The sequence below is a fragment of the Castanea sativa genome, chromosome 7 (assembly GCF_040712315.1).
Source record: "Castanea sativa cultivar Marrone di Chiusa Pesio chromosome 7, ASM4071231v1".
NCBI classification, from domain to species: Eukaryota; Viridiplantae; Streptophyta; class Magnoliopsida; order Fagales; family Fagaceae; genus Castanea; species Castanea sativa.
In genome coordinates, this window is record NC_134019.1 from 28,344,101 (window position 1) to 28,416,189 (window position 72,089).

The 72,089-nt window shown below is 35.8% G+C and overlaps 3 protein-coding genes and 2 pseudogenes across 7 annotated transcripts; 2 read left to right on the top strand and 3 right to left on the bottom strand.

Moving 5' to 3' along the window:
• Positions 1 to 6,266: 6,266 nt before the first annotated feature.
• LOC142643241 (uncharacterized) lies at positions 6,267 to 11,266 on the bottom strand. Of its 4 annotated transcripts, none has more exons than XM_075817779.1 (4): positions 10,859 to 11,266; positions 10,511 to 10,629; positions 10,135 to 10,211; positions 6,267 to 6,592 (listed from the first exon to the last, which is right to left on the bottom strand). In XM_075817779.1, the coding sequence occupies exons 1-3, from the start codon at positions 11,002 to 11,004 to the stop codon at positions 10,189 to 10,191; spliced, it is 288 nt and encodes a 95-aa protein (XP_075673894.1). In that variant the 5' UTR covers positions 11,005 to 11,266; the 3' UTR covers positions 6,267 to 6,592; positions 10,135 to 10,188. The 4 variants fall into 4 exon arrangements, with proteins under 4 accessions (XP_075673894.1, XP_075673892.1, XP_075673893.1 ...); XM_075817778.1 differs by having other exon boundaries at positions 6,467 to 6,592; positions 10,473 to 10,629; XM_075817777.1 differs by lacking the exon at positions 10,135 to 10,211 and having other exon boundaries at positions 10,473 to 10,629.
• A 3,525-nt stretch (positions 11,267 to 14,791) lies between these two features.
• Positions 14,792 to 26,790, bottom strand: LOC142642079 (alpha-L-fucosidase 2-like). 2 transcript variants are annotated; one of them, XM_075816433.1, is made up of 10 exons: positions 26,066 to 26,790; positions 24,684 to 24,829; positions 23,116 to 24,005; positions 21,638 to 21,770; positions 18,851 to 19,009; positions 17,686 to 17,910; positions 17,494 to 17,595; positions 17,260 to 17,395; positions 15,966 to 16,161; positions 14,792 to 15,226 (listed from the first exon to the last, which is right to left on the bottom strand). In XM_075816433.1, the coding sequence occupies exons 1-10, from the start codon at positions 26,442 to 26,444 to the stop codon at positions 14,923 to 14,925; spliced, it is 2,670 nt and encodes an 889-aa protein (XP_075672548.1). In that variant the 5' UTR covers positions 26,445 to 26,790; the 3' UTR covers positions 14,792 to 14,922. The 2 variants fall into 2 exon arrangements, with proteins under 2 accessions (XP_075672548.1, XP_075672549.1); XM_075816434.1 differs by lacking the exon at positions 21,638 to 21,770 and having other exon boundaries at positions 18,851 to 19,019.
• Positions 26,791 to 34,421: 7,631 nt separating this feature from the next.
• Positions 34,422 to 36,037, top strand: LOC142642749 (uncharacterized; annotated as a pseudogene).
• Positions 36,038 to 37,474: 1,437 nt separating this feature from the next.
• LOC142644265 (zinc finger BED domain-containing protein RICESLEEPER 2-like) lies at positions 37,475 to 40,224 on the bottom strand (annotated as a pseudogene).
• An 18,636-nt stretch (positions 40,225 to 58,860) lies between these two features.
• Positions 58,861 to 61,105, top strand: LOC142644266 (uncharacterized). The gene is made up of 4 exons (XM_075818914.1): positions 58,861 to 59,322; positions 59,416 to 59,607; positions 59,968 to 60,195; positions 60,764 to 61,105. Exons 1-4 carry the CDS (start codon positions 58,861 to 58,863, stop codon positions 61,103 to 61,105), a joined length of 1,224 nt encoding a protein of 407 aa, XP_075675029.1.
• The last annotated feature ends 10,984 nt before the right edge of the window (positions 61,106 to 72,089 follow it).

Genomic DNA, 72,089 nt, shown 5'->3' on the forward strand with positions numbered 1-72,089 from the left:
TAGATTAGTAAATGGCGTATTGATTTGATTTGTTGTTGGGTCCCTGAAATTTGCCAATAATGGTGATAAAAAGTAAACCAAATGGGCTGGTTTGTTCCCATTTTGATGTAGTGTTTTCTTTTGAGCAGGTGTATCTATGTGCGTGTCCCCATGCTGGGGATTGTTGGTGTTTCTAACTTTCATTTCAATGTACATTAGGAGAAGTGCACTAAGCCACTTGTACTTTCTCCAAGTCTTTTTTCTTATAAAATCTGAGAAGAATTAAAGTTCAGTTTCCCATAAAGACCATCTCTCTCTCTCTCTCTCTCTCTCTCTCTCTAATACACACCCACACAAAAGACCACATAAAGATAAATAATACCCCCAATCAATGAATGAAATTTCAGATTTTTTTTAAGTACACAAATTTAGTCACATTGTGTTTGGTTGTCCGTTGCTACTGTTACAACTTTCTTAAAAGGCTAAAAGTGGCAGCCCCCTTGAGCTGATCTCAAAACTGCTAATATTGATGTTAGAAGAAAATTAGAAGTTGATTGATTTGAATTTTTTTTTTGATATTAAATAGTTTGATTAAGTTTTTGGTTCACTGGATTTTATTAATAACTAGATAATCGAGTTGTATAAATTACAGACATCGGCCTATATTATTAGGGCCTAAATTTATGAACTTTCTTTTGCAAATTTAGTTTATCCAAATATCTACTTCTAAGTTTCTAAAAAAAAAAACTACTTCTAACAAATCAGAATCTATCTATGATTCGTCTCGTCACGCATACAACTTCATAGATTCTCAACTTTTCAGTTTTAGTCAATAGTTATGTAGTTTAATGATATTTCCAGTTTTCCTTTGCAAGAAGTATCTCTCCTTGTTGTAACTTGTAAGTATCAAATTTTTTTTATTGAAAAGAAGAAGAAGAAACCTTTCCGCTTTATTTGGCTTTTGCAAGATTCTAATTTGAGTACAGACTAAGTTGGCCTCTATAATCTATACAGCCTCTATAATCAATATGCAATAATTTTGATTGGATAATGGGAGATTATTGTCATTTAAGAAGCAATAAAGGAAGATAAAATTAAAATTGCTGTCACTTGTCACTGAAAGAATGTTTGACCTACAAGCTTTTAATGGATACCATACCATTGATAATATGCAAAGAGCACTTCTGGTACCACACCCTTGGCCACAACATTGCCCACAAATTGCTCATGTGGCGAGTTGTGGTTGGTGGAAGGGTAATAGTGGGTCATCCCTCCACCAACCACAACTCACCACATGGACGAGTTGTGACCAAGGGTGTGGTACTAGAATTTTTCATATGTAAATAGAACGAAATTCATGGTGCTGACACTAGATGGCTAAGATAAAGCTTTTTTTCTTTTTTCTTTTTTCTTTTTTAATGATGATGACATTGGTGCAAGTGGTGGAGTGAATTTATCCAAAGTCCAAACACTTTTGGAGTGCACCAATTTTTCTAAACTCTAGTTCACAGTAGTTCTCATAGAAGAACAATTGAGATAAGGCTAAGGGTATACTGATACAACTCTATAAAGCAAAAGGCTATATATTATTGGTTGTAGATGCAATCATCATTTTAGATTAGATAAAATTCTTCGAGTTGCAATGCAAATAGTATTGTTGTTCAAATTCTTCATTTCCTACTTGACATGTGAAGGGAAAGAGACCACTAATAATATGGCTACTTGTTTCTCAAAAAAAAAATATATATATATATATATATATATCGTGTTATGGAAAAGAAGTTAAACTGCATAATTATCCTTAACCTTTAATTTTTGTTTCAAAATTATACTTACTTTAAAATGTTTAAAAGACATCCTTACTAACTTCTAAAGGATAAAAAATAGTAATTATTTAGCAAACGACATTTATGAAACCAATGTCACTTCACTTTGATGATACTGAACTTATGACATGATATGAATTTTGTTTTTTATGTCAAAATTTTCTATGATTTAGACAATAATAAAATATTTTTTAAAATAACTTTAAAAGCATAGAGACTTAAGTGTAACATTTTAAAGATAGAGTTACAAATATGCAATAATCGACAATCCTGTCACATTCAGATGAGAGACATTTTTCTCTGTAGAGTTATGAAACAGAGTCAAATCCCATGGATTTTTTAGTTCATGAGTGTTTTTGAAGGACCACTTGTGAGAAGAGAATTCGACAAAGTTTTTTCACCAACTTTTTTCCTGGGATATGTTCTCTCCAAATAGTTGCATATGTACAATGAACGAGTTGCAAGTTGCATTTAGCCCCACACACTGTCCCTTATGGAAGTATGAACTCTTAACTCCAATGTTGACTGAACACACCCCCCCTATGTTTTATTCTTGAGAAGCGACCTCAAAGCCATATAATTCAATCATCTTTCAAGAGAAGTAACGGCGAAGAAGAGCACCACCATAATTATGAGGTCTCTAGTTCTCTATGGCATTGTTGGCGAATAAGAAAACTTACCAAAAAGATCACCACTATTAAAGGTTCAGGAGGTATCATGAGAAAAAACAGGCGCTGCCAGGAAAATTCCCAGTAAGAAAGGAAAAAAATATACATATTGGATTGGTAGTATATGAAAGAATGATGAAACGTGATTCACGGGAGGTGACATACTGACACTATATCTTTATTTTTTGCCTAAGCATTATTTTTACAAATCTAAATCAAACAAACTGTTTTGTTTTGAGATTTCATGTTTGAATACAAGTTAAAAGACTTTGCAAGAATCCAGACAACAAAATATGCCTTGAGAAAGAAAATGATACTGAGGTGAACTGTTTCAATCCTAGTACATTAAAGCAATATATGAACAAAACAAAGCAATCAAGTATTGCACATTATTACTAAGAGAGTAAATTGCAAAATACACTGCTTTATCCTAAAGTACGGGGTTGTTTGAATTTTACATTATAAAATTTGGTTTCATTAGAAAAAATCCCACTATTTGTTAGTTTTAGTTGTTAAGTGATATGTTGGCGTGCTAATATGCTTTTTGTTTTTTTTTTTTTTGTTTGCCAAATCAACCTCCCAAAACTACTAAAATCATAATTCAGCTTACACCCAAACTCATTTCTTTGTTTCAAGTGAAACGACATCATTTTGGGAGACCGATTTGGCAACCAAAAAAAAAAAACACTTTAGCACATCAGCGTGTCACTTAACATCCAAAACTAACGGAGGATGAGATTTTGCTAATAAAACCAAACTTAAGGGTGTAAAATCTAAACAACCTCAAACTTTAGAATGTACTTTGCAATTTATCCTTTTATTTATTAAGTAGCCATATTATTAGTGGTCTCTTTCCTTCACATGTCAAGTATAGGGCAAGACTTGGGTAGTTGGATCTACTAAACCTATGCACTAGACTTGATAGGACATTGACATATGATTAGAGTTGGACACCTAACATCCTATTCAATGGCGGAGCTACACATATTGGCACTCCCCCCCCCCCCCCCCCCCCCCCCAAGTTTTGAAAATTTTCTTTGTTTGTGTGTGTGTATATATATAATATTTTAGCACTTTGAAAATTTAACCTAAAAAAAAGGAGTCCCCCCCCCCCCTTAGTTGAGGTAGTCCAATGTTGCTCTTAAAAAATTAATTGGTCTAATAGTTATAGAAACATAACTTTAGTTTTCTCCATTTTATTGTTTATTGTAAAATGTGCTCTTATATATATATATATATATATATATATATATATATATATATATATATATATATATATATATATATATATATATATTATAAAGTTTGGCATCAAACATGTTTGGATTTATCTTTTTCAACCCATTATGTAGCGATTAAACGAGTCATTGACTCATTAAAACAAAATTGTGACTAAAACTACACACGAAATGTCTCTTTAATTGTCACATAATGGGTTAGAGCAAAATAGCTTCAAATATGTTTGAAGTCAAACTTGTTTCTCCAAGTTTTGGATAATTCATGTTTTTGAAAATTTCATTAGTTGAATTGAAATGTTTTTTTACTCACTTTGGTATGCAATTTGATAATTTATATTGAAAATGAAACTTTTTAATTCATTACGAATAAAAGATCGTCATCAAACATAATTTTGCTAGAAAATACTAAGCATTTTTTTTTTTTGAGTTTGTCTATATATATAGCTTATCGTGTGTGTGTGTGGGGAGGTAGGGGGTTGTCTTGACTAATATATTAGTGTCAAAACTCGGTCCCCCAAACAAAAATTCTTGACTTTTAGATCTAATACATAGAAGCCTTAGACCCAAATCATGTCCACTATGTTAAAGTTACACATTTTAACATTCTCCTTTTATTTTATTATTATTATTTTTTTTTTGCTAAAAGCATGTTAACATTCTCATGAAATATAAGATTGAGAGCCTTTGTATTTCCAAAATTCAAACCTTTAGTCTTGAATGACCATTCAAGATTAGGTCATAGAGGAAAAAACTATATATGTGATGGAAAGTAAAATTTGTCTAAAGTATCCCAACGAGAGTGTGCGCCCAACCATCACACACAAGATTAACGATCAATTATCTTTTGGTAGACCTATGAGGGGTTTTGTTTATGGCCCAGTAATGCTTGTGATGGTGTCGTTGTGCTGGTTTTTAAAATTATTCTTTTTCTTTTTAAGTAATTATTTAGGCAAACTTGCTATCAGAATAATTGGGTTCTTTCAAAAAGTGAATGGGCCATAACAATCCGTTCGGATCTTTCTCTAGGATTTGCTGTCATAATCCTAGTGATTTGAATTTCTTTGTTAACTCTTTCCTCCAAAAAATAATCTTATAAAAGTTTACTGCTTTCAAGTGAAGTTGAAGATGAGAGAAATGAGAGAGAATTAACGGTTTCCCATAGGATTTTGAATAACTTGACTTAGAAAAAAAATTTGTTTATATTCATTTATTAACATGAGTCAAAGTTCAACTATTAAATAAGCCGAACTCAAACATAATAATGTGCCTTTGATCAAGTTCATAAGAGACTCGATTAATATATAATAATGTAAATGTGTAAAATATATTTATATAAACTTGAGATTAGATTGCTTTCAAAAAAAAAAAAAGCTTGAGATTAGATTATGTGTAAATAAGTTTAAAAAATATCAAATCATTACTTATAATTTATTGATGATATAAAGTCCATTTTGTAGTAAAAGTATATACAATTTTTAACAATACAAGATTGGTGAATCTAATTTTTATAAATTTATATATATATATATATATATATATAAAATCATTCTATCTAATTAACTTAAATAATATAATTTCAACTATTAATTAATTACTAATTATTAGCATAAATTTAATCATAGTGTATACTATACATGAGAAAGGAACAAGTTAATTTAATTGCGTTCGAAAAAGTTTGAGCTTATTCAACAAGAAAATGAACTAAACTTGAACATGTAATATAGTATGATAATAAGCTCAAACTCAGCTCATGATCAAGATAAATTTAAATGAACAATCATGAACTTTTAATACTAAGCTAGTCTCATTTACCACCATAGTTTCAAGAAAGATCCTCTAAACAAATCCAAAGCAACATTGGATGAGATTTTATTTTATTTTTAAGTACGTTTTAACTGGTGTTTAAACTTTAAAGTGGCTTATTGAGGTGACCCAATCTAAAGCATTGATTTAAAATATATGGTGAGTATTGCTGAGTTTGATACAATTTCTAGAGGAACAAATTCCTGGATGGGGACATGGACCATATCCCATTATAAGACCAATTAAATGGAGTAATGATTCATAAACCAACTTCTCTACGTTGGAGATCAATTTGCTTCGAAAAAAAGGTCGATGGAGTAGACCATGCTACATGAACCTAAAGTGACAGCCTTCGAGATCGTCCATAGTGAACAATTGTCATGACATGGGGCATCCCATGTGCTCACTATCATGAAATTAACATGCATAACCCAAACGTTTTGCTTAAGAAAAAAAATAAAAGCATAAACTCCAACATAGTGACAAACAGAACCATAAGACTCGTCACAAAACTTCTGTGAAGTCAGTCATTCACACTTTTCTTTCATGGTGCATTTTCACTAGGCAGCCGTCTTATACTGCCAAGTGTACACACCCAAAACTCACTGACTCCCACCTCAGTCGGCAATTGAATCATAACTCAGAAGTTCATAACAGCTTGAATTTGACCAGCTGTAGAAATATGTGCCCTGAACCGAAAAAAATACTCACCACCCCAGCAAGTGCACTGGTATTGAGCACTAATTATCATATGATGAAAAAGCAATGCAGTTTTATTAAAAAGAAATAAAGCAGCAAAAGCTAATAGATGTGCTTCAGAAACTAACTGTACCAGAAATCATTGAACAAAAGATTCAACTAGCCAAAACTAATGCAAGTTGATGACCATGATATGGAGGAACTCCCAAGTTTCTTCTTGGAAATAGCATAACCTAGACGACAAACTTATTAATTTCCTATCCTACTAGAAAGCATAAGCTCCTACATGATACCCACTCCTTACGACTGCCCCAAATTAACTTTTCTTCTTCTTCTTTTTGGCACACAAATGTGCTGATACAACTGCCCTTTCAAGTACCTGCAAAGACAGAGCAAAATGAACATTATATATGTAAGAATTTAGGACTACATACACCAAGTGATTTCAAAATCACAGCAAATCCCAGGATACCCAAACATAACTTGTTCCCAAATCCCAAGAATGACCTTCGCAAAATCCTCCCCTCCAAGCAAAAACATGCTTAATATGAAATTGAAAGAAAGGACAATGTATAACATCCTCCCACAACCTAAACAATGTATAAAGGACAATGTCCATAGGTATCCAGTTTCTCCTCTATGTGATATCCTTTTTCTTTTTCTTTTTTTGGGGAAAAGTTCCTCTTTGTGATTTTTTTTAATTGGCAAGTTAAACGTGCACCCAGTGTGTCTTGAACATGTGACCTCACCCTCCACCTAGAACTTATATGGGGAGGAGGAGCCAGTTGAGTGCTCACTGGCTTCCTTTCTGTGATATCACATAAGTAAACATTACACTCAGTAAAGAAAATCAATATGTGCATGGATCATAGTATAAAATGATAGAAAATCCTACATTCGAGTTAAAAATGATATTTTTAGTTATAACTAAAGGATCAAATTAGGACTCAAGGTTCAAAACTCTGTCAAACATAGGCATATTCAATTAGTCACATGGAAAATATTCTCCCAACACCACACAATCAGAGAAATAAGTATGTAATGTTAGTTGAAGAGCTTTCCCTTCTTCTTTTTTCCTCTCCCACCTTAAAAAGAGAAGGAAAGAAAGTTGAACGAGAATGTATGATTTTCATCACACAAAGAATCCAGGAATATGCTAACAAAAGGACCCTATAAAGCACCATCAAAAGAGTTATGGTTTCTCTTCCCAAATGGAAGAAAACTTTAATCAGTTGCCCTGGAAGTTTTATATGGTCTTTTTAGAATCTGATGTAATCCTACATGGACAACTTTATTAGCAAAAGAACCATAGCTAGTATTCATAGAACAAAGAAAATGATAAAAACATGAGATTTTGAGTATGACTCTTAATATATTTCATCCATACCACAGCAGATAAAAGTAACAAATAAATAAACATGAATAGCTAGATCCCCCCCCAAAAAGAAAAATCATATATATAGTAAGAGACTACAGTAGTGGTAATTAGCATTTCCAACTTACTTAACGTGCAAAGAAGATCCAAAAACCCAAGATATAAAAAAACCACATGCAGATTTTTGTGTGTTTGTGTGTGTGGTTGGGGGGGACCGGGGGGGGGGGGGTTAAAATGATAGGTAAATTACTCAAGATGATCTTGGTTAAAATTTAAATTACAAGTTTCAAGTTTGGTATAATTGTCATTTAAGTCCTTGAAGTTTCAATTTTGTCAATTACATCCTCAAACTTTGCAAACATTGTTAATGAGATCCTTTCATACACGACTATTAAAAATTTGCTGTTAACAACACAATGACATATTTTTGTGCCTCCTTTGAGTTCTGTCCCATGTTAACCTTTTAACTCTTTGCCTTTATTTTTCTCTCCCTTTCTCTTCCCTAAACTCTTTCAACAACCCAATTACATTATATACAATCAATTAACCAAATTTGTTCCCAAGAATTGGAATGACAAAGTGGGAATTGAAGACCTCATATGAGAACAAAAGAATTCAATCCACTAGAATGAATAAGATCAAAACTAAGGCTGTGTTTGTTTTGGGTGTAAATGATTTTTGGAAAATATTTTACACTCAGGTCCATGTTTGGCACCACCTGAAAATAAAGTCAAACTGAAAATAGAATTCAGTTTGACCGAAAAAATCCTTGCCAACTCGTAAAATCATTTCCGTTCCTATTTTACCTTGAAATGTTTTCCAGAATTACTCACTCCTCACACACAGACCAACCTCATTTCAGCTCCAGCCCATGCACCAACCTCAACTCCACACACAGTCCGACACCAAGCTCCGGCTGCCCAGCGAAGCCAAGGCCAGCCCAGATCGTGCTGCCCCCTCCGCCCAGATCACGCCGCACCAGCAAGATCGCACCCCAGCACCAGTGAGATTGCACCCACTCAACCTCACCGCCATGCTCCACCGCTGCATGTCTCCGATCCACACCCACCCGATCTAGCTACTGCCGTCCTCCGTTGAGCTCAGATCTTGACAACTGACCGCAGGCCATGCTCCAACGTCACCGCCATCTAGATCGGAGCCTTGCATCTCATTCTCGTTGCCGCCGCTGAAGATTGTTGCCACCGCTAAAGACCGATCTCTCTTTCCTGATCTATCTCTCTTTCCCTCAATCTCTCAATCTTTCTCTCTTTGATCTCTGATTTTTTTGTTGTTGTTGTGGTGGTGTGGGTGGTGGTGTTTTGGTGGTTTTTGTGTTGTGTGGTGCTGGTGTGTGGGTGGTGGTGGATTTTCTGATATGAAATTTGTTTGGAAGCTGAGAAAATGACTAAGAAAATGTGAGAAACTAGTAGAAAATTTGCATTTTTTAAAATGTTACCAAACACTTGAAATTATTTTCTAATATAATTTTTAAAATGCAACCAAACACTAGAAATAATTTTCCTTGCCCGAAAATATTTTCACCTGAAATTATTTTACACCCGAAAAATATTTTACACTAAAACAAACGCAGCCTAAATGTTTTTTTTAAAGAAAAGAGTCATGCAGAAAAGCCCCATCAACCCATTCCCAAACCCTTCTAAAATCAATCTATACAATAGAATTAAGGAATATGTTAACAATGTAGCAAAGAATCATAAAAATATGCCAAGCACCCAACCAATTTCAAATACTACACCATTGAGGAGAACTCTAGTCTAATGTCTGGTCTTTTGCAGCATGGTTAGGTGATTGTGGAGGAAGCCTCTGATAAGAAGATCCAAGAGAAAGACACTTAAAAACTCCTGTACAGCTGTACCTCAAAGCTATCATAAATGAATCAGTAAAGCCACAGCCACCTCTCCCTTTCCTAGTACCACACATGGCCATGGACTCTTACAAGATGCCAGGCTATTATAAAAGAAACAAAAATCATAGTCAATGTTTGGGCAACTGGACTGATGGCATATGTGGATGTCTAGGCTATTTCCTCATGTGGACCTTCAATGTGAGGCTGATCCCCTGTCCATCCATGCCGGCCAAGTGCTTTGTGTCGGTGGTAGAAGGTAAATGGGTAATAAAGAAAGGGTTTGAGGAGAGAGAGAGAGAGAGAGAGAGAGTCAATGGTAAAATGGGAAAGAAAAATTAAGCTACATCATTTTTGTAGTGTTATGTATTAACAGTGAGTCAGTGACTTGGATCAAATTGACAACATTTGCAAAGTTTGAGGATAAACTTGAAAAAAATTGAAACTTTAGGTTCCAAAACAACCACAAACTTAGAGGATGCAATGTAAAATTTAACCCACAATATTTTACCAATATTATAATCTCCAAAAAAAAAAAAAAAGAAGTTTCTCTATGCAAATTATTTGACTGAATAACTTGCTAATCTAATCATTTCTAGGGTTCTACATTAACCATTTACTCATAAAAAATCAGCAATTTCACCACATTTGTTTTTTAGAAAGAAAGGATGAAAAAGATAACCTAAAATGCAGCATCATTCTCCCTGCCATTTGGATGATTGAAAGTCCTCGTGCATCACCCGTCTTTTCCATTCCACCCTATCAATTCCCAATCCCAAGTCTTTTTCATCAACCACACTTAAAAATACTAACAAACTCCTACCATACCAAGCCCTCACTCTATCAACCAAACACAACAACCATGACCAGACTTCTTTTTTTTTTTAAAGTCTCAAAACATTTTAATGTTTTCTAAGGCATTAGTGGATACATAACAACAAAAGTAGAAAAAAGTTGTTTTTTTTTTTAATTTAATTTAATTTAATTATTGTCATGTATCCCAAAAACAGCAAGACTCACAAACTACTAGCGATCCTGACAAGTACGGCGGAAGGTACCATGAGACAGCTCACAAAAAGCTCGCACGTTGACAGCAATGTGAGATGTAAGGCGAGTCGCACCCATCACGTTCCCAAGCGGCAGCAGCGATTGTGTGCATCCCAATTCTCCCAAGTTCCTATACCAAAACACAAACACAAACAAAAACACATTGGATCATTATGTTTTTCCAATAGCTAATTCATTGTGAAACTTGTTTTATAAGATAGATCATTATCATTTGAGCCCCCCAAGAAAGCGAATTTCCATAAGTATGTGTGTGAGCATCAAAATTAAACTCTGCTCTAGTTAGTTTGAAACTAATAAGTAAAAAACATTTAGGAACTTATTTTGAGGGTCAGAGAGACCTGGAGAGGGGAGCGAAGGAGAGGCGGCGGGGAGCGGCGAGAGGCGGAGGCCGGAGGCGTGGAAGTGGCGGCGATGCGCGGCGCGTTGAAGCCCTAGCGGTAGAGATCAAAGAGCGTGACAGCGACGATCCTGATCTTAAAGCCATTTCTCACTCTCTCTTCAGTCTGTGTTTTTTTTTTTTTTTTTTTGTGGTTGAGAAATGAATTAGCGTGTGGGGGCTATAAGGGTTTTTGAGGGTTTAAGAAGGTAAGGACGATAGACAGTAGAATGAAAATGAATACTAGTAGTATATGTATATTATACTATACTTATTATGTAGTACAGTAGTATTTCATACTTATTAGTAGTATTTTGCGATTGATATGGTGCTGTGGCGAAGTACGAGGATTTGTGTAGCTTCATTAGTTACGTCCGTGTTGATTCGCATCGTGTGACAATTATGTTGTCTAGTAGAAGTGTGAAACTAGGTTTTGGAACCACTGCATATACATTTAATTTTTGTTTCAATACTTGCTGATCAAGTTTTGAGTTTTTTCAGTTTGTAATCTGAAATCTAGATTATCTTTGAAGTATTATCTATCCCCTTGTCTGTACTTTTTTTTTTTCTTTACTTATCGTATTATATTTTGAATTTATTTATTTATTTTATTTTATTTTTTTGAGAAGAGAGTGATTGAACTTTAATTCATGTATACACATTTTCTCTTATTTTGTTGTATGGAATTATTCGCCTGTTGAACTTAAAGATTTATGTATTATACTACCTTTTTTTTTTTTGAATATTTGCTTGCTATGGAAAAAAAGTAGTGATTAAACTCATTAAAGTCAATTTTAGAGTTTGTTTGTATCATCCGATTAACTTAAATCATTTGATTTTTAAAGTATGTAGAGATTTACATTAATCAAAAAAGACATTAATTTTAATAATTTTGTTAATTATGTCGTAAAAATTTAATCTCATTCGTATAAGAATTTTGATCAACCACAAAGTTGGGGTAGCTATTTAATATATAAATATTTATTTCACTATAATAGTTTTTTAGTACCTACTTGCTAAAGACAATATATTTACTCTCTAAAAATTTCTAAGAATGATAACATATATCATCATCTTCCAACAATAAACAACTAAGTTTTGCTAAGAAAAATTTAAAAAAAAAAAAAAAGATAACAAAACGCATGTGACATCAAATTTTTCATTAGATAAATTATAAGTTTTGAAAATTTAAACCTAGAAATCAACGTTCTTCAGATAACAAATAAAACACCTTATATCATCATTCCAACTTTCTAAGAATTTTTACCATTTAAAACTCAAAATAAATAAAGAAAATTATTGGGATGCTAAAATTTAACGAGAGAAATTTAAACATTACACAAAAAAATATTTTAAGAATCATAAGTTTTCATTAGGGTTTAACTGAGAGAATAACAATATGATATATTTGTTCTTTTTCAAAATATTAAGGGAAAAATTGTTTGATTTTAAAGTTTAAGGAAGAATTGTAAACTACCCCAAACATAAAGGATGAAAAGTGTTTTTTTTTTTCCTAAGTTTTTGTTTTTGTGTGTAAAACTATGTGTTTTAACTTAAAATGGTGTGTAAAGAAAAAAAATATAAAAAAAGTCAACCCAAGAAAATTGTATGTGGAATAGTGAATTTTGGCTCAACAAAGTTGATTAAACCAACAAAAAATTTCTAAAAACACAACCAAATGACGGAACATTTTCATAATACCTTTATAATTTTATTATATCTTATTTTAACTTGTAAAGAATTGACAGCTCAGCAGTTTTAAAAATATTGTGACGATATCAAGATGTCTTAACATTTTTCACACAAAAAAATGCATGTCCATGACATTTTCACAACAAATTCTAAGTAGTAGGTTACTACAAGTTGTTATTGGTGGGCAAAAAAGTAGTTTCATTGGTAAGTTTAAATTAGAACCAATAACAATTTACCACATTTGATTTGTTATGAAAGTGTTGTGAAAATTATTGTGGATGTACCACTTCTTTTTCACAATACTTTTATTTTTAGTTATGACCTCTAATGAATTAACACATCAACAATTGTGAAAATATTGTGCCAATTTGTGGTGTTAATGTTTTATTATAATGTGAAACAGCGCGAATTGGACAAATCAAAAATAATATAGCAAATCTACTACAGCTTTATGCATTCACAAAAAAAAAAAAAAAACGACCAACAAAATAGTGAAAATTGAACAAACTAAAATGTTGTAGCGAAAATATTGTAACTTTTCTCATTCACTCTTTTTATATATAGAAATATACATTGCACTTACAATGTAAATTTATATTGTAAACACATAGAAATTGGTAAATGTTGTACACATTTGCAAAATTCGTACAATTTTTTATTTATTTTTTTTGCAAATGTATATAATATTTGCCACTTTTTGTGTGTATACAATGTAAGCTTATATTACAAGTACAAAGTAAACATATAAAGATCCTTAAAAAAAAAATTTTAAAAAAAAGAAGAAAAAACTCAAACCAAATTGGTGAACTTGAAGAGAAAAAAAAAAAAAAAAAAGAGGTAACTCACTAAACCAAAAATACTGTTCATAAGTGGTTCATGAGCATATTGGCTCTTTTTATATATAGATTTTCTATATGTTAACAAATGCCTCAATTACCCAACCAATCAAAGACTAGATATAAATAGTCAAAATAAAAACTTGCTTTAGTTATAGGAAAGTGTTGTGTACTCAACATTTTTACAACAAATCTTAAGTGGTAGGTTTTTATTAGTTGTTATGAGTGGGTAAAAATGTAATTTAACTTGTAGATTCAAATTAGAATCAATAACAATTTATCACTTATGATTTATGTGAAGGTGTTGTGAGCTTACCATTCTTTTTAGTTATAATCATGTGACTTGTAGCCAGCTAAAGCAAACTCAAATCTTGTGAGGTTGTAAGAGTGCACAAAAAGAATGAGAAAAGTGTGTTTACGTGGAGATAATAACAGAATGTGTACAAAAAATTAAATGCAAAAATGCAAATCACACCCTTTAAATTTGGTCAATTGTCATTTTAATCCTGTAAGTTTTGTTTTTATCATTTTAGTCCTGTAAGTTCACATTTGCTATTATCATTAATCCTTCCTCCATTCCAATAAAAAGTTACCATTCAAGACTAACAATTATTATCAAAATATAAAATTACAAGACCAAAATGACTCAAAATGACAATCGGCTAAACTAAAAATGATTATTTGTATTTTAGCCCAAAAAAAAAAAATTATATTAAAATTTTATCTAGTGTAATAATTATCAGGAGCCATGGGCGGAAGGACTAAGAGTGACAGTATCTACGAATCTACGAGACCAAAATGACTCTCTCTCTCTCACACACACACATAGGAAGTGTAAGTTGAGACAGACAAGTCAAGCAGATGGAGAATTATTGCCATCCCTACAAATTCTACAACATACCACAACCATAATGTCATTATTGTTAGTATACTATCGATTACGAGGTAGATAAATTGTTGCATGAATGTAACATCGATTATGAGGTGAATAAAATTATGCACAAGAGTGAAACCTGTATACATTGTGACACTCAAAGATATACATTTTCCCCCCAAAGTAGTTGATTCCATTCTCTTGGGAATTTCAGATTAGGGTAGGGTTGGTGGGCTTGAGCTGTTATCCCTATGTGGCTTCACTCAACTAAGTATTGACACTCGTCTTGTTAGTTGAGGCTGTACATAAAAGTTACATGTTTAATGGTTACTGGCAATCAAGAACACAACAGGAAGTTGAATAAAATATATCTTTATGGAAATGAAACACCTATCCCCCTTGAGCATACAAAGCAGAGGGTAAGGAACCAAAAATCAAGCTACGAACAAGAATGATTAATTACCTTTGCAAGCAACTATAATACAAAAGATAATTACCTCAAGCGATTCTCTTAAGTGGAGAAACAACACCAAAAATAAAATGTAAGATTAAATAGGAAAATATATCAATATGAGTAACGTTCCTATAATCTGATTGATCTTAACATCCAAGAAAAAGCTGCTTCTAGACTGAGTATTTTTTCACACATTTTAACTGTGAATTGAATGTGTAGACTATGCCAGATAATATGTTTGCTGTGACTACAGTTCCTCTGTAGTGTAACATTTTTAAAGAATTCTGGTCCTTTGACCAAAGACCAACTTCATGAAGATTGCTATCTTTCCAGCAGATGCTGACTGTCACCCCACCACGCGCCCTCAATCCTTTCACACAACCATCAGTCCATTTATCCCGGGGAAGAGCAGGAAGTAAGTACAGGTCCTCTATGGTGCTCTGGATAAGCATTTCTGAAACTGCTGCAATGAAACTGAAACCAAAATACTATTTAGCTGTGTTGATCACCAACATATTGATACTTCAATGTCAAAATCTAGTTGCAACAGGGTTTAAAGGAAAAAACAGCAATTAAAATATATTGCTTTGTTATTTTCAGATATCGCAAAGCCGGTAAGTTAGTACTTCCTGCATTCAAAATTCAACCCCTTAAACAACCTCCAATAAAGTATAGTTTAATAAAACTGAAACATGAACAAGAGACTTTGTTTGAGGCACATTAATAGCAATTGAGCGTAGTGGTACTTGCAAAAATAACAATTCCACTGAAGGTTTCTTACTCTTTTTCCACCTTAATTTCTGATTTTACTACAAGTTAACATGCTTATACAAAAGCACCAAAATGTGCACCCTGATACAAGCACATTAAACTTAAACAATGATGCTCCCGCATTTGAAAAGATACAATTTATCAACAATATGACAAGGAAAATAAATACATTCATGCCACCCCCTCCCCCCACAAACCAAAAAGAAGAAAAAAGCCCTTCAATCCTCCCCTTCTTTTCTTTTCTCTATTATGTTTTTAAAAAGTGCAACTCAAAGCTCAACTCCTGGAAATTTGCAAAACCTACCAGATATACTTGGCATCAGGCTTTAGTAAGAACACAATCTTTTTTCTTTTTCTTTTTTTGAAAGGTTTAGAACTTTAGACAATCATTTGATGGTTGCCATACAGTATCATTGGAATGCACACAAAAACTGCTACTTACCCAAAGTTAGCATCAATCTGGAAAGGAGGGTGTGCTGCAAATAGATTACCATACAGTCCTCCTTCAAATGGTCTCTCAAAATCTGGATCCACCAGCTTTATCAACTTCTTGACCATTCGATATGCATTGTTACTGTTGTAGAGACGCGCCCACAAAGCAGTTTTCCATGTAGTTGACCATCCCGGACCATCCTCTCCTGTTTAAAATGATGAAAAAGAAAGAAAGTAATATTATTTGACTACCGGTCGTGGCAATGTCATAGTTGATGAAGTCCAGAAAGCTACTCTAGATTTCAGGCTGCATAAGTTCATTAGTTGATCCAAAATCTTTACCACGGTAGCATGCATAATGTGATTCTAGTCCAATAAAAAGTCAAATTCCAAGTGAAAAGTTGGTATTTACATATTTTAAATTTAATTGTGAGATATAATAGTAGACCTCCTTCCTTTATTATTTAAACATCTGTATACAATTTTTTGTTTGTGTTTGTATGTGTGTAGAAACAACATTTTGCATTTTAAAGTCGCACAACATTTGGATTTTAATAGTTTCTATCGGTGATAATGTATAACAATCTGATTATATAAGTATTTTATACTATAAGACATTTGAAAGTATAAGTATAAAATTCTCTAACACCCATCCAATGTTATGTCATTCTGGCCACACCCAAGAGTCTCCAATAATCACACTTGTGCTTTCTAGAGTTTATGCATCTTCTTCACCAATTTAGAATGACTTTTCAAAAATGTAAAATTAACACTTTTGTTAAATATTATGCAACAAATTTACATTTTGATTGCATTGAAAGATATAGGAATTAGAAAACAAAACAACCTTAAATGAAATCCTAGAGCAAACGCCAATCAAACAGAAACCCACCAAAAAGGACACACCATTAAAGAAAGAACCATATTCAAATCATGTCCCTTTTTAAGTGTTGCAGCAAACAAACAACTAAAACACAAACCCATTAGACCTACCACATTTGGATCTGAATCTAAAATTATTCTTAGATCCTCCCGTAACACGTCGACTCCCCTCAACAAGGGTGCATTAAAAAAAAGGATCTTAGGGGGATGTTAATAGAACCTCAAACTTGGAGAGATGTTGGTTGATCAAACTTAGCACATTTTAGACTATATAATCTATGCCTATCCCAAAAAAAAGAAGTTAAAGACTATTTTTCCAAATCTAGGGTGACATAGCTGCACCAAATAATCAATCTAGTTAGTTCCTAGCAAAATAAATAAGTACATAGAAAGATAATAAAAATTAACATAAATATACAAACCCCGTTTATAGAGAGAAGCCTCTGCAGCTTTACAGAGGTCCGGAGTATTCTCAACAGTTATTGTGCGCCCAGGAAACAGCCCATATAGGTGCGAAAGATGTCGATGATGCACATCTGGGTCCTCAAAATCTTGTGCCTGTCTTAACACAGACTGAGTTTGTTATCTCATTGTATAATCAAACTTCATTACTAACTCCAAAGCAAGAAGTTTTTATAATCAAGCTACTCACATACCCACTCCATAATGGAACCATCTGTGGCAATTTTTGTTGGATAAAGCCTTGGTAGAGCCTTGTGCACTCTTTCAACAAGATAATCCTCTTTCCTCCCCAGAACCTGTGGTCAAAATCTATCACGATATAAAGATATAGAATATAAGAAAATTAAAAGGAGGATTGTTTGTCTGGTAAAGAATAAAAACTCCACCTCAGAAGCAGAAACAACAGCAGAAAAAACTTCTTTTATGATTGCCATGTCCATCGTTGACGAGTAGCTCACGGAAGCAGACTTACCATCAGGAGCAACAAAGTCATGCTCTGGAGAAGTTGAAGGGTTGGTTTCCAGGTATCCTCCACAGCCTTCGATCAACCAATCCAGAAGAAAACATGCACATCCTTCCAACAAAGGATATGCCTTGACTTTAAGAAAATCCTAATTAAGCACAAATGACAGAACATATTAGCAATGATTTGCATCCAGTAAGTTAGCTTCTGTTAGCAGAAATTATAACCGGTACTCAGCTGCAACATTAACAAAAGTGTGTTTAAGAAAGGTAAAAAAAATATATATTCAAGCCCCCTAAGTAAAATATGTTATTCCTTGATCTAGTAAAGTAGCACTAAAAATATGAGACACAAGTACCACAGCACTCCGCATGAGCTTGATATGTGTGTGTATGTGTGTGTGAAGCTATTCACATATCAACATAAATGTTCATGACAATTGGTATAGCACGGGTGGTTGTGTGTTACTTTCTACAGCTTTCATACCTTTTGTCATTAGTTGATGTGTTCTGGTTCAGCACATAAGCAGTTGCATGATAGTTTGTCTGAGCTTATGTACATGGTTGAGCTTGTTTACGAGCTTTAGCTTTGGACAATTGGTTCACCAACAAGTTTATTTTATCACATCGAAAAATTAAAATTTAACACACTTATTAATTAGCTAAGCCTAAATTCCAGGGCCCTTGCACATTACTTCATAAGTAGGGTACTAAGGACCATCTGCCACCTAAAAGAACTAACGGAAGTACTTTGTTCAATTTGTTTCAGTTGTCCAATTCTATTACAAAGGGCAATCTTGAAGACTTGCAAAGCTAACCTAGGATTTCATCTACTACAGGTTCTACCCTAGTACCATCTGTCACCTAAAAGAACAAACGGAAGTACTTTGTTCAACTTGTTTCAGTTGACCAATTCTAGTACAAAGGGCAATCTTGAAGACTTGCAAAGCTAACCTAGGATTTCATCTAGTACAGTTTCTACCTATTAGAAGAGTCTTTTCTATAACCTTCCTCTCACAAGGAGCAGATTTTTATGCCAACAATAGACTGAAGCTATAAACATGTTAAAAAAAAAAAAAAGAATCTTACCTTGTCTAATGTATAGGTATAGTGATCCCATAAATGGGTACAAAGCCATGCTCCACCCATTGGCCATAACGCCCAATCAACATTACCTTGATCTGCCGATGTTTTTGCCCAAATGTCAGACTTATGATGTACAACCCAACCACTTGCTTCATAATTTACCTGTAACATTCTGCGATGAGATAGTTTACCAATAACATTTTGTGATATAAAAAAATTAAACATAGGAATATACAAATGAAAAAATTTTATTGGAAAAAGTCATATCAGATGCCAAAGGTGTTAACAGAGATCATGCTGGTTTTAGGCCTTCTGATGCTTCATTGCCTAAGTTATATAAACAAATTTTCATGGTTTAGGCTGCCTCCGCTTTTCTGAAAGCTAACAATTGTTTCCGCATTGATTCATCTGGATAAGCACTATGCTGTCCCAACGGCACAGTATAAAGCATAACAGCATTGAGTTAGAGACTAAACTTTCCTATTATCATACTCCGGGGGTGGTGTGTAAGTTAGACATTGAGAAAGCCTATGATCATGTGAATTGGGACGCTTTGTTTTATCTGTTGGAGAGGATGGACTTTGGGGATAGATGGAGGAGATGGCTTAAGGCTTGTGTCTCTACCGTTCGCTTCTCAGTTCTGGTTAATGGATCTCTTGCTGATTTCTTTGGTAACTCTAGAGGTCTCAGACAAGGTGATCATTTATCTCCCCTTCTCTTTCTTTTGATCATGGAGGCTTTAAGTCGTATCCTGAAGAAATCTGAGGAAGGTGGTCTCATTCAGGGTTTTCATGTGGGTCCTATTAATTCTACCGGTATCCATGTTTCTCACATTTTATTTGCTGATGATACCATTCTTCTCTGTGAGACCTCTAGAGAGCATATTCTTACTATTAGGCTGGTTTTAACTTGTTTTCAAGCTTTTACTGGTTTTAAGGTGAATGTGAGGAAAAGTGAAATTGTCCCTATTGGGGAGGTGCGTAACATTCAATCTTTGGCCAATATTTCTCAATGTAGGGTGGGCAGTTCGTCTATGACTTACTTGGGTATGCCATTGGGAACTTCGTATAAAACAACATCTATTTGAAATCCGATCCTTGAGAGGATGGAAAAGAATCTTTCAGGCTGGAAGTTCCTTTATTTGTCAAAGGGCGGTAGACTCACCTTGCTGAAAATCACCCTTTCAAGCCTTCCAATTTATTACCTTTCCCTTTTTACTATCCCTAAAGCTATGACGACTAGATTGGAACGTATTCAGAGGAACTTCTTGTGGTGTTTATCAGTTGAGTGTTTCAAATATCCTTTGGTGGTTTGAGAAAAGGTCTGCTTACCGCGTGAGTTTGGTGGTTTGGGTATTCGGAATTTGACGTCTTTTAATCTGGCCCTATTAGGGAAATGGACTTGGAGGTATGGCCATGAAACCGCTCATCTGTGGCGAAGGGTCATTGCCATGAAATATGGGGCAGGAAAAGGGGGTTGGTGCACTAGAGCTTGTCGTAGGGCTCATGGTTGTGGGTTATGACAGAGTATTAGTGAAGGGTGGAAACTTTCGCAAAGCATGTCTCTTTTGTGGTGGGGGATGGTTCTCGTATCCTTTTGTGGCAAGATAAGTGGACTGGAGATGTTCCTCTTAAATGCTTTATCCTCAGCTATTTCCGTGTTCAGCTAATAAGGAGGCCTTTATTTCAAATGTGTTAAGCCCTCCTATAGGTGATAATGGCAGAGCGTGGAGTTTAAGATTTTACAGGGAATTCAATAATTGGGAGTTAGCGGCTTCCTACTCCCTTCTTCATTTCATCCAAACTCGCACTCTTAGGGGTGGAGGGTGTGACAGGTTTAGTTGGGATCTTAATGGAAGTGGGAAGTTTGATACTCGGTCTTTTTATCATTAGATTCGAAATGTAGCTCCTTCCACTTTTCCTTGAAAGGGCATTTGGAAAGTTAAAGTTCCTAAAATAGTGGCTTTTTTCATATGGACAACAACTCATGGTTAGATTCTAACCTTGGATAACCTTATGCTTCATGGTCGTCCTTTGGCGAATCGTTATTGTATGTGTTGTTGTAATGCAGAATCTGTAAATCACCTGTTACTTTTTTGTCCGATAGCTCATTCTTTATGGATGTATATGCTTCGGTTGTTTGGGATCGATTGAGTCATGCCAGGTTTAATTGTGGACTTATTATTTAGTTGGTATCATTGGCTTGGGAAGCATAGTTTTGATGTTTGGAATTTAGTCCCAGGCTGTTTAATGTGCACTATTTGTTCTGAATAAAATCGACGGTCTTTTGAGGATGAGGGTAAAACTATGGTTCAGTTATTAGAGTCTTGCCAGCAGACCCTCTTTGATTGGTATCGATGTTGGGGTTTCTCGGATTGTTCTACCCTTATGGATTTTCTTTCCTCTATTAGAATAAATAAGGGGTTGCTTATGTCTTTTGTTTCCTTTTTCCTCTGTTCACTACCATGAACTCTTTGTATTTTTCTCACTTTTCTCTTATTAATAATATTCTCTTCTTACTTATCAAAAAAAATATTACCAAAATTTTTTCTCATGAAAACCTCATATGCACAGGCAAATGCAAGACTTCCTCATCTTAGTTTATTACTATTTCTGTATGCCCGCTACTTAAAATGAGAATGCTAACTTGCACCAATTGAGAATGTTCAAAATTGGCTTGACATGAGAACATTTTAATAAATGTTTCAAAAACAAAAACAAATAATATGGATGAAATAGAATAATTTGATTTAAGGCCTTAATATAAACTAGAATGGGGAAACTGTCTTACTTCAGCAGTTTTACGCCCATTAATTGACAAAGAGGAAATGAAATCAAACAACGGCTCTTGGCACTCACTAAGGTTGCAAGGAAGGGAAGGCCAGTAATTCATTTCAAGATTAATGTTCAAGTGAGGAGCTCCGCTGAACACAAACATGAAGGAGTTAGTAACTCTCAGACTAAATCTTGATGCAAGTAATTTAAAAGGTAATTGTAGGCGTGTAGGTGCTTTATGACTTATCAATATCTTACATCAATGTGTGACCACATATAGGAAGAGGTTTAGCCAATTTTGCATATTATTTTGCATGCAAAAAAGTAGAAACTCAAGTACTTTTAGATATGACAGATATTCTCGCTCGCACTCTTTTATGTCTTTCTAGACAACCTCATTTCCTGCACAATCTTTTTACTGGCGATATTAAAATCTCCCAAATAATTAGAGAGATGGACAAGGAATATAAACACTTCTAAAAGTCCAAAAGAAATTCTAAGGAAAAAAGGAGAGAAAAGCATCCTTTGATTCTCCAATTACTTTTAAATTGGAATGGTGACAAAAATTAAAGACATAAATTACTTCTAATGCATCCAAGTATGACAACCACATGGCAAACAAAGTAGAGTACCATATACTTAAAATTTAGATCACCTAATGTACAAGAAAACAGTACAATTGCAATAGTGAAAGATGGGGTTACAAACTCAACGAGCTGCACTAATTAAGGTCATTCTTTTGGTTAGAAATTGCCTCAAATTCTTATTTTGAATTTGTTCTGGGCTTTCTTAGTATGAAAAGTCAACTCCATATTTAGGAAGTAAATTGGTATTCCTTGTCCAGTGAGAAAGGTATTCTATTCTAGTCCACTAAAGAATAGGTATTTAAGTGTTTTATATAAACAATATTGCAAAGATTTGGTAATTTTAGCCCAAGAGGGGGAAAATGGAAAAATGAGAAGACTCTTAGTAGAACAAAGAGAGATTTCTTCAAAAGTACTTTGGTCATACTTTCGGGGTTGAAAGATACCTGTGTGTGAGTTGAGAGTTTGTTATTGTGCAAGTGTGAGAGCCACGGGTGTATTGGAGCTTTGGGATTGTGAGCATCTCGTTTTTAAGTTTGTTGGTTGGTATTGAAAATTTGTTTCGGGTGTAATTGGAGTTGGACTAGTTTAAGTTTGTGAGATTTGTCAGAGTAATTGTGTGAATGTAATTCCTATTATTAATAATGCATTTTTGGTTGACATTGACTGTGGCTGTAATGCTGTATGCATAAAGTTTGTCAAACCATGTTAAATTTTGTGTCTTGTATTGCTTTTCAATGTTTTGAGTGTTCTTCACAACATTTGATATATCTGAAGTACACACTAAACCCCTGCTGAGTGTGTGTGTGTGAGAGTGAGAGAGAGCAGAAATATCAAGCAAAATAAAAATACAGCAAAAGTGGATGAGAGAAAGAACAATAGTTAAAGGAATGAGGAGAATATAACATACTCCCATTTTGGATGAAGTTCATTATTCCATAGTCCCTGCAGGTTTGCCACTTGAGTTCCAGGCCGTGAACAAGAAATAAGTAGATATCGTCCATACTGAAATAGAAGCTCCACCAAGGAAGGATCTTCGTCAGTTTGAAAAGATTTCACTCTCTCTGCAGTTGAAACTGAATAATCTTTACATCCTTCAAGATATAAATCGGTTGCTGCGGATGCATTTTTATCCAGAGACCCAACAGATATTGAGCATTTTGCAAGCTGCAGTGAGAGACGATGAAAAAGATTCTGATAATCATCCAGATGATGTGCATAAAGATCAGAGTATGACAAATCCCTAATTCGCTTCAATGCACTGATAGACTCTGCTGTAGGATTCCTTTTAGAATCTAAAGGCTTCATGAATGGCCCATCGAATGAAGATGAAGCGACTAAAAGCAAAATAGCCCAATCTGAACCCTCAATGCTCAACTTCTTGTCATCCAAAACATGAATCACACCTCTGCCATCACTAATCTGTAAATCAAGAACTGCAGAAAACTTAATTCCCTTTGAATTGCCATTTGCATCCCTTGCTGGGGGGAACCTTTCACCAGGACAGAATCCTTCCATAATAACCTGATTTTTGTCATTAATGTAAGAATGATGATCTAACTTGCTATCTAGAGACACTGAGAATGATAGACACCCTGGTTTGCTTCCAGAAATCTTTGTCACGATCACTTGATCAGGATTGGAAGCAAAGTGTTCCCTTGTAAATTCTACATCACCCACAGAATATTTTACTCGTACTGTCGCAGTATCCAAGTCCAACTCTCTGTGGTATGTTTCTTCAGCATATGTAAGATGGGAAGCATCAAACTCCAGCTTGATGTCACCAAGAAGTTGGTAAACCTGGATCATCACCAGTTAATCATTACAATATAATACCCAGACATACTTGAGCTTTCTTCGTGAATGAATTAATCAACCTCAACAATGATGATCATGAGCTTTTAAAAATGTACAGAAAACTAGGATACCCTATATACCAGTAATGCAGGGCAACAAACTCTCAAGGGGAACATTTGTTTGAAAATAAAAAAAGAGAACAATACAGACATATAGAACCTAAGATTCAGCACCTAGAGATGAAAACAACAACAAAAAAACCTAGGAATCACCACCTAGAGTTGCTTGGAATCAACACCAAACATGAGAAAAAGATATGAACGCAAGAATCACCATCTAGGGATTGCTTGAAATCACTACCAAGCACTGGAATTCCATGCGTTGACAGATTCTATCACCTTTTAAGGCAAGTTTCTTTCATGAAACAAAGACCACTTTCATGGTAACTTACATAGTTGATGCTGAAAAACACAGTATTATTTTGGGTAGCCATAATCCCCCCCTCCCCAAAAGGAAAAAAAAATTAATTCATAATATTCTTATTTATCAAATGCAGTTTGGGATACAAAAGCCTATATATAAAATACAAGCCACCAAAACAGTTTCAACAATCACTATAAAGTTACATGTACAGGGTAATAAGAAAATTAACAGCTATATTAAAGGAAATGAATAACACACCTCAGCTAGATTTCCAGTCAACTTGATGGCCGCTTCGGTAGCTTCTGCATATTTACCATTGTCAACAAGTTTTCTGACATCTAATAGAGCCTCTGGAGCATTAGGGTTCGTGTAGTTGCCTGGTGTCCCAGTCCAGAGTGTGTCTTCTGAAAAATTTTGTACACTGTGAGTTGTCCACTTCTCTGCTCATTTGTATGTCACACAAAGCCATGAAACAAACGTATATTTCCTATTATTATAAACTTTGATTAATATTGTTAATCTATTTCAGATGCTCCATTTGGTTGCCAATTAACCATAGAAATAAAATAAAAAATTTGGAGCTTCAGATCTTCCATAATCTAGTTGCGGAAGACACTTCCACCCATCTGGGCATAACACCAATTGTACTAGTACAACACAAAGCATAAAACTGATGATATTATTAATCAGAAGATTATCTGACATATCATTGGCAAGTAACACAAGCATCCGATGGATATTGAACCCACAACCTCACCTTCCACCTAGCACTTATAAGGGTAGTTAATTTAGAGTTCATTGAACTCAAATATGATATCTATGAGCTTTGCCTAATGCATGTCAAACTTGATTGAAATAAAGCAGCCAATTAAACAATCAGTATCACAATCAATACTAAAATTACTCCAAAAACTAAAAGCAGAAGCTACTGTACAACTTTGGTAATTAAAGAAAACTCCATATTTAGCAAAGACAGCCACAAAAGTCCTGCATTCACATGTTAATCATTCCAAGAAACTCAAACCATTTCAGCAAAAAAATAACTGCCCATATGTATTATTTTCGGGTGCTGCAAAAATAAGGAAATTAAGCAAAATGAAACTTCCCATCATATTAATTCTTCCAACTTTCAAAGCTTATGTACCTACACAATAGTTATTACAGCATTAGCAGATTCACTTCACTTCCTACCATATCACTTCTCACAACTTTTGGCAAGAAGTAGAAAGTTGTTAATACAAATTTTGTACTAAAACAATTTTAGGCCTTTTAGCAACTAAAAATTATCACAATATGTAAACTATTGCAAATCGGTGTTTTGGGTTTTGGTTTGGATTTTAAAAGCGCACTTTTAGTGTTACATTGTTTCTCCATGATGGCTGCGGTCTATCATTAGACCTAAGACACCAATTGGGTTTGGAGTAAGTGGAGTTTGAACCCTAAAAATACTTTACAAGATGAGCTAACCAAACTGACCCTTATTAATTTATATACATTCTTTCTCCATGATGATTGCTGTGTATCATTACACTACTTTAACACTAAGACACCAGTTGGGTTTGAAGTTTGAACCTTCACAAGATTTATTAAAGTTTAAAAAAATAGCAAGCAAAAGACATTGGTTTTTGGTTACATAGTACCATTGAGCTGGAGAGTCTCAGACGCGACACCGCCCCAGACCATGGCTCCAAGGCGGCCGTTGCCAATGGGAAGCGCGTCGGTCCAGTGGTTGGCCGCCCCATTGAACGTCACTTTCAGAGGCTTAGCCGCCGTCTCCATCGGATTCCACAGATCCCACCCTGATCCTTTTTCCATAACTCTAACTCTAACTCTAACAAACAACCAAGATAAAGGATTGTATTGTTGTGATAACAAAAAATAAATAAACCAACAACAACAACCACAGTAAAAAATTCCGTTTGCTTTTAAATTTCCACTGTGGGACCGGGACCCGAAAATGTTTTCACTTTGACAATGACGACCAAAAAGAAAAGCGATGAGTAAACATATATAAAACATCCGTACAAGAAAAATAGAATAGTTCGGAATATAATCAGTGAAACTGAGGGCAGAGTGAAGCAAATTTAACGAAGCAAGGAAGTGAAAGAGAGGAATGACAGGAAATCAAAGAAACAGAAGGATTTCGAAAGAATAATAATAATGATTTCTATTGTTTGTACCGAAAGATTAAACAATCGGTAGAGTTAATAGTAATATTCTTTCGAATCCTTCCATTCCGAAGAATTTCCATTGCACCATCTCCCTTTAGCTCTCGCTCTTTCATACTCTCATATCACTCTCTCAAACTCTCTACTCTCTACTCTCTCTAATCGCTCTTTTGGGCGCAGCACAACACTACACTCCTAGCGGAGTTGCAATGCTCACTATATAGAACCCACTTGCACTTGCAATGTGGAAACTGGAAACAACTCCTATCAAAAAATAAATAAAATAATGTGGAAACTGGAAACAGATCCTATAAAAAATAATAATAATAATAATAATGTGGAAACAGCTTATTTCGAGTTTGTTTGGATGTGAAATAAGTTCAGTTTATTTGAGTTAAGGTGGGTTTTTTTTTTTTTTTTTTTTTTTTTCACCGTATTCTTCAAAGTTTTTAACCAGAGACTAATTACTGTTGAAAATTAAAAATTTAAGGTTTGTTTGGATAACATTTATTATTGAAAACTGTAACAAAATAATTTTTAAATGTGTGAATTGTGTCGTGAGACCCAGTTTTAAAGTTATTTAAAAAAAAAATTTATTTGTAGGTCTCATGAATAGCGTACGGGACCCACTAAAAAAATGTTAGATACTGGAAAACGCTCAAAACGCGCTTCCCAAATATACGTTTATTGCTGAAAATACTGTAACAAAATAATTTTTAAACGTGTAAATAGTGCTGTGAGAGCCAAATTTACCTAAAAATTTGTGAAAAAAAGAGTTAATCATACGTGAATAGTACCACCATGACCCACTAAAAAAACGCTGAACGTGCAGATTGGGCAAAACACCCAATCCAACTGCATGCTTAGTCCTATTTTTTTTCACTGTTTATAGGTCCTATTATACCATTTAAGTAGCTTTTAACTTTTTTTTTTCTACACTTTTAATAAGTTTTCAGTTACAGCTAAATATCTCGTTTCTTTGTTGATTTTTTTTTTTTTATACAAGATAGAATTCTATTCTAGCTTAATCTAAGTGTATATGTGTGTGAAGCTCCTTCTTGAAGACTTGAACTCCGGCCCTTACCCCCCAAACCCCACAAGCACTTATACTTATGGAGTGACCATTACATCAAAGGTGTGCGGTGATTATTAAAAATTTTTGAAAAAATAAGAAAAGTTGGGAAAATAGTATAAAAGAGGGAAAATTTAGGTCCTTTAGGAGCATAGATAAATGGTAGTTATCAGTGCTCCAAAAACACCTAAATATTACTTGTAAAAGAGAGTATGAATGGAATGTAAATCAAAGGATGCTTAAAATAAAAATTTTAAGACCATATAAAAAGTTGTGTCATTTTCTTTAGTACTAGAATTATTCAGGCTTAAAAACCTCTCACATCATCTCATAAAAAAGAATACCTCTCGCGTTAAAATCTTTCATTTCCTTTCTATTCTTAATTAGATAGCAAATAAGTGGCACTTTAAAATTTCAAAGTTATAAGAAAAAAAAAAAGTATAAACAACAAAAAATCAAGTAAGAATAATGTTATAGCCACAAACTATTTAATAATATTTTTACAAAATATTGATACAATCAAGTTTTTACTAGTTTTCATTTAAGTCTACCATGAACATCACTTTTTTATGAGTAATACTACAAATACAAATTATTTTACAACATTTTTACAAATGGTTAATGTGGCTAACTTCTTACTGATTTTCATTTAGGCCCACCATTAGGGATAGCCATAGATCAAGTTTGAGTTCGGTATACCAAAACCCAACTTGAAATATTTATCCATAAATACTCGGACTTCAATATCCATTAAGTACGTGTACCCAATTCTTCCCAATTTTTTACTCATGGATACTCATACCTGATCCAAACCCAGTTTTTAGAGGCTTTATTTTTGTTCCCCTGAATTTCACTCACCCAGTTACTTTTCTCACTATAGGGTCCGTTTGGGATCTCCTTATTTTGCTAAAACTGAAAACTTTTTGCTGAAAGTACGGTAAATAAATGTAAAAGTTAGCTAAAATAATACAATAATATTCATGAATAATACGAAAAAGTGTAGTAAGACTCGTAAATAATTACAAAAATAAACTAAATAGTTAAAAAAAAGTTAGAGCATTCACAGCCTATATGGCAAATTGCAGATGTAAGCCCAATTTGTCATTTAAGCCCAAAAATGTCACCCCATCAGAACTTGTAAAAGCCAACAATTGCAAATTTTTTTGCAATTGCGCTACAGTGTAATTGTAAATATAGAATGCACTGTAGCTGAATTGTAAACGTATATACTATTTTTTTTATATATACAAGATAGAATTCTACTCAAACCTAATATAAGTGTATATGTGTATAAAGCTTCCTCTTGGAGACCTGAACCCCAGCCCTTATCCCTCACACTCTACAAGCACTTATACTTATGGAGTACCTATCGCACCAAGGGTGTGCGATTGTTATATACTATTATTTAATTCTCTCTCTCCTACTTTTTATTAAACAATTCCAATACTCTCTCTCTCTCTCTCTCTCTCTCTCTCTCTCTCTCGTTATTTCTCTGCTCTCTTCCTTCTCTCTTCAGACCCAGGTTTGATGGTATGGGTTTGTGGTGAGTGGTGGAGTGGTGGAGTGGTTAATGAGTTTGTTGTTTTGGCTGTGGGTTTGTCACCGTGGGTCTGGATTTTGCTTGCTATGGGTTTGGGTTTTTGCTCACGGCGAGTACTTTTTTTGTTGTTGATGGTAGATCAAGGACAACCACATACAAGCTAAGGGGGCAGTGCCCCCCTAATTTTTTTTAAATATTAAATATTTGGTATATATTTAAGATTTTAGAGAATAAGCCAAAGAAAAATTATATTTTTCCCCTTAAGAAAATTATATTTGTCCCCCTTGACTTTGAATTCTACTTCCATTCCTGTAGTAGATTATGGGTTGCTAGTGGTGGTGGTGTGAGGTGTGTGTAGTGCAACGGTGGTAGGCTTGTGGTTGTTCTTGAATAGAAATAATGAGAGAGAAAAAAATAAATAATGTGTTGTATCGTAAATTATGGTAATTTTGAGATTATTACTTTATTGTGTAAAAATGTTAATTTAATGTGTTGTATAGGATGAAATTTTAGACTATAAATGCTCTTAACAAAAATAATATTTGTCAAACAAGCCTTACTTTTTTTTTTTTAATAGGATTTTCGGATTACCTTTGGTTTCGGATTAAGCTCTCTTTATTTTTCTCCTCAACTCTCTTTTTATGTTTCTTTCCTTCTCTTCTGCGTGTCCCACACGCCTAAAGCTGATTTTTGTTGGCTGAAGTGACAAGCTCATTTAAGAGCTTTGACAAGGTGTATGTGTGTGAGCTGTACCCTAGCACCCAACAGTTGCTTTGTGGCTTTGCCGCTTGTGTAGCTGGTTTGGGAACTTGGAATTGATGATGTGATGCTCTGATATGCCACATTACTGTCACAAAAGTCAGTCACTCTTGTGCGCGGCTCTACTTTATTTTTCTTTCCGGATTTTTTAAAATGGTGTTTGAGGCATACAAAAAGTTATTTTATCCATATAAAAAAAATTTATTTTATCAATTTTAAATTATACTAAGTTTCAAATTTTTTTTAAATTATAATAGATATTACATCTTTAATTCTTTTATTATTTTATTTAAATATTATTTATTTTTATTTTATTCATACTTTTTTGTTTCCAATGATCAAAGAAGAGAGAAAAGTTTGCATCGCTTCCAATTTTCATTAAAAAAAAAATTTTTTTGAATAAAAAGTGCACAAATATTTATAGCCTATCTCACAGTACACTTTTATATTTACAATATTACTTTAGCAAATACCAAATTTATTTAACATTTGACACCTGCAACTCATAAATTTTTTTATTTTTATTTTTTATTTTTAATGTTTGGTATGTTAAACCTAATGCTAGTGCTCTGCCAGTAAGGTTTAAACCAAGGTGTCATTTATGTCATTTATGTCAATTATCAATCTCATTGGCACGTTTGGGTTTCAGATGAGAATGTCATATCTATTGTAAAAATATCTCCTAGCATGCAGGTCACTCTACACTGTTTGATTTCTGTAGCTTTATCTATTGGTAGCAAGTATCTTGGAATTGGAACTTACTTATAGCATTATACTATCAAAACTCAGCTTTTGTTTTGGTCATATCATCACCGCACCGTTTCAATAGCCAATTAAATAATGCTAATCATTTCTTCTTTGTACTTCAACAGAATTTGAAGGCCCTATGCATATGCGTGTTATTAGAAAGGTTGTAAGGGGATTTTTGATAAATGAAAAAGCTTTAGTTGGCTTGTTATAGAATGTGGCTGACCACTTAAATAATAAAGATTCATATATTATTGTATTCCTCTTTGTGTATTTATAACTCGTTATCAGCACGAGGTTCTAGTCAGACTTAGAAAAAGAGTTGCCATCATTTTACCTGTTAAAGTAAAATGTTATTTCTTTGAGACTTTAACTTAATTGACATGTGTTACATAATCCATATAGAATAAGTTCACATCTAAGTTATGTTGAACAAATATTGTACTGGTTAATTAAATTTTGCATGTTATAAATATTTATGTATTATAATTATTAATATTGTTACATTCCTGTCATACCGGGCAAGAATTATTGGGCAAGATAATTATTAATATTATTTTGAATTCAATGCTTTTGACATATGGGCAAGAATTATCTATCATGGGTCCCGGACTTAGAGATCCACTTGTGAGCGACCGCGACCTCGGCCCACCAATTTTTTCTCAAACTGAGCCTAGCCCACGTGAACGGGTGGGGTCGTGATACTCAAAATGTCAAATTCACTGTAAAATGTACTCTCCCCTAGATTGAGGGTTTTACATAGAGTCCCCACTTATTTAATTTAAATGGAAAAATAAGAAAACCTTCATTATAAAAAAAAAATTCTTCTGTTGTATTAATATAAATGACAATTTACATCAATTTTGTAACAAAATTTACAATGCTTTTTTTTATCCTAGATACAATCTAAGGAAGTAAATTACATTGCTTTGTTTCCTAGTTACATTCTAAAAAAATGTAAAATTGCATATACAAGAGCCTAGTCTAGAACCCTTGATCTTGATTCTGAGGCTAATTTACGAGATTAGAAGGGATTAAGCACCTATCTTGCCTAGGGGTGTCCAACAAGACCCGTCACCCGACCTACCTGCCCAACTTGGCCAATCCGGCTCGAGACCTGGCCGACCCGACGCCGGCGACGGTCGGCCGGCGGATCTCAGCTCCCAAAACCCGATACCGGCAGGTAGGTTGACGGGTTAGAGCATGGAAACCCGATTTTCAACCGACTCGATCGGAAAACACTCTGGAAATAGGTTTCTCTGCCGATTGAAGAAGTTCGCCCCTCTGATTTTTCCCGATCTGTCGAGATCCGGCGAGATCTCGTCGAGATCTGGCCTGATCTCTTCGAGATCTCGCTTGATTCTTCGAGATCCACTGAGATCTCGCCGGATCTCTTCGAGATCGGGCCTGATCTCGTTGAGATCTGCCGAGATCTCTTCGAGATCGGCCTAATCTCGTTGAGATCTGCCGAGATCTCTTCAAAATGCGGTCAATCCAGCAAAAAATAAGTAGATTTGGCAAAATCCGGCGAAGATTCGCACAGTTCGAGCTCGACCGAAAACCGACGACGTCCGACCACCCAAACCGTTGTCGTCGGCGGGTTGGCGGTGGGTCCAAATTTAGGTGACCCGAAGTGATCGGGTCGGTTCCCGGTTGGGCACAGACCCGACCAGGACCGACCCGTGGACAAGCCTAATCTTGCCTAGTAAAACCGGTCTCCTAAGTTAAGGTGGCCAATATCATGTCATGTCAAACAAATACAAACAATTTATCATATAAACATGTTAATTTGCAAGAATTGTAAACAAATATGTGTTGGAGAATTTAACATAAAGAGAAACAAAAAGTGAAATTTGTCAGATAACAATGTAAATGTAAAGAAAGCATGAAAGTAATGGCATGTTCATCTAAGAAATTAATGTAAACAAGGAATTCCAAGCCTAGACATGTTCATCTAAGCATGTGAAGGAAAACAAAATCGTCATGTTATTTGTCATCAACATAATTTTAAAAGAAAATTTATTTTTAGGCCTACCAATCATCCAAGCAATCATGAGAAGAACAAAGAAAACCACCCACACATGTTCATCCAAGTATTTAAGCGAAAACCATAATGTTAATTAGACCTGTTTGTCTAAGCATTCAAAAAAGAGAAAAACAACTACCTAGACCTGTTCATCTAAGCATGTTATGAAAAGCAAATAATAATTTAGAAGTGTTCATCCAAGCATGTGAAGGAAAACAAAGAATTGTCATGCTATTTGTCATAAAAAAGTAAAGAAAAATCCCTTAGACATGTTCATCTAGAGAAAATCAAAATACTTATACATGTTCATTTAAGCATTTTAAAAAAAAAGTAAAACAACTACCTAGACATGTTCATCTAAGCATTCAAGAGAAAGTTGTGCATTAGCCTAGAAGTGTTCATCTAGGCATGTAAAAAGAATATCAATGAGATATATAGGCATGTTCATCCAAGCATATCATGAAAAAAACAAATAATGACTTTGAAGAATTTATTCAAGCATGGGCAGAAACTCAAAGAACCCAATTAACTACTTACTAGCATAGAACATAAATTAAAGGGGGAAGTAATCACTTAAAGGGCTAGGGAGAAAGTAGGGAAGTACTAAACTACAACAAAAGTCTTTTCTGCTTTCTCACTAACTCTCTAGAGGGAATTGGGGGTCTAGAAAATGGAAGAGGTCTTTTCCATTTATAGGGGAAGGGATGACTTAGCTTTAAAGCTAATATATTAGCTTTCTTATGAAGCTAAGGGAGGAGATATACCTGTTTAGATAAGCTGAAACGAATTTGGTGTTGATCCCCATTTGAATTTTAAAAGGAAGTTGAAGATGATACTGAACTTGTGTTATCTTCTGCACATGTTTCGTATTTGGCTCTATCTTTCTGTTCAAAATTCCAATTGATTTGAGTTTGGTGTTTTTTGAAAGGAAATTCAATTCCCTACAACTTTTCTAAAAATAGATAAAAGCAAATTTCAATGTTTTCTTGGCCAAAAATGCGATTCAAGTTGCTGCTGAGAATAATAATATTTTTTTGAGCATTTTTCTGTTTTTTTTTTAAATTTTTTTCATGGATCATATCTTTTTCTCTCTCCATTTTTTTTAATTAAAAAAAAGCAGATAAGATGCCATAAAGGAAAACATTTTTTATTATTTCTTAAAAAAATGAAGTAAAATGAAATCTAATAAAAAATCACACTTAATTAATTTTAAATTAATTCTTGTGAGAACCAATCAAAATTAAGTGACCGTTTGGATTCGCGTTTTCCACTGCGTCTGTGCGTTTGCATTTATAATTTGCTGGGACCCATGCTGTACAGTAGACACAAAAACGCGGAGGAAACGCAGGAAATCAAGGAGCTGAAACGCAAGCTCAACGCACCGTTTCATTAAACAAAAACACGTGTTGAGGTACTGTTCATGGACATGTTAGCCAACAAAATCAGGAAAATTGTGAAAGAGCTGAAACGCGTCTGAGACGCACCGTTTCATTAATCCAAGGCGTGCGTGTATTGTTCATGGGGTGTCCGTGTAGCGCTCAACCATCTGTGATGAAAACGGTGCGTTCTCTTGTTCATTGCACAAGCACAGCTTCCAGCTGATCAAAACGGTGCGCAGAAGCTTCAACGGATCTTTTCATTCTCTTCTTTAGCTTTCTTCTTTTCTCTCAACTACCGTGGCAAAATGTCTTCAAAGCTCTTCAATGATCCGTCTGAATCCTCTTCAATGAATTGCACCTACCCACCATCCACAAAACCATCCAAACAGAGCACACACCAAACAAAAAAACCCATTACGCGGAACTCTCTAAAAAGATCCCCTCTGTTCTTCCTTCAGTCGAGCTCACCTTCTCTCCACTTGGGACATCGTTGCTACCACTGTGGGTCTTTGAATTCACGGGTAAGTTGTGTCTAACTTCTCATGCTCTCTGATCTGTTGGTGTGGTTATATTGTGATCCATGAGGCTTCATCAATTTGTGGTTTTTTTGTGTGCAAAGTTTGTGTGTGGTGTTTGTGTTCAACGTTTGTGTGTGGTTCTTTTGTGCTTTCCATGACACTAGTATGTGGGTTTCTTGATCCTTTGTGTAATACCATTGTTTCTCTTCCTACCTCTGTTGTATTTGGATATATGTGAGTTTACTTTGCATTTTTCATGTGGGCATGCCTAACTGATTATATGATATGCACACAAACTGTTTGTTGAAATGCCTCAATGTGTATAGAAGGAAGTTGTAGCAAAAATGGTTAAGGAGAAATCAAAGGACGGTGGTAGTAATGATCTGTGAGCTGACTAGAAAGGCCTTAAGGAACTACAAGCTTTTTGTGAGTTATGTGCTGTTCAAGTCCTAGACGGCAACAGGAAAGGAGGATTTTTGACCAAAACTGGGGTTGACAATGTGATTGAGCAGTTGGGTGCCATGGGAAAAGTGGTGACTTTCCTACAGATTAAAAACAAATGGGATCATCTAAAAAAAAGGTGGAGGCTGTATAACGACTGTTTTGACAATGACACTGGGTTCGGTTATGATGCTGGCACTGGGATGCTTGAGGCCAGTGATGAGTGGTGGACTTGAAAGATTGCAGTTAGTTCACTTTACATGATTGTGAAAAACTTTACTATCTACAACTATATTATTGTGTTCTAACTACTGGTTCTCCACATGTAGGCATGTCCCAATGCAAAAACCTTCAAAAATAAATGTTTGCTGAATCGTGACTTGATGAACATCATGTTTGGAGGCACAGTTGCAACGAGAAAAAATGCATTCTGCACGAGTAGTCAAACCCCAAAGGAAACCACTGAAGGGTCTGGGGACTCCGCTGATAGCACAAAATTTGTTGACCCCCAATGTGAACCCTTTGTGAATGTTGACACAATGGAGGTTGAAGGTTCATCATCGCCGAGGGCAGGACCAACAGTGACTAAGGGGAAAGGCTTGGCAACCAGTGTCCACCTTTTCAAGCCAATTTGCAAGAAATAAAAAAAAAACCGTTCAGTTGTGCAAGAGATGTCCAACTCTTTGAAGAGCATCTCAGAGGTTTTTGTTGAAAGTAGAAGTGTAAGTACCCGTACACTATTTGCTTCCACAGCAACTACTCAGGTTAAAGCAATTCTGGACATGGTCTTGAGTCTTCTCGGGGTGCACTCGGGTCATTACCTTCATCTGTTCAGCACCCGCTACTTCATGGAAAAAGGGCAGGGTAAGCACATGTTTGCAGCACTTTGCGACAACAAGGACATCCAGCTGAAGTGGCTAGAAAATGAGTACCAAAGGCACCCTCAATTTCATTTTCAGTGAAGGAAAGGGGATTGTCTCGATAGGATTGGTGTAGTAAAGTGCAAATTCAGTGTTGTACTTGTTGCACTATTTTTTTATTTTTTATTTATTGGTAGAAACTAATGCTTACCATGGGTGTGTATGTAGGACAATGGTTACCAATTAATTGTCATGTATAGTGTATGCTTACCTCTTCCTTTTTCTTATGCTTACTTGTTCCTTTGCTTGTTACATTTTCTTTTTTTTGGTGAGTTTTGAAACTAGTAAAACTTTTTCTTTATTTTTTTAAGGTTTCTGTTTAATGTATGGCAGGTCTTGACAATAGATAATGTTGTGTTTTGTTCAATACTTCCTTGTAAAAAACTCTATAATTTTTTATTTTTTATTTTTTCATATGTTCTAATATTAATAACCTTTTAGACATTTTTTTTTGGGCATAGTTAAGTCCTCAAAGCTTGATCCTTCCCACAACTGCATGACCAGTGACCACATGGAAGGTATGTAGGTTTCTTTTACCTAACAGCTCTACTCATATTTTTCTTTTTAAATTTTTTTTATGATATATCTTTAGGAATGATTTTGAGTGTGATAATATTGTGGAATGTGGAGTTTACTTGGGAGTCAATTTAGCTAATTTGGTGTCTACATTAACTCTAAAATCTCTTAGCATTGATGATCACTATGGCTTCTAGTAACTTTTCCTGTAATTTCAATGCAAACCCACCTGTAATGACATTGATGCTTCCACATCTGATAAAGCTAGAATTTGATCTGACTTGTGCTGTTTGCTTGGTGAGATCTTACTTTCAGTATACTGCAAAGAAAAAGAAAATTTGGATTTTGTTGTATGCACTCTTATGTCTATTTCAATATGCTTTCACAGGGTACTGTTTTTAATCTATATGCTTTGAGTAGGAATGACAACGGGTCGGGTTTGGGCCGGGTTTTTGCATACCCGGACCCGACCCGCGGGCCAAGACCCGAAACCCGGACTCGGCCCGAATAATAATCAAGTTTTTTTCTCGGGGCCTAGACCCACCCCGCCGGGCCCCGCGGGTCCCGCGGGCCCCGTTTAACTTATTGGGCCCAAATTTAGCCCAACCAAAAAAAAAAAAAAAAATTGAAGCCCATTACATTTTTTTTCCCTAAATTCAAGCCCATTCAAGTCATTTAACATGGCCCAAATGCCAAAATTTGCCCTGTTATATGGTAGTCAAATCATTTACCTCCATTTATATCATTATATGGCACCCAAAATCATCTTATATGGCAATAAATTACTTAAAAAGCTACAAAATAAATCTCACAAGTCTAAGAAATTACAAAATGTCTTATCCTCCACAAATCAACAAATTAAAAAGACTAAAAAATTGCAAATGGTTTAGAATAATTACAAACCAACAAATTAATCTAACAAGTCTAAGAAATTAAAACGGCTACTAAATTATTACAAAATGTTTAATCGTCCACAACTGTGACACAATTCCCATCCTCTTCATTAGGCTCCCCATCATCAAGAATTGTTTGAAGATCACAATCACCAGACATAGTTGAAGAACCTACAACAACAATGAATTAAAAAATGGAATAAACTTCATCAATTTGTAACAAGCAAATATAAAAATACAATTTTGATTTTATAAATAAAAATTAGACAATTACTGATCGTTGATTTTACTCCATAACCAATTCTGAGCACACATCATTGCCTCCATAGTCTTGGGATGTAGCCTACTACGGTGTGAACTTAAAAGTCTCCCACTAGTGCTAAAGGCAGATTCTGAAGCAACAGTTGTGACATGAATGGCTAAAATATCTCTTGCAATCCTTTGTAAAGTAGGATACTTGAGACCATTACTTTTCCACCATCCCAAAATATCAAAATCTTCACTTCTCTTTAACACTCCCTCATCAATGAAATAATCAAATTCCATTCTAGCACTCTCATGTTTCTTTGAACTATTGTTCACAAACAAATCAAAACATGACATTGACCCACTCAACCTAAACTTCATTTGAGCCGCAGGGCTTGAAGCACTACTTGCAGGAATATGAGAACTTCCTTCATTATTTGCAGGGGACTCATCTAGATCTCCATACTCATCAAGCAAATCATAACAAAGATTCTTTATTTTTTCAATCTCCAAATTTGAATTATCACCATAAATGTTAGGATAATAAAACTCCAATAACTTCATCTTATATCTTGGATCTAAGATAGCAGCAACAACCATAACAACACTAACATTAGCCCAATAAGAATTAAATTTAGCAAGCATGCTTTCTGCCATTGTAGCTATCATCTCATTTGAAGACAAACTCCATTCATTCAATGCAATTTTCAACTCACACACCAAAGTAAAATACATATTAGTTGTGGGGTACTTACGATCTGAAAAAAACTCAGTCACACTATGAAACAACTCCAACTTCCCACAAATATCTTTAGCTAACTTCCAATCATAATCATATGGCAAAGAAGAATAAGATGTTTCACGTTTAGCCAAATGAGGAAAAACATCTTTATAAATCAATGCAGTAGAAATCATTAAGTAAGTTGAATTCCAACGAGTTTTACAATTTAAGACTAATTCTTTGGTGCATTGAACACGCAATTGACGTGCATTTTCTTCAAATTTTTGCCTCCTTTTTGGTGATCCAGTCCAATAAATCACACTATCACGAATCCTTTCAATACCATCACTAATAAGAGACAACCCATCTTGAACAATTAAATTCAAAATATGTGCAGCACATCTCATATGCAACATAGACCCACCTAACATGAGAGAACTAATATCAAGCTTATTCAAGAGAAGTCTTATCATAGCATCATTAGTACTACAATTATCAACGGTTATTGTGGACAACTTCCTATCAATATTCCACTCTAAAAAGCAATCAACAAGGACATCAGCAAGGACATCTTTTGTGTGTGGAGAAGGAACATAAACAAACCTAAAAAAATAATAGGAATAATTATAACATAACTCAATAAACATTCTAAATGTAAAGTCTTTAACATTCAATTTATAGATAAAAAAATTACCTTAAAACCCGGCTTTGCAACGTCCAAGTATGATCAATAAAATGAGCGGTAATGACCATAAACCCTCTCTTTTTGTTACTTGAAGTCCACATATCAGTTGTAATTGCCATCCTACTTCCATTCTTGTCCGTCATCTTCAAAGCTTTCTCCCTCTCATTATCATAGATTTTAAGAATGTCACTCTTCAAAGTATTTCTTGTGACAAGTTTAAACAACGGTTGAAGAGAAACCACAAATTCTCTAAACCCAATGTGGTCAACTATCGAAAGGGGGTATTCATGTAGGATGACCATACGAGCAAGATTATTCCTCACTTTGCCTTGATCAAATTGATAAGCATTTAAACTCATAGTTCCATCCACCTTATTTTGTTGTTTAATTAACACTTGTTGTCGCATATCCCTTATATATTTAAACTTCAACCGTGGACATCTTACTAAATGATTACGTAAATGAGTTGTACCTTGGCTAGAATCACCCAAGTAAAGTTTGCTACAATGATGACATTGGGTTTTAATTTTTCCATCAACTTTCTTCCTTGTAAAATGATCTCAAACATCTGAGGTAGTCTTTCTTTTTCTAGTTGTATCCAACTCCAAGCCCTCATTTGTAGGCTTTCGCTCTCCCTCTCCCTCTCCCCCTTCTTGTTCCTCTAACTCTAAGTCTTCTCCTAAGTCCACCGTTGGGGATTTTGGACTCCTAATTGGTTCAAAAGTTTAGGAATTAGAATCACAACAAATATACTTAAATTTATTATGTGACATACTCATTGATTAATACGCACAAATTCATAAATACACAGATTCACAAATTCTATCAACCCAAACATAATTAAACATGATTAACTACAAATTTCAAACGCTTACTCGTTGTTTAATGGGCATAAAGGTGATGGTGATCCTGAGGGTGAGCTGCTAGGCGACAATGGTGAGGGTGAACGTGAAAATGGTGAAGAAGGCCGCATAGCTGGCAAAGGAAAACGTTCGGTTCTCAAGGGAGAGCCGCTTGGCGAGGAAGAACTAGATTAGTTTCTCAAGGGAGAGCCGCTCGGCGAGGAAGAACTAGATTTGTTTGTGTTTTCCATCTCCGTTTTAGGCTCTGCATTCACAACAAACACAAAATCATGTGACATGAATTACCCAAAACCCACATACCCCATATTTCAAATTCAATAAACTGTTTAACCACAAAATTCAAAATTACCAAAACCCAACATGAAAATTCCAAACCCAAAAGTATTCACTCCAGCAAATATTAAGCACTATAATATCAATTTTCATTGTTTTTGTTGCTGCTGCTCACAATTTGGATGTTGTGGAATCGATGATTCACTTATTTTTATTTTGGTTTTTGATCGTTGATAATTACTTGATAGACTAATAATTTTGAAGTGATTTTTTATAGGGTCATATGTGTAGCAGTGTAATTATATAATATAATTATCAATTGGGATTAGTAAGCAAAAAATTATCAATTGGGATTTTTTTTTCTTAAAGACATTTGAAACAAGGATTAATCAGAAGAAAGAAGGTAGGGTCAGTTTAATTTCATAGGAAATCCTTAAGGTCATGATATATTAAGTTTAATTTCATAGGAAATCCATAAGGTCATGATATATTAAGAAATTGGCTGTTTTTCGAATATGTTTAGGATATTTTAAGGGACATGGAGTTGCTAATTGATTGGTATATTCTCGGTTTCATTTTCTTTGCTGATAGAAGAAAATAAATAAATAAATGTAAGGTACTATGTTTTCCTTGGTTTTCAGTTTAATGCGTTTGTATTAGTTAGTTGTGGAGGATCACATGAAGGCAGGAGATGAAGGTTGAGAAATTTTTTTTGAAAACATGGTGTCATTTTGGATCATGTGTGATATACATACATTACACTTGCTATTAAAATGTTAATAAAGCCATATACCTCGTTCTTGATCTTTTATAGAAATAACGAAAATATCAAAATAAAAATTCATACCACATAAAGTCCAACCAATGTATGTGTTTATTGGTCTGTCTTAGAAAGTTGGACAAGTCAAACAAACACTAATCAAAAATACCCACATACATATTATTATGGTACCTTTTGGCCGCGAGGCGAGATGGCGAGGCGAGGCGAGGTGAGGCGAGGCGAGAGCTGCGGGCTGAGGCGAGAGGGCTGTGTGCTGAGGCAAGAGGGCGGCTGGCGAGAGGGCAGGGCTGAGTGTGAGAGAGGCGAGAGGGCAGGGCTGAGTGTGAGAGAGGCAGCTGGATGTGTGTGTGCAGTGAGTAGAGAGTAGAGACTTAGGGTTTACAATACAAAATCAGAAAAAATATATATATATATAAGGGGTATTTTAGTAATTTAATATACCGGGTATTTATCCGGGTCGGGTCTGGATTTTTTTGATAAAACCCGGACCCGCTTCGGGTTTTTTTTTTTTTTTAAATCCATACCCGACCCTATTCTTTATCGGACCGGGTAAAACCCGGCCCATTAGGGTTAGGCTAGACCGGGTATCCGCGGGTCGGATTTAAATTGCCATCCCTAGCTTTGAGTTGTGGTCATATTTTCTGTAAGTCCTGTGCTTGTTCATCTGCTTCTGTGTTTCTCTCGGAAGGCGTTAGAGCAGCAAGTCCAAAGTGGAAGTGTCCAATATGCAGAGAGGTTTGTATTTAGTATAAGAAGAAATTGGGCAGCATTAATTGATATAAAAAACACCCCTTTCTATGTGATTCTTGTCTTGTCTTGTGTTTATTTATTTTTTCTAGGAATGAAAAATTTGATATTTTAAATTACAATTTGACATTCCACTCTATACAAACATATAAACTTGATCTTATTATCTATCATTTACTAGAGTTTCTTTATTTTTTAAATTTTAATTGATTTGTGATGCCTTCCCAGTACACAACCTATGTACTTGGATGTGCTGTTTCTATACTTCTATAAAATTTCTTACTTATAAAAAGAGGCAAGTAGAATTAATATAATTGGTTAGAATTGTTCCCTTGCTAGGATAATAAGTTTGGAACACCAAAAAGACTTACTAGCAATTGACGGGGTATTGGAGGTAAGTTGCCCCATGGAGGAGAAAATAGAATACAATGCCCTCATTTGCAAAAGTTTGAAAGATAGAACACAATATATAAAGGAAGAATTCTTGGATAAAGGTTTAAAACCAAATGGGAACATGAGAAGCTATCCATTTTTTGAACCTTGGTAGACATTTGGTGCCTCACTTCTTAAAGATCAACTCAGCCTGATAAGCTGTTCTTTCCATAAAGAGCCTCAGCTATGTGCACTATGTTCATAAAAATAAATATGCACAGTATTAAAGCAACTTGAAAAGATTGACATCCAGATGTAATCATCTTGCTTATTTTATACGAGAGAATATTATACCTTAGTATTGGTTCTTCCCTGAGATTTAATTAGGTGACAGAAAAACAGGACCTCTATTCTAAAACTTAGGAGATAAAATTGAACACAAACGCAGATTAGACATTCAATGGCCAGTGGTAAGGCACTGATAATTTTTTTTTTGCTAAAATCAACTTAATAAAGTAGCTATAAAACAAATTTTAATGACCAACAGGATATCGGAATTCACAAAGATAAGGAAAATGCTTCTCTCATAAACTTATGATGCCATTCATCAGATGTAATATGCTTTAATCTATAGTATAAAGTAAATCATGTTGCAGTTCACACTGTAATTCAAAATTGCAAAGCCCTTAAATTATATTCTGATTTGCTGAATTTGACACTCAACCCACACCGATACAAAATGATTCCATACCAAAAACAATGCCATGTCATATAAAACATAAATGCGGTTACAAAGCTGAAACAAGTATCATAGAGTTGTAGGATGCTGTCACAGTTTCATGTTAGAAGATTTTTGCCCCACCATGGAACATTTCTGGTACTTAAAAAATAATAATGAAGGAAGAATGTAGCTGCAATGGGGTGAAACTCACAAACTGCATTAGGGAGAAGCTCATAAGCACTAGAGCAGTATGTTATCAAAACCACACAACTGTGTTTATGGGGTGTTATATAGAAACTAAGGTCATGAAACATAAAATACCTACCCAAGTTCCCCACTTATTACATCCCACTACCCCAATACTCTCAAACACATTCTAATATATATACATATACATATTACATACTGATGAGGATGTCAAACATTATATTTAAGCGAAGAATTCCAATATGCAAAAGGGAAAACACATACACGAATTCAGTATTCATTGTCACAATACAGTGGCAAATTCAATCCACTGACAATTATACAATTGGTATGGCCTTCTCACTTGCTTTCTCCATTTTAATAACTGATGCTTTCTCAATTAAAATAAGCGATTTCCTTTTTTTTTTTTTTTTTTTTTTTAAGAGTACATTTTTTAGTTAAGAAGTAGAGTTCTAGAGCAGGTGTTGAATAACCTACATGCGAAAATTTATTGAAGATATCCCAAAGTGAGTTGTGAATTTTGCATAATAAGTGGTGGATTTTTCTTAGTGGTGCAAGTTTATATTCTATACTTAACATGCTGAAGTTTAACTTACATGGATTTGATTAAATATATTCCTTACAATCTTTTTTGAGTTTATCTTCTTTAGCAAACTAGTTGAAAATGAAAGTTCTTCTGATGACAAATTTGCTTTTGAATATCTCTCTCACTTTTGAAAAAAAAAATAAAGATTTAAAAAATATTACGTTGCTGTTATCCTCTAATGCTTATTTGCTATGCAAATTGTAAGATCTAAACAGAATGGATATTTAACATTTAAGTCATTTACTTGGTCTCTTTCTTAAAATGCTCTGGTGCAGGTTGGAGTACATACAAAAGCAGGTAAAGAAGGTAAAGAATTGTATATGCTCCTGAAAAGAAGGTAAAGAATTGTAAGCCTCCATTCTTTGTAAAGAAAATGTTATCATTATTGACCCTTGAAAGCTCTTACAGGTGCAAAGACTATTGGAAGGAGAGACTAACTGAAGAACGTGCTGAAATGTTGACTCAATCTAAGTTGTATTGGGGTACACATGTCAGGAATGCAATTGGGTATTGACAGTGTGGTTTATCTGTTAAAACAATAAAATTCAAGTAGTAACTAAACAATTGTGGTGGATTTGGCTCTAGCTTTGGAGCCTGGCGGCATCTTTAGACAGATTTACTTGTGAGTAGCTCTTGAAAATGCTTTACTTTTAACATTTGTGGAAGACATCTATTTTGTGTGTATCTGACATGTAATAATGATTTGGTGTTCGATACATGATTTTGTGTGTATTTGACATGTAATAGTGATTTAGTTTATTATGAGTATACTTTGGAAATGGGATTTGCTTAAAATTTGAATCTTTTTTAGTATATAAACGCATATATGTTTGTTTACGCATATATGTTTGTTTGTGCATAATTTTGATATGGGATTTGCTTAAATTTTGATTTTTTTATTTTATACATATAGCCCAATTTGGATATGAGATTTGCCTAAATTTTGTATCTTTTTAATATATACATAGGTGTGTGTAATTTGGATCTGGGGTTTGCTATACAGACATGCTTGTCTCTCTGTGTGTATAATTGGATATGGGATTTGCTTAAATTTTGAATTTTTTTTTTTTGAATGTATATACATGGGATTGTAATTTGGATCTGGGTTTTGCTTAGTTTTTTTTGGGTAAAACTATTGAGAGGGTTCTGGGGTGGGGTGTTATTTGAATCTTTTTTAGTAATTCTGTGGTGCATATGTATTTACATGTGTGTGTAGGCATGCACATGCTAGCATGTAATTTGGATTTGAAATTGGCTTAATTTTTTTTTAAAGTAGTATGGTGGTTTGTGTGTAATTTGGATCTGGGTTTGGAGGAAGTGGTCCTAATGGAGCTCTTCTGTGAATTGAAAATGGGTTATGTCTCTAAAACAAAGCTTAATAAAAAAAAATGCAAGTGACCCTCAATTTTTTGTATGCCTGGTGGTATTTCTATGTTGAACCTGTTAAGGTGTGGAATTTGTGGATTTGTTGACTCAAAAAGAAATGAAAATTTTAACAATTGCACATACATGTATGAATCATTTTGTTTTTATGTAATATGTCAAAGTATTTAAATAATTCTTCTAACTTTTATCTACACCAATAAAGAATCTTCCTTCATGCAGCAACTTTGATCAACTGGTTGCAATGTCTATTATATTTGTTCTATAACCAGTGCTTATACTATTTTTTGATTATTAATTTTCTTGGTTTTGTAGCATTAGTATCTTCTATATTTCAAGGCTTTGAATTTTAAGCTCGATATCTTTTAGATCATTGTTCAATAGCTGTAAAGCAGTCTCAAGGTATACAAAAGGATGGATTTGCTAAACGACTCATCTGATTCCTAGCACCAGTGAGTTTCTATAGTTTCCCCTCTAGATGTGAATATACAATTTGTAGAAATCTTGGATGAAATCTTGAAAGCATATGATTAGGATTGTTAATTAATTGGTACCACCATAGTTTGACCCTAGTAGTAATAAAAGTTCAATAACGTTTAACAATTTGTTTTTAGCCTACATATTATAGTATCACATTAGTATTTGTACATGCAATTAAAGTCGGTAAAATATGCAGGGACAATGACTTTGACCTGAGCGACAACATTGTACTCACAGCATATCTAGTCGGGTACGCATGTGCAGTTTACATGGAGACCTATATGACCAAAGTACCATTGCATACGAATATACAAACAGGGTATGAATGGGTACAGTATACATTAACTGGAAATCCTGAGAAATGTCGAAGACATTTTAGAATGTCAAGTCATGTGTTTCGACAATTGTGTAATACATTGCGCCAGTATGGGTATAACGGTACCAGAATAGTTTGCTTGGAAGAGTCTCTAGCAATGACATTGGTGGTACTTGGTCATGTTGAGGGTAACAGATTAGTGCAGGATAGATTTCAGCACTCGGGTAAGACAGTGCATGGACACGTGGTCACGGTAGTTACATTGTTAGCCACCGTTATGGCAGCAGACATTATCAAGCCTGCTGATCGTACATTTCAAGACGTGCCAAAACATATTAAGCATTCAAGTCGATATTAGCCACATTTCAAGGTACTTTGTGAATTTGGTACCTTGACTTTATTTAAATTATCTTTATGGTCATACCACATATTTCATTTCACATGGATTCCTTTTTGTGGCAATGGTTAGGGTTGCATTGGTGCGATTGATGGGGTCCACATCCCCGTGGTGGTACCAGTTCATATAAATCAAAATCAATAAAGGCAAAAATCATTCTCATATTGACCCACAAGGCCCATGATTATATTCAAGAAATCCCTAAAAGTAATGTTTGACAATTTTTCTCAAGCTAATAAAAAGTCAAACATTTTCTCTATCTCGAAGTCAAAATAAATTCCTCTAAAAGTTTAGGAAAGAGACCAAACAAAAATTCCAACAGATCAAACATCTATCAATAAATCACATCACAAATAACAAAGGTCAAAGAGAAGATTTGAAAATATCTTGAGATTGTATGTACAGAAACATTACCTGGCTTAGGAGGGGGGTTTCTCATTGCTGCAGGACGAGGGGCTGCACGAGCAGATCTTCCTGCAGGTACAAATCAAACAGGATCTCATTAACCCATCAAAGTAGTTAAAAGATAAAGACATTGAAGATTTTTTTTGTTACTTGGTAATTACAAACGCATCCAATAGGTCTTATTGCCGTGACCCTACCCTCTACCTTGTTTTTACAAGGAGAGGAGATATCATTTAAGCTATTACTATTTTCACATTTCCACACATAGTTAAGTCATTATCTGTTTGACAATCATAAAATGCGTGGTTTACTTTAGTTGATTTTTTTCCTCCACTCGGTTCTTACCCAATGAACCTAGTTCTATAAATCACGTTTCGAAACGAGATGGGTCAACTCGTGAAGACGTAAGTATAAATACATTCTCCTTTCCATAATACTGTTCTATCCGGATTGCTTTTTTCCTTAAAAAAAAAAAAAACCCACACAGGCACTGCTAGCTTAAAAAAATCGTTACAAGCTCTATAATTCATTGCCCAGATTAATTATTTTTATTTATTAGAAAAATAAGAATTCAAATCTTCTTTCCACTAGTTTACCATTCCAACAAGGCAGCAACAACAACAACAACGAAATCTCTAAGATTCAATTAGAATGGTTCTTTCCATGCCACAACCACTCTTACCCTCGATTCCTCTCAGCAGGTAATGCTAACTATGGTTATACATTTTATTTTTCAACTACATATATAATTAGTTCTCAAATTTTGTCCCATCTTTAAAACATTATCCATATATATATATATATTAAAGTGTTTTATTTTAATCCTTATACTTGGAGTTTGAGTGAACAAGGTCCTTACCGTTAATTCTTATTTTATTTGGCAAAATCCCTAAAGATTTTGATAACAATAAAGGGGGAAGAGATTATTAAATTTAAGTCAAGGTTTGAACCAATATCTGGGAAAAGAGGGGGGGAAATCCCAAATATGTAAGTCAAGGTTTGAACCAAAATTAAGTCATGCCCAAGCTAAGCATTTTCATTTCATAAACAAACAACCTAAAAAGTTTCAATTTTTATTATCTTGCCATAAATTTTCTCAGCTACCAAACAAGACCGTGATTGAAACCCTACAAATGAAATAGAGAAATAGAAAGCTCAAAACAAATCAAAACAGCTTCGAAAGAAACAAACACAGAGATCTGAAGAAAAGGAAAGAGAAGACTGACCTCCGAAGCTGCGGCGAGCCATGGATTACGATAAAGTGGCAGAGTGATCGGAATAGATGAATCTAGAAACGAGCGCAGAGAGAGAGATAGATAGAGAATGAAGTTTGCTTGTGAATCACAAAACCCTAGAATGAGAACGAGATGCTATGCTGTGGATTTCTAAGAAGTGATAGAAGAAGGAAGGAAGAGAATGAGGTTTTCTTGAAAGATCTAAGCTTGTGGATTTCTGAGAATGAGAGGCTACGCTGTGTGGATTTCTGAGAAGTGATAGAAGAAGGAAGGAAAAAAAAATGTTGTATTTATGTGCTACAGTACTTTCAGTTGAGCTACAGTTCCCGTATATCCCAAATTATCATCCACGTTTTTTCACTTATTTGCTACAGTGTTTTTAGTTTTCAGTTTTCGGTTTCAGCAAAATAAGTTCTATTCAAACAGACCCTAAGTGTTTAAAATAGGACATGATCGGACCCATCGTGTAGGTGAGCCATGATCATTGAAAATTGTTTGTATGAAAACTTTTGATCAAGTGGTCCGATCAAAACTAATGACATACCATTATGATTGTTAGAGCATCAAGATTTGTTTTGTATCACAAATCTGAAGATCTACCTGTTGGTTAAATGCAAGTTGTAAAATGGGATATCTACACCACCTGGAAGCAATGGCCCTCACAGAGACCATTAAAGATGGAAATAGCCTCACAACATAAGGAAAACGCAATGATATTTATTCGCCAACATCTCCATAAGGAACTGAAAACTGAGTACCTCACAAAAAAAAAAAAAAAAGATCCCTTAGTCTTGTGGAATAAATTAAAAGAGAGGTATGAACACTATAAGAGTGTAATCCTCCCAAAAGCTCATTATGAGTGAATCCACCTTAGGCTGCAAGATTTCAAAAGTGTAAGTGAATATAACTCAGCACTATTTAAAATCACTTCTCAATTGAAATTATGTGGTGAAAAGGTCACTAAAGGAGATATGTTAGAGAAAACTTTTACTACATTTCATGACTCGAATATGCTCTTGCAGCAGCAATATTGAGAGCACAAGTTCCACGAGTATTTTGAACTTATATCATGTCTTCTGGTGCCTAAACAAAATAATGAGCTTCTATTAAAAAATCACCAATCTCGTCCAATTGGCTCCACACCATTCCTTGAAGTGAATGGAGTATCATTTGAAAGAAATGGAGAAAATAAAAGTAGAAGGCGTGGAGGTGGACGTAGAAAGAATAATCAATACAGGGGAAGATATGCTCATAATCTTGCAAAGGGACATAACACACCTTATAACAGAAAGTGGTCAAAACAAGAAAGTGGCAAAGGCTTACAAAATAAACCTTCAAAGGGCCATGAATATTTATGTTTTAGGTGTGGAATGAAAGAGCATTGGTCACACACATGTTGTACTCCTAAACATTTGGTGGACTTGTACCAAGCCTTCTTGAAAGAAAAGGGAAAATGAGTAAGTGAATCTTGCCAAACCTGATAATCCAAAGGATCCAATGAATTACGTTGATAACTTAAATGAAGTAAATATGACTCATCTTGAAGCTTCTGACTTCTTTGAGGATATAGATAGAGAGGTTGAGAATATGATTGGTAACCTTAATGTTTATGCCAATTAAGTATTTCCTCTCATTGTATCATATTATGCTATGTAAATTATATATGTGTTAAATATTTCCTTTCATTGTATCATCATATTATGCTATGTAAATTACGTGTGTTTAAATTAATGCAGTTCAATTTACATTCTGCATATACAATCTTATTGAATAATTAGTCTATATAGAACCTATGATTCAGGAAATCACATAAATAATTAGACACGTCCAGAAACCTAGTCATTGTTCACATGAATGACTTATTAGCTATACACCCAATACATTAATGGGGGGCAAAAATCTTAAAGCAATATCCTAAGAGATTCTTTGCTTTAGATTTAAGGGATTTTGTCTCACAAGTGATAGGATCTCAGCTGCCAAAGCCTCTCCCCTTCCCTCTATATATACATATGCAAGCATCCATTATCAAACACACCAAAAACCAGAAGAGAAGGCAGAGATATATACTTCATATCAACAATATGCTTTTCTTATTTTTCCTTTGTGTTCTTCTTTTGATCTTTGTGTATCTATACGTGTTAGCTATACAACACCATTATTCTGCAATGTATTTTGATTATTATCTATAATGGATTTAAACTTCCTTCATTATATGCTAATTTCATTTGAAAGTATTAAAACTCAATAAATACATTTTGCACATTTTGAAGAGGCATGGATCCTACTAATGGATTTAATTCCAAGACGATTGGGAGAGATCTTTGCCTAGCAGACAATGCAACAACACATACAATCCTAAAGATAAGAAATACTTTTAGAATTTAATATTGGTCAAAGCTAAAGTCAATACCATATCCAGTTCATCAAACATGGTAGAGAGCTCTGGAAGAGCAAGCATCATGCTACCAAATGGCACAAAATTTTCTATTAAAGATGTTTTGTACTCTTCTAAATCCAGAAAAAATTTACTAAGCTTTAAGGATATACATGGTAATAGTTATCATATTGAAACCAACAATGAAGGCAGTCAAGAATATCTTTACATTACTTTAATGGTTTCTAGCCAAAATCTCATATTAGAGAAACTGCTTATTTTCTCTTCTGGGTTATATTGTACTACCATAAAAACAATTGAAGTAATTGTTACAATACACCAGAAGTGCCCTGACCCAAAAATCTTTCTGCTTTGGCATAGTCGTCTTGCACATCCAGGGTCAATAATAATACGCAGAATCATTGAAAACTCTCAGGTACACCCCTTATAAAACCAAAAAATTCTTTCATCAAGTGACTATTCTTGTTGTCCTTGTTCTCAAGAAAAATTAATTGTTAAACCATCACCAACAAAAGTTGTTCTTGAATCTCCATTTTTCTTAGAAAGAATTCAAGGTAATATTTGTGAACCTATACACCCACCTTCAAGGTTGTTTAGATATTTTATGGTCCTAATAGATGCATTAACAAGATGCTCATATGTTTGTCTACTTTTTACTAGAAATGTAGCATTTGCTAGACTCCTTGCTCAAATCATAAGGTTGAGGGCACAATTTCCTGATTATCCAATTAAGAAAATCCACTTAGATAATGCAAGTGAATTTTCATCTCAAGCATTTAATGACTACTGTATATCAATTGGAATTGATATAGAACACTTTGTTGCGCGCGCGCGCACACACACACACTCAAAATGGTCCAGCTAAAGCACTAATCAAGATACTTCAATTGATTGCTCATCCTTTGCTTATGAAAATAAAATTACTTGTTTCTGTTTGGGGACATGCTATATTACATGCTGCTACATTAGTTCACATTAAGCCAATTGCTTATCATAAACACTCTCCAATGCAACTTGTTTGTGGTCAACAACCAAATGTTTCTCACTTTTGAACTTTTGGTTGTGTTGTATATGTTCCAATTGCACCTCCACAATATATTAAAATGCGTCCTTAACGTAGGCTTGGAATTTATGTTGGTTTTGATTCTCTATATTATTAGATATCTTGAACCATTAACTGGTGATATATTTACTGCACGCTTTAATGATTGTCATTTTAATGAAACAATTTTCCCACCATTAGGGGGAGAGAAGTCACTGCTTGAAGCACGACTAAAGATAAGTTGGAATGGTTTAGCATGATCTCATCTTGATTCTCATACGAATCAATGTGAACTTGAAGTATAGAGGATTATTCACTTGCAAGGTATTGCAAATCAATTATCAAATGTATTCACCAACAATAAGAAAATTGTGAAGTCTCCCATTCCAGTTGCTAATACTCCAGCAAGGATTGAAATCCCTAAGGAACAAAAAGTTAATATAGCAGCGAATGAATCAAAACCACGTCTCAAGCATGGGAGGCCTATCAGTGTTGAAGATAAAATTCCTCAAAGGGAAAAATTACAAGAAAATCAAATTACAGCCCTTGAATAGACTACACCCATTAAACAAGCAATAGAAAAAATTGATCTATCTCAAATTCATGAACAAAAATCTCCTGAAAGTGAACCCTCTAAAAGGGATCCTTCTGAAGAGGAGTCTCCTGAAGGATTATCCTTTGAAGAGGATCAGCTATTTAAAAATAATGAGATCTCAATACATTATGTGAATACATAAGATATATGGGATATAAATAAAATCACGGTCGACAACATATTTTCATTTAAAGTTGCCCTTGATATTACTGGAGGTGATGATCATGAAATGGAATCACAATCCTTTGAAGAATGTCGATGTAGAAATGATTGGCCAAAATGGTTAGAGACAATTCAGGCAGAATTAAATTTACTAGTAAAATGTGAAGTGTTTGGGCCTGTAGTACAAACTCTAGAGGGTGTAATGCCTGTCAGATATGAATGGGTATTTGTATGAAAATGTAATGAGAAAAATGAAATTATGAGATACAAAGCCCATCTTATAGCACAAGGTTTCTTAATGAAACTTGTCATTGATTATGATGAAACATATGCTCCAGTAATGAACGCAATTACATTTAGAGTCCTAATTAGCTTGGTGGCTAGAGAAAAGTTAGACATGCATTTAATGGATGTTGTCACAGTATATCTATATGAATCATTAGATAACAATATATACATGAAAATCCCTGAAGGGTATAAAATGCCTAAAACATATAACTTCACATCTTGAAACATGTATTCTATCAAGCTGCAAAGATCTCTAAATGGGTTAAAGCAATCTAGACGCATGTGGTACAATCGCCTCAATGAATATTTTTGAAAGAAGGATTTGAGAGCAATCCAATTTGTCCATGCATTTTCATTAAAAGATAGGAATCCGGATTTGTTGTTATTGCGGTATATGTTGATGATTTAAATCTTGTAGGGACTCCAGAAGAGCTCAAAAAAACTACAAATCACTTAAAGAATGAGTTTGAGATGAAAGAACTCGGTAAGACAAAATTTTGTCGTGGACTACAAATTGAATATCTTACAAATGGAATTCTTGTTCACCAGTCAACATATATAGAGAATGTCCTGAAGCAATTTCTAAAGGACAAAGCTCACCCTTTGAGTATTCCAATGGTGAATAGGTTGCTTGATGTCAAAAAGGACCATTTTCATCCTCGAGAAGATGATGAAGAAATTATTAGTCCTCAAGTGCCTTATCTTAGTGCAATTGGTGCTTTAATGTACCTTGCAAATTGCACAAGATTCGACATAGCATTTTCATTCAATTTACTAGCAAGATATAGTTCTACACCTACTTGAAGACATTGAAATGGAATCAAACATATATGCTACCTTTGTGGAACGACTGACTTGGGATAATTTTACCCAAAGGATCAAAACTATGGTTGATTGGATATATAGATGCAGGTTATCTTTCTAACCCACATAAAGGTTGGAGCAAGATATTTATTCACTAATGGCAACACTGCCTATCATGGAGATCTGTCAAACAAACATTATTTGCTACTTCCTTAACTCACTTAGAAATATTGCAATTCATGAAGCAAGACATGAGTGCATTTGGCTAAGATCAGTAATACAACATATTCAAGAGAAATGTAGGTTGTCATCAATCAAAGATAGTACCACAATCATATATGAAGATAATGCTGCTTGCATCACCCAGGTCAGGGAAGGCTATATTAAAGGTGACAGAACTTAAGCATATTTCACCCAACCTTTTTTACACACACGAGCTTCAGAAGAGTGGTGAAATTGATATTAGACAAATACGATCAAGTGACAATTTGGTGGACATATTCACCAAATCATTACCAATGACAACATTTAAGAAGATAGTGCATGGCATTGGCATGCGACAACTTAAAGATCTTCCACGTTCTCATGAGGGGGAGTAAAAGGCTTAACATAACATGTGCTGATTGTACTATTTTTCCTTCACTTAGGTTTTTTCCCACTAGGTTGTTCCTTAGCAAGGTTTTAACACGGCATATTCTTAATAAGTGGTCATCCAAGGGGGAGTGTTGTGAAATATCTCTTAGCATGTGTGAGAGACTGCGCCCCGCCTATTTTTAAGACGTTAGGTCAATCCCACTTGAATGGGTGGAGTCGTGTTATTATCTCTCAAAATGGAGGTTCGACTTATTATATTTTCCCCTTTAGATTTAGGGTTTTACAATGGAGTTGCTACTTATTAATTATTGAAATAAATAAGAAAACCAAAGTTGAAAAATTCCTTATTTCATTGATTTGCAAATGAATTTGCATTGATCATAAGAAATTACATGGCTTTGGTCCTAGATACAATCTAAGATAAAGTACATGGCTTTGTTTCCTAGTTACAATCTACAAATTGAAAATTACATAGATAAGCATTAGTCTATCAACCCTTGATCTAAGCTTGGAGGCTATGTTACAAGGTGGGAAGGTGTTAGGCACCCATATTTCTCGGTGAAACCGGTCTTCTAAACTATGATGGCCAACATTCATATCATATCATCCAATATGTTATCAATCAATTTGCATGTTCATTGCTTTGCTTGAATTTAATGTGTGAGCATGTGATAAATCCTAATTTAATTTATTAAACATTGCATTTGGATTGAAATATAAATTCTAATGAATGTGTGTGGATGATGATATCCTAAATTCAAGGATTTGAGAGAATTATGAAACAAATATTTTTTTTCATATTTTTTATGTGGATTTAAGATCAAAACTAGGGTTATGCATGAACATGTGATGAACAACCAAGAACATGCGAAGAACGCATATAAACATAAAGAAAATTCAAACATATTCAAGAGATTTAAAATAAACACTAGCATGCTCTAATCCTAATCATCATAATAATATAAATAATAAGTTAGGGAAAGTGATTATACATGTATGTAAGATCCATACGGTAGAGGAGGAGACTCTTGATAGAGGTCTTAAGGGTGGAGTAGAAAAGAAGAACTAGGAGAGGGAGAGTGAGTCTCACTCAATACCTTGAGTCTCAGGAAGACCAAGATATGACAAGACTACTTTACTTCACTAGAACTCAAGGGAGGAGAAGAGATAGGGTTTTTGTGTGTCCCTTGTAATGGAGGAGAGAGGGGTTTATATAATAGTGGTGGAGAAAAAATGAATGGAAGGTCATTTAATAAGGGTTGACAAAGGATTAAAGAGAATAGCGAACCTAGACCTTATTTCAGTATTTAGAGAAAGTTGGTGCATTAAATGTGGAGGCTGGTGCGAGTGATGAGCAAACAAAATAACCTAGAATTCGGTTTTTCCCATAGCTCTTGTAACAACTCGCAGAGCCAAATTCAAAAAAATCATATTTTACTCAATTTTGACCGGAATTGTCTCATTCTTGTGCTTAACTTAAAGCCCTAGATGTCTAGTTTCTAGAAAAATTAACCTCATTCATAGATTCAAAATATTCTGAGAGATATCAATGAAATGGTGAGTATATGTCATTTGTTAGAAAATAATTTCAGCATAATTAACATTAATAGGTCCAAAATTATTTTCCAATTATTAGTTCCAAATTTACCCTAATTAAAAAGATAATTGCACAAATTATTCATTGAATAATTAATGTTTGACTATCTAATTAATTAAGTGTGTGAAACCTTACCATAAAAATGTAGTTCTAGCCAATCAAATTATGACACGCTATTAATCTCAAATTGATTATAATTATAACCAATTGGAATAAATTGTTTATAATCACATATAGTCGAACTCAATTTATGATAGTGAATCTCAACCCTTAAAACTTGATTTAATGATAACTTTCAATTTAATGGTCCGATTAGGGCTTATGACCAATCAATTTGATCGTAACAATATCAAGATCATTTTGATGAAATGAAATTAAGGATCTAATGGTCACAATTAAGATGCCTATTTCCAAGGTGAAATTACCCTTTTACCCTCCATGTGAGGTTAAATACGGGTTGCAAAATGGGGTGTCAACAGCATGTAAGGCCACTCTACACTATTGGATTGTTGTAGCTTTATCTATTGGGAGCAAGTATCCTGGAATTGAAACTTACATATAGCATTATACTATCTAAACTTAACTTTTCTCTTGATGGTCATATCATCACCTCACCGTTTCAATAGCCAATTGAATAATGCTATTCATTTCTTCTTTGCACTTCTCCAAACTTTGAAGGCCCTATATGTGTGTGTGTTTGTGTGTGTTATTAGAAAGGTTTAAGGGGACTTTTGATAGATGAAAAAGCTTTAGTTGGCTTATTGTAGAATGTGGTTGGCCACTTAAATAATAAAGATTCACATATTATCTCGTCAAAATTTTTGTGTTCCTCTTTGTTCTTTCTTTTGATTTATAACAAAATCCTTGTTCATTTTGAAGGTAATTTAAAGCATTTTGTTTTTAAGAGCAGTAGCATACAGTATCTTCAAACTATTTTATTTCACCATCTCAAAAGCTAATTTATCTATTATACCATACCATTTTACAATGCACTCAACATCCTAACTTTTATTTTACAATACAACACATTAAAATAATATAAATTATACAATGAAATAATAACAAAGTATCTATCTCTCCTTTCTCTAATTTCTGTCACTGCCTTTCTATCACTCTCTCAACAACCAAACAACCCAATCACCACCATGCCACCACCACTGCCTACCAAAATCCCATTAGAACCAAAAACCCAAATTAAAAAAAAAAAAATACACAACAAACCCAAAGAAAAAACAACCCAATCACCACTGCCACCACAGCCCACCAAAATCCCACCGAAACCAAAAATCCAAATTAAAAAAAAAACCCAAAAAAAAAAACCCACCAGAAACCCAGCTGAAGGGGAATAAAAATGAACATGACGGATATACATGGATGATGGGTTCATATTTAACATAGCCAAGGAGGACAGATCCACAGTGGATGGAAAAGTATGATGCCGAGGTCATCCTTCCAGGTTTGGTTCCAAGAAACCCTAAATAGGATTTATGCAATATAATTAGGGCTGATGTGGCTTTACTTGATTTCCACGTAAGCGTGTATAAGAAGAATTCTTGCGTCACAGGTTTAGCCTTGATTAAAAGACTCCTATGAGGAAAAGAACTCTAGAAGGTATGCAAAAGGAAAGAGTTCCAATTCTAGAAGGAAAGGACTTCATGGTCAAGGCATGGATGCTAACCCTACACCACTATAAATACTCCAAAACCCTCCTAAATAAAGGTACGCATTATTGACTCAACTCTGGCACTTTAGGGTTGTGAAAAGTTCTAACTTGACCTTCGGAGGGTTTTTGGCCAGCACCACATCGGTGCTCTCAGTTAGGTCTTCGCTTTTCGTTTTGTAGGTATTGTTTCGATTTGAGAGTGCGTGCAGCTTATTGGTGATTTTTCGGCATCATTAGTTGGCGCCATCTGTGGGAAACATTATCACTGGAGAGTAATTAGCCTTTGCTATATCCCTGAGACAAAAAGTTGCATGGTACTCACTCGATCGATGGCAACAACCAACAATCAAGGCGATGAACCGCACGCCATAGCTTTGGAGAGGCAAGTCCAAATGCTTGCGGTGGCGGTTGAGCGCCTAACCAAGCAGAATCATGATCTAGAAGAGTAACTACGGCAAAGGAATGCACACCCAAGCGCACTAGAGGAAGACCGGGAAGGTGCAAGCGCGGATGGGAGGAACCCAGAAGGGCCTGAGGGTAGCAACGCTCTGAGTAGACCGGAGCGGCAGGACACTAATCGGCCATCCATCTCGGACACCCTAGCACTTCACATAGCACCTGAGATGCAGGAGATGAGGGAACGGATGGATGTGATGATGAACGCCCTCAGAGGTCGAATCTCCACCGACCTGGATGACCTAGTCCATAGAATTGATTCGCCTTTCACAGCGCTCGTAAGTTCATGCCCTCTTCCCCCAAAATTTCGCATGCCTCAGGTGGAGAATTACGATGGATCCAAGGACCCATTGGATCACTTGGAATCTTTCAAGACCCTAATGCATCTTCAGGGTGTACTAGATGAAATCATGTGTAGGGCTTTTTCCACCAGATTGAAAGGACCTGCGAGGGACTGGTACAGTAAGCTGACGCCTAATTCCATCGGCACTTTTAAGGAATTAGGCGCACAGTTCGTATCACACTTTATCGGAAGTCACCGGCATAAGAAGTCTACCGCGTGTTTGATGAACATTAGACAATGAGAAGACGAGACTCTAAGATCATACATAGCTCACTTTAACAAGGAAGCCCTCTCAATAGACGAGGCGGATGACAAGATACTTTTAGCAGCGTTCACAAACGGGCTGCGGAAGGGTAAGTTCCTATTTTCTTTGTATAAGAATGACTCAAAGACTATGTTCGAAGTGTTTTACAGGGCAACGAAGTACATGAACCCAGAGGATGCCTTGCTGGCCCGAGAGGAAAAGCCTAGAAAAAGGGAAAGGCAGGAAGATACACGATCGGATAAGGGACTAAAGATGGCTAGAACCGGAGAGCGACGGGAAGATCGACGACCCAAACCACCCGCGGGAAGATTCACGAACTTCACCCTTCTCACAGCCCCAATCGACCAAGTGTTAATGCAGATCAAAGATGAAGGAACCCTGACATTTCTTGGCAAGCTGAAGGGAGATCCGAACAAGAGTCCAAAAGACAGATACTGCCGTTTTCATGGCGATCATGGCCACGATACGACAGATTGCTATGACTTAAAATAGCAAATTGAAGCCCTCATTAGGCAAGAAAGGTTGCAGAGGTTTGTGAGGAAGGAGAGAACGGATCAACTCCAGGAACTAAATCCTCGATGGGAGAACGAGCATCCCAGACCACTTGTAGAAGGCATACGGATGATTGTAGGGGGCACTACTTCTGCAGGGTCGTCCAAAAAGGCCCAAAAAACCTATTTGTGGATGGTTCAAAGCGTCCAGCTGACAGGTTCCTCACCGAAAATGGCGCGACGTGATAACCCCAGCATCGGGTTTTCAGAAGAAGATGTGCAACGCCTTCACCACCCACATGACGATGCACTTGTCGTCAGTATATAGGCAGGGGACTACAACATGCATCGAGTTTTGGTGGATAACGGAAGCTTAGCGGATATCCTCTACTACCCCGTGTTCCAGCAAATGGGGATTGGTAGAGAACGACTAATCCCAACAAATGCACCACTTGTTGGCTTCGGAGGAACAAGGGTCTACCTTTTGGGCGTCGTCACGTTGCCTGTGACGGTCAGAGATTACCCTCAGCAAATAACCAAGGATGTAGCTTTTCTTGTGGTCGATTGCTCTTTTGCTTATAACGCCATCCTCGGACGGCCCACTCTCAATGCATGGAAGGCTATAACTTCGACCTACCACTTAATGGTCAAATTCCCTACCGAATACAGGGTTGGAGAGCTGCGCGAAAATCAGGTAGCTGCACGAGAATGCTACGTCGCCATGATGGAAATGGACGACCACCTGCAAGCAATGAACATCGAGGAACAGCGAACGGTAGCAGAACTGGCGGAAGAGTTAGAAGAGGTACACCTCGACGATTCTAGGCCCGAACGGACCACTAGAATTGGCACCTTGGCTAGCCAAATAGTCTGACAAGGGCTTATAGTATTCCTCAAGGAAAACCAAGATGTTTTTGCATGGAGTCACAAGGACATGCCAAGAATTAACCCGTCGGTCATGGTCCACAGGTTGAACGTATCACCTTCATTCTCCCCTGTCCGACAGAAGAAGCGAGTATTCGCCCTGGAACGAGATCGAGCCATAGCTGTGGAAATACAGAAGTTACAAGAAGCAGACTTCATACTCGAAGTATACTACCTGGATTGGTTGGCAAACGTAGTAATGGTCAAGAAGGCCAACGGGAAGTGGAGAATGTGTGTCGACTTCACGGATTTGAATAGGGCGTGCCCTAAAGATAGTTACCCACTCCCGCGTATTGACACCTTGGTGGATTCCACCGCAAGACATGAACTCTTGAGCTTCATGGATGCCTTCTCCGGCTACAACCAAATTAAATTGAATGAGGTTGATCAAGAAAAAACCTCGTTCGTAACAAGTCAGGGGCTTTTCTGCTACAAAGTAATGCCTTTCGGGCTTAAAAACGCCGGAGCCACGTATCAGAGATTGATGAACAAGATGTTCATGCACCAAATTGGCAAAAACGTGCAGGTTTACGTAGATGATATGTTGGTGAAAAGCATTCGAGAGTCAGATCACATGAGCGACCTCCAGGAGACTTTTAATACCCTACGATCGTACAAAATGAAGCTAAATCCGAGCAAGTGCGCGTTCGGGGTAACTGCAGGAAAATTCTTAGGATTTATGGTATCCCAGAGGGGCATTGAAGTTTACCCAGAGAAGGTAAAGGCGATTATGGAACTATCTCCTCCAAGGACGGTAAAGGAAGTACAAAGTTTGACCGGCAAGATAGCAGCCTTAAACAGATTCGTATCAAGAGCGACGGACAAATGCCTCCCTTTCTTCCGCACACTGAAAAGATCATTTGAATGGACAGACGAGTGCCAAAAGGCATTTGAAGAGTTAAAGGTGTATCTCTCTGCTCCGCCATTGCTCAGCCTATCTATGCCGGGGGAAGAATTATTCCTATACCTTGCCGTCTCCTCAACAGCGGTCAATGCAGCTCTTATTAAAGAAGAAGGTAAGGTACAAAGGCTCGTGTATTTTATAAGCCGGGCACTGAGAGGAGGAGCAGAAGAGAGGTACCCTCAGATGGAAAAACTCGCATTTGCACTAGTAACCGCAGCTCGAAAACTCAAACCATACTTTCAAGCGCATACCATAAATGTCCTGACAGATAAACCATTATGAAGAGCAATGAGTTGTCCCGAAGCTGCTATGGGCGATCGAGCTGAGTGAATTCGATATTCGATAACAACCACGGGTAGCCTTGAAAGGACAGATATTGGCAGACTTCATCACTGAATTCACTATCATAAAAGACCAGGGGGCAGAAGAGACGCCCATATGGAGAGTCCATATAGATGGATCTTCCAATAAACATGTTGGAGGTGTTAGAGTTGTACTCCACACCCCGGAGGGAGGTAAGATCGAATGCATAATCTGTCCGGACTTCTCTACTACCAATAACGAGGCAGAATATGAGGCCTTGGTAGCAGGACTGGACCTTGCAATAGCTATAGGAGCTAAGAATGTGGTCGTATACTCCGATTCTCAAATCATGACCAGCCAGGTTAATGGGAGCTATGACTGCAAAAATGAAAGGATGAAAAGGTATCTTGAGAAAGTGAAAGGTCGAGTGAATAACCTCCAAATCAAGATGGTTTAAATCCCAAGGGAGGAGAACCAAGAAGCCGACCGACTCGCAAAGGCAGCTTCAGCCGAACCTATGATCATCCCTAAACAGGTTTGTCCTTCGTCTAGCTCTCATCATTATTAGATGACATTAGCATGCAGGAGGTAAGCAATGAGTGTTGTTGGATGGCTCCAATAGCGGCGTATCTCAAGGAAGGCAAGCTACCTGACAACAAAGAGGACGCAAGGAAGTTGAAGGTTAAAGCTGCCTGGTTCATTTTGATTAAAGACGTCCTATACAAAAGAGGATTCTTCAGACCATACTTAAGATGCCTCGGCCACGAAGAAGCGGACTACATGATGAGGGAGGTCCATGAAGGTGTTTGTGGAAACCATTCTGGATCAAGGTCTTTGGTGCACAAGCTACTCCGAGCAGGATACTATTGGCCAACAATGCAGAAGGATGCCCACACATATGTCTGAGCTTACAACAAGTGCCAACGATTTGGAAATTTCATAAGGCAACCAACGGAAGAACTTACCCCTATGACGGCCCCATGGCCGTTTGCACAATGGGGATTAGACATCATGGGTCCGTTCCCGACAGCGGTGAGGCAGCTAAAGTTCTTAGTGGTTGGCATTGACTACTTCACCAAATGGGTGGAAGCAGAGGTTCTTGCCACTATCACGGAGAATAATATCCGTAGTTTTGTATGGAGAAGTATTATTTGCAGGTATGGAATTCCGAGGGTGCTGGTTTCGGACAACGGGAAACAATTTGACAACGACACATTCAGAGACTTTTGTTCCCAGCTTGGGATCAAGAATCACTACTCGTCACTCGCTCACCTACAGGCCAACGGACAGGTTGAAGTCACGAATTGGTCCATGCTTAAGATTATCAAGACCCGGCTCGAAGGGGCAAATGACATATGGCCGGACGAATTACCAAGTGTTTAATGGGCATACAGGACAACAGCGAGAACACCAACAAGGGAAACATCGTTTTGATTAGCATATGGTAGTGAGGTTGTCATATCGGCAGAGATAGGATTAAAAAGCTATTGTGTGGAGAACTACGACAAGAGTAAGAATGACAAAGCTTTGCGTTTATAGCTCGACCTGATGGACGAAGTCAGGGCCGCAGCTGAACAGAGATTAGCGCGATACCAGGACCTGATGGCGAAGCATTACAACTCCAAGGTCAGGCACAGGGACTTCCAGGTGGGAGATCTGGTCTTGAGAAAAGTACTCGGCGCTACAAAGGATGCCTCCTAAGGGAAATTAGGTCCTAACTGGGAAGGACCATACAGGATCATTTCATGGCATAGGAAGGGAACGTACTACTTAGAGACCCTAAACTGAAGAAAGCTGAGTCATCCATGGAACATGGAGCACCTGAAGAAGTACTACCTGTAAACAAAGGGCAAAGACGACAGCAACATTTACCTCCTCATTTCCAGTTTATTTTTAGATAGTCATAGTTTTTATTTCCTACGAGTACTTTTAAAGCCAAAAGGCGTTTTTTTCTTATTTTCTATGAACAATATAGTCTACCAGTCCATTATAATAAGAAGAGTTTATTCAGAGCATATGGAATATGTTTTGCTCAAAATCTACCAAGTCCACACAGTGGACGGATCATCCAAGAAGGATGAAAATTTATCAAGTCCACATAGTGGACGGATCATTCAAGAAGGATAAAAAATATATCAAGTCCACATAATGGACGAATCATTCAAGAAGGATGAAAAATATATATAGTCCACACAGTGGATGGATCATCCAAAAAGGATGAAAATTTATCAAGTCCACACAGTGGACGGATCATCTAAGAAGGATGAAAATTTATCAAGTCCACGTAGTGGACGGATCATTCAAGAAGGATGAAAAATTATCAAGTCCACATAGTGGACGGATCATTCAAGAAGAATGAAAAATATATATCAAGTCCACATAATGGACGAATCATTCAAGAAGGATGAAAAATATATAAAGTCCACACAGTAGACGGATCATCCAAGAAGGATGAAAATTTATTAAGTCCATATAGTGGACGAATTATTCAAGCAGGATGAAAAATATATAAAGTCCGCACAGTGGACGGATTATCCAAAAGGATGAAAATTTACCAAGTTCATAGAGTGGACGGATCATCCTATTAATGGTGAAATTTATCAGGTCCGCAAACTGGACGGGTCCTATCGAGGTCGAAGTTTATTGTCCATAAAGTGGACGGGTTGTCCAACAAGGGTGAAGTTTATGAATCCCACAAAGTGGACGGCCCTGAATGAATGAAACTCAGTATTTCCACAAACCATGAGAACAATATTTGCTGAAACTACATATAGAACAGATAAAAATCATAACAACCTACAAAGGAAGTGCTTCAAAAATTTGGTCAGAATACAGTGCTAGACCAACAAAAAACAACGGATTAAAATTTTTTTCCCATACATTAAAAAAAAGGGGGGGGGGTTACATGTTACTCTTGAACTACGACGGTATCCTCCTTGTCATCGAGACCTTGGTCAGATGATTGATGGACATTTTCTACGACGGACCCCTTCTCAACCTTCTGGGCCTCAATGTCACTTTATTCACCGCCAAAAAGCTCGGCTGTATCTTCAGTGTCGGCAGGACGGGCTAGAGTCTGACCTCCCGTATCGACCGTAATATGTGCGACGCTCAGATCGGGATATGAGGCCTTGACTTGACGGAGGCAGTCATCGAATCCTTCATTAAAAGAGGTGCCCAATTCAGACAGAAGAGCGTCAGAATCCCAATATTCTCCAATAGCCTCCTCCTTGGCCTGATTGATGCTTTCTTCTTTTGCCTTCAAGGTTTCCCTCAACAACTCTACCGCTTTTTCTAGGTTTTCGCGAGTCTGCTTAGACAATTTCAACTTTTGTTCATGACGAAGCTTCCATAGCTTCAACTCGTCAAGCTCCTCCGCCGTCGCCTTGGACTTTGCACGGACGCACTCCAACGCATTCTCTTGTGCTAGACAATGGTCCATTAGTCCTTTTGCCAAAACAACCCCCTACAGTATTAAGGGTAAGGACCAATGTCAAAACATGACGGTACCAACATTAAAAAAAAAATATATATATATATAATAATGACGGTGCCAACCTGAGTAAGACTATATAAAGCCGTCTCCCCCATGGCTTCCATCGCATGATTACCAAGATCCTCGTAATCATCATCCGTGATGATGGAAGTCACTTGGTTAAGGGCATATTGCGAGTCCTCCCGCAACAAGACAAGTGGTTTTTCTTTGGCAAGATCTGGATTGGTCATTAAACCTTTTCCTTTGCCTAAACCCAACTTTGGTGGCAATTTTAACCCGTCAGATCCTTGGACGGCGGCCAACCCCGTCACCATTTTCTGCTTCTTTGAGTGATGGTCAGCATTCTTTGACGGCTGCCTCTTAGAAGACGGATGGAATGAACCCGTCTTAGGTGGGGGGTTTCCTTCTTGTTTCTTCTTAAGGGCAACTTGCTGCTTAATAAGTGCCCTTCTCCTAGCAGCATCCATTTCTGCAAGAAAGTGGACGGGTATTAACTAAAGGCAAACTATTTCCTCGAATTCATGCTTAGAATTAGAAGAAAAAAGTGGACGAACTAAAATAAAAACGGACGGGTCGCAAGGAACATACGACGACGAATCTGATTGTCGTATTGACGGGCAGTGTTGGAGGGCTTAGGACCATCGTAGTATCGATGCAGAGTATCCAACGTGACCAGCTTAACCCACGTTCTCTCTGACAACTGGGTGGTCTGGAAGATTCTCTCTAAGAAGCCAAATTGCTCTGTACTAATTGGTGGACGGTCCCAGGCTACAAGAAAGGCGATGGTTAGGACATTTGCAAAGCATTAGTAAATGAAAAATAGACGCACGCGTACCGGACGGAGGCATTATGCCCCAGATCTTGTCCACAGGCACATATTCCTGGTCATCGGGATGACACACCCAATTGTCCCCTTAAAGAAAGAAATATCGACTCTTCCAGTTCCGATTGGAATTCGGTGTCTCGCATATCAAACAGAGCACTGGACTCCTCGGCATAAAACTATACATACCCCTTGATTGGGTAATCTCAGACACATGGTAACAATTGAAGAACTCTTCCACTGTTAACCGTCTCACACCATCAGACATCACGCCGTAGAGGACTTCCACACTTAGAAAAACCCTCCAGGCATTTGGTGAAATTTGGCTGACGACCAAACTCAGGTATTGAAGGAGACGACGGTACAAAGCACTTAACGGGAATCCCAGGCCCGCTTTGAGCATCTGCTCGTATACACCGACGTCTTCAAGACCCTGGTAATAGCACTTCTCGGACTTAAAAGGTAGACGGATAGGGATGCTATCGGGTATCTGATACTTCTGCCTAAGAGTATCGAAGTGCCATTGCTTGATGATAGAGATAAAATCTTTCATCGTCCACAATGGAAGCATGACGAATTCCTTGAAATTGTCAGGGCTTGTGACAAACTGGATTGGTGGATCTATACCGTCTAAGTCATCGTTTGAACCATACTCTGACCCGTCCTCATGTTGCCCTTCATCTTCCACATTGGAAGGAGAGCTAGTTGATGGTTCTCTCTCCTCGCTAGAGGTGTCTTGGTCTGCTTGACCTGACAAGAACACCTCTTTGTAGCCCGCTCCCTCGCGGACATAAGACTGACCACTTGACACCTCACTAGACATCTAACACCTATATATGACGATTAAAGGAAACCTAAGACTCTAGATCTATGCTAATGACGGACCAACATGTGAAATAAAGAACAGAAATTAATAAGCAAAGGAGGTACTTACAGGTGGACGATACGAAAAGGAGACGGATGAGCTGAAAGGGCAACGAATCTCAACTTCTCGAGGCAACGGATCACACAAAGTGGATGGTTGCGCTCTGATTAGTAGAAAAATTTTCCAAAGTATAAAAATGAAAGGGATGGGTAGTATATATAGAGGGAAAGGCACGGTAAACGAAGGGGCGCATCGATTCCAACAAACCACCAGTGGTGTAACACCACGTGTCCCTAGTACATTTATGACTGTTCCAACGTGTCCATCAAAACAATCCTATCAAGGGTCAAAACTAACCGTCATTCCATCAGACTGCATAGGAAAGTTGGTGGCCTCATGGAATGATATAGGGCAACTGAAGGGGAATAAAAATGAACATGATGAATATACATGGATGACGGGTTCATATTTAACATAGCCAAGGAGGACGGATCTATAGTGGACGGACGAGTATGATGCCGTGGTCATCCTTCCAGGTTTGGTTCCAAGAAACCCTAAATGAGATTTACGCTATATAATTAGGGCTGATGTGGCCTTTACTTGATCTCCATGTGAGCGTGTATAAAAAGAATTCTTGCGTCACACGTTTAGCCATGATCAAAGGACTCTTATGAGGAAAAGAACTCTAGAAGGTATGTAAAAAAGGAAAGAGTTCCAATTATAAAAGGAAATGACTTCATGGTCAAGGCATGGATGCTAACCCTACACCACTATAAATACTCCAAAACCCTCCTAAATAAAAGTACACATTATTGACTCAACTCTGACACTTTAGGGTTGTGAAAAATTCTAACTTAACCTTCGAAGAGTTTTTGGCCTGCACCACACCGGTGCTTTCTGTTAGGTCTTCACTTTTCGTTTTGTAGGTGTTGTTTCGATTTGAGAGTGCGTGCAGCTTATTGGTAATTTTTCGGCATCAACACCAGCAAATCCATAGCAAAAACAATCCAATCACCACCACTGCCCACTAAAATCCCACCAGAACCAAAAACTCAAGTTTAAAGAAAAACCAAAACCCACCAAAAACTCAGTAAACCCATAGCAAAAACAACCTAATCACCACCACGTTACCACCATTGCCCACCACGTCAACCCAAACCAACTAATCCAAATCCAACCTAAACCCCATCAGAATCCAAACCAACCCATCTGAACCCAAAAGACAAAAATCCATAGCAAAAATTCAAACAACCCCATCGGAATCCGAATCCAACCCAAACCCGATCGAAACCCACCCATCTCTGCCTCGGCCTACCTGATCTTGCCATGCTGTGACCACGTTAGTCTCCATCATCGCACACTGATCTCAACATCACGACCCACATGCCTTACGATGAACTCCATGGAAAACGGCCCAACCCAACTCCGGTGGCAAAGCTTTAAACGAAAGAAGGAGATAAATGTGAGAAAGGGAGCGAGGACAAAAGGAGAGAGAATCAAAGAAAAGATGACAAAGATAGAGAGTGGGAGACGTAGAGCTAAGTGGGAGAAAGAGAAAAAATTAATTTTATAGTATACATTAAGTTATAGTAGCATTATAAAAGTAAGACAATACTGTAGCAAGATTGTAAAAAATTTTACAATTAGAAGTTCGAGTAATGAATTTTTTTGTGCTTTAATGCTAAAATATAGCATACTATGAGTTCTACCAGCCCAGATACTAATGCTCTTATACTGCAATATTTTCTAGTTTCTTCTTCTCTTTCTTTAGCTTTCATTATTATTTTTTCATCGGAAGGACATAGGCCCACGCAATGCATGTTAAAGTTATACCCATACCCGACCCGAATAAATGGATATTTACCCAAATCCAACCCGATTCATCTTTACCCATGACGTATCGAGTAATATCTGAATATTTCAGGTAGAGTCGGGTTGGGCATTCATTACCCATTGGATTTGGCCATCCCTACCCACCGTTAACATTATTTTTTTAATTTCCAATAACCACTTACCATATCAGCAGTTTATAAAAAGTTTGTATCTCTAGCATTAATCCTTTTTCATTTATCAATACAATTCACTATATTAGTAGTTTGTAAAAAAATTTGTAAATTTTTTTGTATCTCTAGCATTACTCAATCAAGTAAATGAAATGTGTCACAAATATGGCTAAAAATTGTAGATAAATGGAGGATTTAATACAATAAATGGTGGTTAAATACATGAATTGTACCGCATACAAAACATACGCAGCAGAAAAATAACGAATTTGCTTTATTCGCAATAGATAACACGCGCTATGTAAATTTCAGAATTCAAGATTAAGAGAGCGTACCTTGGAGCGGTGAATTTCAAAACAAAGATCAGAGACACTTGGAAACACTTTTAATCTTCACTCCAATTCCACTAACGCCCAAGAAGTGGGATCTCTCAATCAGTTTCCAAGGGAGAAGAATTGAGTGACTAACACTCTCACATACACTCACAATTATGCCTTTTTTTTAAAATTCTGTATGTTTCTCACTTTATATCTAACTGATTATCTAATTGGGCTAGCCTTTTGGGCCTTTTCCAATTGGGCTTTAAGTGTGTGGTTTGGAGTAGAACCAAAATGGACCAATAGGACACTAGCTCCAATGGGCCTTGGGCATTCCTGTCAACTCTTGACAAGTCCAAAGTTACCATTAACTATACTTAATATCACTATATAAATATAGTTGCACTCTAGGCCTTATTTATAAATTATATCCCAAGACTTTATTGTACTTGCAATCCATTCATAAAAAATTGGTAGTAATAAAAAGTCATAAATGTAGTCTGTCACTTTGTAAATTACTACATCTTAATTCCTTGAGTACCCAGTTTAATCCTTTAATGTTATTCATCATATATTTATGAAATCCAATTCCATAAATATATACTTTAGTAACTCCATACTAAAGTGGTTAGGCCTAACACTCTGAATAACCAAACCCATTAAACTTATCTCAAGGGAATATTTTATATTTCCATTAAGAGACTATGAATTCCATCTTGAGAATGTATGTTCCATCAACACTAAATGTTGCTGCTCAACATACTGAAATTTTGATTGTGACTTTAGATTTCAGTCCTAATATATCAAAACAACCTACACTTCATGATCAAGTCCATTATCCTCTCAGGATTAAGAGTTTATGTAAATAGAAATCGTGAGTTTATTATTCATTTGACAGTCATTAGGAGAATAATAAATTTCATAGCGGTCCAGTTCAATATGTCTTAACTCTTAAAATATTTCAACATACCGACTAGAAATCTCCATTTCCATGATCAAGACAAATCATCTTAGTGGATATGTTATAGTCTTCGCAGATGAAATACCCAATTTCATCACCGACTACGAACTATAATTCTGAGTTTACAAAGAACTTGTGATTTATATTTTCTGTGATTAAAACACATAAATCACATACTATGCATCTCATGGACTATATGATAATGTCCAATATTCATGTTACCATTACTTTAAATAATAATAAAAATAACTTTATTAATCACAACATAATATCATACATAGCATCATGCAATAGGATTTAAGGGCACATATCCTAACAATAAAATCTTCAAAAAAAAAAAAAAAAATCTAGTGATTCAAGTGATAGCAAATGATGCCACTCTTTGTGTTGCTTGTTCTTTGTCACTAGTGGCTTGCTTCATGTGTGAGTGTGTTTGTTTTCAAATACAAAAAAAAAAATTGGATTAAACTAAATTACGCTTGGATTAGCAAGCATTCTTTGTGCTATCCTATAACTTTTGAGTGAACTTTGTTACGTGACTTTGTGATAAAATCTAAAAGAACTAATAGATGCAAATTTAGTATATGATACCAAAATACCATGATTCCTATAGGAATGCAAATAAGTGACCTGGCTGATTAGATCGCTAATCCATTGAATCAATACCTAAACCTATCCAATTATTTAATTGGACCACTAATACAATTAAATCAGTAAAACCCAATAAAACACAACTGGTTTTTGGCAATCAAGACAAGTCATTTTCATCATACTAGTTTTGTAATTTTGAACAAAATTACCTTTACAGGTCCATTGCAATATTATGCTATTATTTCTACATGAGGAACGCAATGAAAATAGAGGATTTTATAATGAAGTTGATGTTGGACTGTTCAATGAAGATTATATCATAATCTATGCGAGCATCTAGTGAATTATGCAATATACATGGAATGTGATGTTATATCATAATCTATGCGAGCATCTAGTGAATTATGCAATATACATGGAATGTGATGTTGGAGTTTGAGATATGTTTTTGTTTCTTTAATTTTATGTAATGTACTTAATCATATTTTATTTAGTAAAGATACAGCTACAATTTCATGGCATCCTTTTATTTTATCTTTTCCGGTGTTTTTTTTTGAAAGTTTTATGATGATCGAGAGAGACTTAAAACAATTACAAAGAAATTCATTCATAGACTCATTGAGTTATAAAATCAAAATTTTTTATTGGTTACTTAATACACTCATCCAATAGATTTTGAACCCACAATCTCATCCTTTTGCAAATAAACTATAAAATGAATGCCCTTATGAGAGAGAGAGAGAGAGAGAGAGAGAGAGAGAGAGAGAGAGAGAGTAATGAATAATAAAGTCATCAAGCTAGAATAAAGTTTTGTGAATATACTTGAGAAATTGCCTCTAAACACACAACCTAATGCAAGGGCGGCGCCAAGGGTTAATCAGGGTGGTCACATGACCATCTTATTTTTTTTTAATATGCCTTAAAATTTTTTGAGTTTTAAATTAATATAGGTCTTTTGACTACCCTAGAAAAAAACTTGACCACCTTAAAAAAACATGAACACTCTTAATAACAATTGAGTCCATTAAAAATAAAATTCAACCTCTCCAAAATTTTGGTCCATTGAATGTTGAACTAAAAAATTGCAAGAAATGCTATGTTTACAACATTTTCATAACAAATTCTAAGTAGCAAATTGTTACTGCTGAACTGAAAATTAATTTCAATGGTAAATTTAAATTAGAACCAATAAAAACTTACAACCTAGGCTTTGTTGTAAAAGTGTTGCAAAAATGTTGTGGACGTAGTACTTTTCAAAACTTGTCCAAACAAAAAAATTAGTCTAAAAACCAAAATCAAACGTTTATTTGTGATTTTTTAAATTGTGTTTTCAAATGGCATATTTCAAATAACTAGCCTGTTAGTGCTTGCTTTAGTCTTTAGCTGAATTTGTTGGATTTATGTTGTTAGGGACATTATTGATGTAATTGGCTAATCCTTTGACAAAAAATACTTTACTAGTAATTGGGTAGATCTAGGATGGTTTAAGACTTCAAGAAATATGATGTTCAAGTCAAGTGTTAAAGCCATGCAAGTCTGTTCAAGAAACAAGTGAAAAGTATTGTTCATTAAAGCTCGACCAATGTCTCAACAGAAGCCTATCTATCGAGGTTTAATGTTGAAACTCGACAGCATCTCGACAGAAGCTGTATCTGTCGAGAATTACAAAATCAAATTTTTCAGATTTGATTACATGCATATCCAAGTGTATTTGTGTAGGGTTTCTTTTCTCACAACCCTAGACATATATAAGGATTATTTTAAGGGTTGTCTTAGTGTTACAAAATGTATTGTTGTATCCCTACATGCATATTGTGACTGGAGACAGAAATTGCCCTAGTTCATTATTCTCTCGGTAGAAGCTTTTGCGTCTTTGCGCCAAGGGTTTTGTGATCAAGGAGCTTCTTGATCTTCATGTTGATGAACTGAAGAACTTTGTAGCCAACATCTTACTCAAGATTGGTGCGTTAGTCACGTACTAGGATCCTTGTATTATTGGTTAGTCATGTATTGGGATTCATGTATTGAAAAGAGAGATTGCCGCTACAATACAAGTCCAATTGGGTATTGTGGTAAGGGTTCAACTGTAGGTTGGTATTAGGTACTGGGATTCCATTTACTTGTAATTGCTTGTTTTGATAATAGTGGATTCTCGGGAGTGGTGACATTAAATTCACCCGGTGGACTTTTTGTCTTGGTCGTTTTCCCCATTCATAAACAAATCATTTGTGTCAAATTTATTTTCCGCTGCATTTAACTTAGTTGGTGATTTGTTTATGCTACCGCGCTATTACATGTTAAATTGACTTAATTAATTAACTTGGATAATTAATTAATTAATTTGCCAAAGGAGTCAATACATTTTTGGTCTATCAAGTGGTATCA

What these genes read in the sequence shown, in the direction of transcription:
- LOC142644266 (XM_075818914.1), top strand. Translation starts at nt 58,861, where the DNA reads ATGCATCGAGTTTTGGTGGATAACGGAAGCTTAGCGGATATCCTCTAC. An exon ending in TGGCGGAAGAGTTAGAAGAG is followed by an intron (nt 59,323 to 59,415) that starts GTACACCTCGAC and finishes GTATTCCTCAAG; the next exon opens with GAAAACCAAGATGTTTTTGC. An exon ending in AACTATCTCCTCCAAGGACG is followed by an intron (nt 60,196 to 60,763) that starts GTAAAGGAAGTA and finishes ATAAAAGACCAG; the next exon opens with GGGGCAGAAGAGACGCCCAT.
- LOC142643241 (XM_075817777.1), bottom strand. Translation starts at nt 11,004, where the DNA reads ATGGCTTTAAGATCAGGATCGTCGCTGTCACGCTCTTTGATCTCTACC. An exon ending in TCCTTCGCTCCCCTCTCCAG is followed by an intron (nt 10,630 to 10,858) that starts GTCTCTCTGACC and finishes GTTTTGGTATAG; the next exon opens with GAACTTGGGAGAATTGGGAT.
- LOC142642079 (XM_075816433.1), bottom strand. Translation starts at nt 26,444, where the DNA reads ATGTTTTATATATGTTTACTCATCGCTTTTCTTTTTGGTCGTCATTGT. An exon ending in ATGGGCGTAAAACTGCTGAA is followed by an intron (nt 19,010 to 21,637) that starts GTAAGACAGTTT and finishes AGAATGTTACAG; the next exon opens with GTAAATTATGAAGCAAGTGG. An exon ending in CAGATTGATGCTAACTTTGG is followed by an intron (nt 15,227 to 15,965) that starts GTAAGTAGCAGT and finishes TTTTGGTTTCAG; the next exon opens with TTTCATTGCAGCAGTTTCAG.